This window comes from Hevea brasiliensis, chromosome 10 (genome assembly GCF_030052815.1).
Source record: "Hevea brasiliensis isolate MT/VB/25A 57/8 chromosome 10, ASM3005281v1, whole genome shotgun sequence".
NCBI classification, from domain to species: domain Eukaryota; kingdom Viridiplantae; phylum Streptophyta; class Magnoliopsida; order Malpighiales; family Euphorbiaceae; genus Hevea; species Hevea brasiliensis.
The window spans coordinates 84,980,374-85,052,462 of NC_079502.1; the positions used below are offsets into that span (position 1 = coordinate 84,980,374).

Consider the following 72,089-nt stretch of genomic DNA (forward strand, 5'->3'; position numbering starts at 1 on the left):
GGCACCAGCTATCCCCGTCACCATTTCCTCGTCTTTTGCCTTAAGCTCCTCGATAAGTTGGGCGACCTGAGAAGCTTCGTTGGCCCTGAGCGCCTCGACTTCCCTGAGAGCCCGATCCCTTTCAGCCAGAACATGATTCTGTTCGGCCACTCTGTCTTCATAGAACTTCGCCCGCCCCTCAACTTGAGATATGTAATCCTGAGCAGATGCAAGTTGGGATCGGAGGGAAGCCATTTCCTGATTCTTCTTCTCAACCTCCTTGCCTAGGCGATAAGCCTTTTCTCGAACTATGGTTTGGCTCACCAGGCACTCCACGTTCAGGCTCATGGCGCGAGTCAAGATATCGTCAAGGCTGTCCGGGGATAGCCTATCCTGATCCTCCTGAAGGCAGATGGAAGATCCCAAGACCTTGGCAAAACCAGGGTTCTCCCGAACAGTCCGGTTATTCTTCAGAGACTCGATCAATGTTTGAGCGCCACGAGAGGAGGATCTCACAGAAGGTTGAGAAGGGCCCCTTTCTGTGCTTGGAGCAACTGGGGGGGGTGGAGCCGGCTCTTCTTGTTGAGGAGGAGATCGGATAGCCTCAGTGATCAGCGGCCCCGAAGGTCGGGACGGGCCTCCTTGCGTCTCCCTTGGTTCATGGCCGGGAGTTCGAGGCATCTCCGAACGCTTCATCTCCTTTACTTTCCGGGAGATCTCTCTTTCCTTCTTCCGCTTCCTAGAACCCTCATCACCAGCCATACCTGCACAAAGGAAAGGTCAGTGAGATTGTTAAGGTCCTGAGATCTGAGATTTAGAAAATACCAGTGCCGAGGTCAGAGAGCGAAAGTTCGCGATCTTGGCCGATGAGCAGCTGTAGGGTCCAATGGTGCAGCTCGGCGGTCACTGCGTCTAAACAGGAATACTTTTGAGTGGCAGCCTGACTTTTCAGATCCATCACTATTAAGCTTTCTTCCTGGTTTAGGTTAACGTGCTTCGGAAGCAAAGGCCCCTGGTGCCACCAGCTACGAGGGAAGTCCTCAAAGCAGGACGGATCTTTGCTCCTCAGAATGAAGAAGCGGTTCTTCCAATTTTTAAGGGAGGAGGCGGTCGGTGAAGAGCCCGCAATGAGGCTTCGCCTGAAAGAACCAGTGATCATCGTCCTTTCGGCGAGTTAGCCTGTGCAGTTCGGCGAACACCTTAGCCGTAGGTCTGATTCCCTTAGATCGGCATAGACCTCGAAAAGCTACTAAGATCCGCCACGAGTTGGGGTGAATCTGAGCAATGCATATCCGGTGAAGTTTTAGGACCTCCTTGAAGAAATCATCCAGAGGGAACCGAAGACTGGCCTTTAACTGTTCCTCGTATACCATAACCAGGTCATTCTCTTCAAAGAAGTGATCGGCTCGATGATCGCCGTGGCACCGGATAAGTTCGTACGAATCAGGGCGAATATTGTACTCTTGGCTAAACGATTGTAGATCGGACTCTTGTAAGATCGATGGCAACTCGTCCATAAGGAGATTCTCCCTCCCTGAAGAAGGTACGTGCCTTGATGGTATGACCCGCCCCGGACCTGGAACGGAGACCCTAGGAGGCTCCGTTTGCGCGCTTGGCCCGACCACTTCTTCTTCGTCAGACGACCATGAGAACTGAATCGAGGGAGGACTCGCCGCTCTTTGACCTTCGACACCGCTCATTTTCAAAAGAAATAAAGAACTTAAACTAAAAAAAGAAGATCAAAGCCCTTACCGGAGTCTGATCGGCGTCGGAAGAACTTGAGAAAACGAGAGAACTTCGAAGTTGTGAGCAGGGGATTGAAAATGGAATGAGAGAACAACTGGCTAACCCCCCCACCCCTATTTATACTAGTCCGAGCATTTAATGCTCGCGAGGTTCTAGGCAACGCATCGATTGGTGGGACTCGACAGCTGTTCTGACACTTCTCTCAAATATTCGAATGTTCCGAGATCGGTTAATTGGAGATCGGCATAATAAGTTGAATATTTTGAATAAAGGATCAGTTAAGTGTCATTCAGGTAAAGAACCAGATCGGATAATCACATTAGAGATCATAAAATAATCAATGCAAAAATAATAAGATGATAATCGACAAAATAAAGTCTTTATTTTCAAAAGATCGGATTACATCATTTGGGCGATCTCTAGGGATCGGATTACACTAAAATTGGATTACATCATTTCTGTGATCTCTAGAGATCGGATTACATTGAAAACAAAATACATTATTTGGGCGATCTCTAGGGACCGGAATGTCACATTGTGACTGATCCAAAGGGGTGTCACCGACCAGAACCGAGGCGCTGTCGGAACACCCAATGTGGAGGAAAGCCGCTGTCGGAACACCCAATGTGGTGAGAAGCCGAATAAACTTGGGAGAGCAACCGTCAAGGGCCGGCGGAACATCAGCAATTTGCTCGGCCAAAATCGGTTCGCCGATTATGCCAGTTGAACGACTCGAGATCGGCACGATCGAGGTCATAATCGGTCGGTTAATTGATTCAGTTCTCTCACCATCATCAGATAAGGTTATCGCTATTATCCGATCACCGGGATCGTAAATTTTCAGTCGAGGAATAAGGAAGTCCATCGGAGAGGGATCAAAAACCACCATCATGGCCGGAACGACCGCCGGAGCAGCTAGAACAGGAAAAGTAAGAAGGAAGAGAGGAAAATCAGATGAAGGAAATGTCTCTGTCGACAGGGGTATATATAGGGGAAAATGAGCATTTATTGTCGAGCGAGAAACGGCTTAACGCCTCGAGAATCAAGGGGAAATTAATGCTTTGACCAGACCGGACCAGAGAAAGGGAGAGATCAGAATAATAGATCGGAAGACGGGAGATTAACATGAGAGATCGGAATAGGAGCGTGTCAAGAAGAGGGATCGGAAGACAAAAGGAATAAGACAAATCCCAAATAACCGTCGTCAGAATCAGAGCCGAGGTAGTTAAAGCGTTGCAGGCGAGATCTCCACCGCACGCCTAAGAATCGCCCGCAATGCTGAAAGGTGCCAGGGTATGTCATGACAGTCCTGTACATCCCAATCCCCACCGTTGATCTCACTTGTAAGGACAAATCCGGAACCCTTGGATCAAGAGAGAAGACGACAATACCAGCGTCTTTCGCTCTTAGCCCTCAGATCGTTCCGGACGAGAAGATTTGGGACCATCAGATTGAAAGAAGAGAAGGACAAAAATTCTGAAGGGTGATCTCAACCATTCGTTTTGATTCTCTTTAGTTCCTGAACATCCGATCATGTCCTTCGAAATCTTGACCCTCCATCTCCCTCAAAATAAATCCTGACCCTTCATGGGGAGCACCCGATTCCTATGAATACCTGCATGAAAAACTGTTCAAAGGACGGAAAATATAGGCAAGAGGCAGTGACTATAGTGGAATAACTCTGAAACTTAATTCAGTTTGTTACTCTGCTATTTTGAGTTTTCATAGAAAAAACTTTTGAAACTAGTTTTCTGAAGTGTTTTCTTGCAAAAGGGATTCTGGAATACTGAAACTTTTCATTTTCAGTTCGTTCATTATCCTGTGACACTCCCACTTTCTGTCTATGTTATCCTCTATTTCCATTCATATTATCTAAGCTCAACTCCACTCAAGCTTGGTCATTTTGACCTGTTTACATTTTAACAAAGAATACTTCATTTCGAGGCAAACCACAGTCCTCCGGCTGCCAACCTGTAATCTTGCTACTTTTTACGATTCTGTAGTTAGATCAATAGACTCGACTCCTACAGTCGGTGTTAATATCGCCATTTTATTAAGTCTAGCTCTCGTTTCACGTATTTCCTTTGTTCTCTTTCTTATGCCTGTTGTTTTCTTTAAGTTTGTGTCACGCTAAATAAAAAACAAAGCAAAAATATGTTCTAGTTTATTCCCGTGCTGGTTAACCCACACTTCCGTTAATCTTTATTATTTCTGAACGTAAGTCATCTAGTCCCGAGTTACGTAGAAACAGCTAGACAAAATGTAGGTAACTGTGTTTGAATCACTAGGCTGACGTAGAAGGCGATCCGGCAAAATGCCATAAGGCGGAATAAAAATCAAAACTCAGGTGAGTAAAAGGGTACAGATAGGATACTGATAAAGTGACCTTAGGGGAGATCAGCAAAATCCCGCATGACGCCCCTTATTTAGTCACAAAATGCCAACGAGTTAAAAGAAGTCTTATTTCGACCTTTGGCGCCTTTAAGTACCAGAACTCTTAAACTTAGGCTTTTAAGATATATAGCTGTGATCAAACATTAAAAAGAGATCGGAGGAGAGTTCTTATCCGGTCTCAACTCAAAATTTTAATAAACGTCTAAAGGAGATCGGAGGAGAGTTCTTAGCCGGTCTCAACTCAAAAATTTTAATAAACATTAAAAGGAGATCGGAGGAGGGTTCTTATCCGATCTTCCCCCAAAATTTTAATAAATAACTTAAAAGAGATCGGAGGAGAGTTCTTATCCGATTCTCACACCAAATCTTAACACAGACGTAAAATAATCCCAAAACCAAGATGATTCGCGACACCAACTCACTAAGGCTGTCTCATTTACTTATGTATCTGGGTAATCCGAATTTAGTGAAAGATCCAATATTCCTTTTACTAAAAGGACTAACATTCCCATTCAAGCCCTCCTAACCAATTTATAAAGAACGCCAAAATTAAATCTACTTACCCTTATTAAGGGACGAGGTGGGGTGCCTAACACCTTCCCCACCCGTTTACGGACCCCGAACCTAGAATCTCTGTCTTGAAGTGGTTTCATTTTTCCTCCAAATGGTTTTCTTTAGTTTCCCTCAAAACTAAGGTGGCGACTCCTCACTCCTTCCCACTTCGGTGAGTGATCATCTAGGCGACCGCAAAACCCCTTGCGACACTATGTTTATGACATAAATGCATTTTAAATACCATGTCGCACTGAATTTTCAGAATAAGGTTGCATCAAGTTTGACTTATCTCACAAGTATTATCTCGAGCTTTTTATCATGATGTTCATGAGTTTCATTTTTATTGTTATTCTCTTTTACTTTATTTTGTATGAGGAGGAAAGTTCGAGTCATTGACATTCTATAAATACCGTAAAAGGTACAAATAGAAGTGATGATGTGGAGATCCCCAATCCAAATAAAAGAAAATCAATCAGAAAAGGGTTCGGATGAGTTGTGAGGTCGGAAACCTAGACTAGATAGGATAAGTAAAGTATTAGGTTGGAAATCGGGATTAGCCTGGAAAAGTAAATTATGAGATCAAGAGTCAAGGCAAGTTTAGACGATAAGCTATAAGATTGAAAATCAAGGCAAACTCAGATCATTAGACGCGAAATCAGGGGGCAAAGAGTTTGGATGATATATTATGAGATCGAAAATAAAGAGAGTTCGGATAACAAAGAGATCGAGAGATTGTGTGCGTAACACTACACTATCCCGGTCTATCAAAAGGGAATTAGGAAAGAGTTTGGCTCAAAATTGGCAATATTTAAAATTCACTTTTTCAAAGTAGGGGGATCGGGAGAGCGTCCTTTCCTAAAATTCCCGTAGTCTTAAAAATTTCTTCGGTGTTAAATTAGGGGGAGGTAGGGAGAGAATTCATTCTCGGATTCCCATAGTTTCATATTACATAAAGTTGCTTGGTATTTAAGGAGATCAGGAGACAGTCCTTTCCTGGAACCCCCCCCCCCACCATTTTACGTCTTTTTATGAAAATCATTCATTACAAATACGAGAGATTGAGAAAGAGTCCTTTCCTTGAAATCCCTGATGTTAATTTATTTTTAAGGAAATCCTATGAACTCTTATTTTTTAATAAAATTTATCAAACACATTTCAATGTTCGATTCGCAGAAGAGTCCTTCCAAGAACCCCAAATTTTATATTGAGACCCGATGGAGAGTCCTTCTTGAGGTCCCCATATTACTAAGGGAGAATTCCTCCCCCAGATTAGCTTAGTTAAATAAAATACTATTATTGTAAAACATTAAATAATTTTGCATGAAACGATATGGGTAAAGATTTCATAGATAATTATGCCAATGATGAGAATTTCCTTTGTTAACTAAGGGTCCTCATTAATAAAGGAAACTCTCTAGGTTTCAATTAACATGTTCCTTTTGAATTAGAGTCCTAATTAAAAAGAACAAAAATCTATACTCATATCGGTTCCTGTATATCTATTGCACGCACATTGCACCCTCAATTATTCGAATGCCAATGATGAGGCACATAATGAGTGAGCCGAGAGTCCTCCTCATTCATTATGAATTTTTAGGGTCCGAATAACACCTCTTTAGAATTAAAGTCCCAATTCGAGGAGGGAGGAACTTAACAAATACATAATAAATTAAACAAACGCAACACCTATTCACTGAAGGGTCATCTCATGTACTCGCATTCTTGAGTAGCCCGAAATGGTGAAATATTGAACTTTCTTTTTATCAATATAAAGGACCAAATCACAACTTTAACCCCAAAATTATCAATCTTAAATTATAAAGAGCTATCGTTAAACCTGTTTACCCTCATTAAGGGACGAGGTGTGGTGTCTAACACCTTCTCTACCCGTGCATGGACTCCGAACTTAGAATCTCTATTTTCGAAGTGGTTTTTACAAATTTTATCTTTGTAAATGGTTTCCTTTGATTTCCTTCAAAATTGAAGTGGTGACTTCTCACTTTTTCCACTTCGATGAGAATCGTCCTGTAACTGCAAAAACTCTTGCGACAGCTTGGCGACTCCATTGGGGACTTTCAAATTAACCTCGGTTTAGAGGTCTAAAAGAAGATTTAATCTTCCGCTCTTGTAAATTAAAATCGTTAATTATGGGGTTTAACTTACGAAGTCGAAGGCCTTAACATTTATATTATCACTATTTTTTTACTTTTGATTGTTTTAATTATTTGACTTTTTATTTATTGCAGCAAGCCTCATTTGAATTCCCTTGAATAAGGAAGAGCTAAAATATGTCCCTTCACACACTAAACACTTACACAATATCCTCACACACTTTAGCCCTATACCCGGGCTTTCTTACCCTTTAGGAAGTAGGAGAGAGTCGAGTAGCGGTACTCGTGGGTTCTACCCCGTTCATATCTGTGAAGGCTTCTATTCAGATTGAAACTTATTCCATTTATTGTGATACCAATGAAATTTTCCCGTTAGTATCATAGTGATGGGATAAGGCTCTACTGTGTACAATAGAGACAATTTGGGGACCTTTGAACTTTAGAAAGTTAGAACTCAAGCTAAATTATCACATTAATCGAAAACCATAGTAAGCCACCCTTTAGGGTAGAACCATCCCGTTAAATAGCACTCGCCCGGTGTTAAGGTTTCCCTCATTCTAGGGTAAAAGGTATAAGATTACTCTCACCTTACTCTTCTTTTTTTGTTTTCCTTACATAATACGAGGGTAATTTCAAATTATACTGTCGAGATAATCTAAACACCTCCCTACTTTAATAGGTGTATGGATATTATCATCCAAGCAGTATAATTCAAAATTACTTAAATCATACATCTATTTTTCTAATCTATTTTCTTATAGGTGTCGAGTGTCTACAAAGGGCAAGGAAAACTTTAAAATGGCATCTTCGAGTCAGTCAGCCGAAGAGGTTTCAAAATAGAAACATAATGCTCAATAATGGTCTAGATTAATTCATGACTCAAAATCTACACAGAGATATGAAGTAGAAACAGAGGTCTACCCATTGCCTCCATTTGACCCTAGCAAAATTGAAATCTGAACAGTCCGCTTTGACGATTTACTGAACAATTGGAGATTGTTGCCTAACCATGTTCAAATAAAGTTTGAGGAAAAGTATGGGAAAATCACCACCTTGATACGGTCAAAGTACAAATTCCTGCACTAAAAGCCTTATTATCTACTTGGAACCCCAGTTATAGAGTCTTCTCTTTTAACGACATTGACACGTCAACAACAGTTGAGGAATATCAGGCACTGCTCAAGATCCCTTATATGGCCCAAAATTGCATTTATCTTCATCTTAATCACAGGCAAACATGGAAATGATTCGCACACATAATAGGAGTCTCAGTAGAAGAAGCAAAAGCAAAAGAAACTATTAAGGGCAATTCACATGGGTGGCCTTGGACGTACGTTAATAAGCATCTGGACCAATATATTCCGGAGGAGAAATGGGAAAAGGCCTTGTCAACACTAGCTTCGGGTATTTATGGACTGATCTTATTCCCTGGACCCTTGGGAGTTGTAAGCCAAGGTGTGGTGGAGATGTTTTGGGCAATAGAAAAGCAAAATATCAATTCGATACCTGCTATTCTTGCTGAAACCTTCCTGACGCTGACATATTGCCAACAACAGGGTAAAGGGATCATTAAATGTTGGACCCTGAACCACATTTGCCCGCTAGAGACTAAAGGTTTAACTTGGTATTCAAATCAGCCAATTATTGAGAAGATGGCGAAGTTAGTAATAAGTGTGAAAAATGAGCAACAATGGCAAGAGCAGATTCTAAGCTTTAATAGCCATAACTATTGTTGGAGGAAATTGTGGACTACGGGCCAATCCATCTTATTCAGTACAGGGGATTATCATTTTGTACCTTTGATAGGGCTAACCGGATGCACAAGTTATCTCCCAGCTATGGTAATGAGATAATTTGGTTCGACTCAGTTTATTCCTAGTACCGAAGGGTTCCATCAAGCTCATTTTTATTATGAACCTAGTAAAGAGAGTGAACTAAAAGTCTTGCGCAAATCCTAGGAAAAGATAACCTTGATGGAACGGTCACCTAAAGGGTCAAGCATGATAGAGGAATATCCCATATGGAGAACTAGGAGGGATAAGGGGTATCAAGTCCCCAAATTAATAGATCCAGAGGACAATACGTCTCATAAAGAAGTCTGAATAGAAGAAGTTTGTGCCAGGCCAACTATTCCTCTCCAGGGTTCAGCCATCGAGAATCAACAACTGAAGGAACGTATAAAGCAGTTAGAAGGTTAGCAGTAAATCCTGAAAAAAAAAGGTAAAAAGGCTCACAGAGGGAATGACGGCAGTGGAGGCAGAGTAAGAGGGACAGAAAGCCCAATGTGAAAGAGAGAAAACTTTACTCTAAAGCACAACAAAAGAGGTAGGGATACAAGGCAATAAGCTACGAGAAGAGCTAGAATATCATGAGATATTAGTGGCAGAATATAAACAAGAAAACCAAAGGAAGAAGTTTGAACTGAAGGAGTAGGCACAACTAATCAATGACATTTTGAAGGAATGTGCTAAAGAAAGAAAAGAAAAGGAGAGAAAAGCCATCCTTTATCAAGAGCTGTGAGAAAATGTTGACCGACTAGAAAGGATGATAGCACAAGGAAAACAAGAGTTGTTTCCAAAATCTAAATACGCTTTGAAGACATTTAATCCTACAAAACAAGAGGAAAGACTCTATGAATATCTCAACAGATGTCATCATATTTTAAAGAGCCTCCCTGAGCCTAGGCAATAGCAAAATTCTATGTATACTTCAAAAGCAAATGATTAATGGATTAGTTGAATCATGCTTCGTGAAAGTTATGAATGAATAGTGTAACTCCCATAGAATTTGTCCTCGTTACAGATATACGAAAAGACGAATGTGCCATAGGAACAAGTATCATAGACACACACATGTTCCCATCATTCGCGGTTAGACTATCGAATGATGCCATGATAAAGTTGACGCGATTCACCCTTAACAGACACCATGTTGGCAATTGTTCACCATCATATCCTTTAATCAGTCAAAACATTAGTTATGATGAAAATATTTTAGGAAACTGATAATACATTTTCTCCATAGGAAGCCAATATTTCTTGCAACAAGGCAAATCCGACAGCGCAAACAGTTATACCAAGAAGAGTTTACTTAATAAGATCTCGAATAAAGAAGATAATGGAAGAGCAGGAACAAGTACAGAACTTTCAAGGACAAGTCTCAGAAATAAAGGAACAAGTCTCAGAGCTAATGAAAATGATGAGAGAAATGTTCCAAAATAAGGAAACAACCAGACCTTCACAAGAACCAAGTCTACCAGTTATCACCTCACCTACAACAATAACTGATCCTCATGCCCAAAGACTTCATGAACAAGCCTCAACTTCTTTTACCTTCCAACATCCTATCCCTGACCCAGCAATTACCTTCAATCCAATTTTCCCTGTCAGTGAATTGTCTGTCTCTTACCATCAGAATATCTCGAGTACAGAGTTTCATCACTCAGTGCCAATTCCTTCAGTTTACCCTATGGCTAATCTTCTAACCAGAGGAATAGTACATCCAGCATGGGGGCAAAATAGAGAGAAAGAGAATGAGAAATTGTCTGCTCTGGAGGAACGACTAAGAGCCATCGAGGGCCTAAATATGTATGGCTTAGTTGATGTGTCTTCACTGAGACTAGTGCCTGATGTGGTGATACTGCCAAAGTTTAAGGTTCCAGAATTCAATAAGTATAGGTGCAATTCAGATCCTCGCATTCACTTGGCTACCTACATAGCCAAGATGTCCACTCTCACGAAAGACGATAGACTCTTGGTGCATTTCTTCCATGAAAGCCTCTCTAAAGCAGCATTACGTTGGTGCATACAATTGACAGGAGTAAATTACACTCCTGAAAGGATTTGGTGGATGCTTTCCTCAAGCAATATAAATTCAACTGTGATGTTGCCCCTACACAGAGAGATCTCCAAAATTTGGTGCAAAAAGAAGGGAGAGCTTCTCCAGTGACAGATGGTGAACTATGCTCCTTGTTCATTGAGACATTAAAAGCCCCGTATTTCAACTTGATGATCGAGAACACATCCAATAGCTTTTCTGACATCATCCAGATAGGGGAAAGGATTGAAGCAAATCTCAGGTTGGGGAGGTTGCAGGAAGTGGCAGAGGAAGGTTCTTTGAAGAAAATCGCTAATTTTGGGGAAAGGAAAGAAGGGGATCTACACTCCATTTCCAAACAAACTCACTCATCACGCCCTCCCTAAAACAATTTTTGCTCATACCCTTCAGCCTAAAGCCCAATGGTGGCAAACGTTCCTCCCTCATTCCCAAATTATCCTCACCCTCGCCCATAATATTCACCCCAAACTGCTTATCATCTTAGACCACCTACTCCACCTACTCCATTCAGATCGCCTGCCCCTCAACTCGGCCCAAGATCATTAAGGAATCCTGACATGCCACTCCCTCTCCCACTCAGTGAAATCTATCATTACTTGTTGGGCATTACTCAGATAGTGCCCATTCCACTAGACCCCGTCCAGCCACCATATCCAAGGTGGTATGATGCCAACACTAAATGCAAATATCATGGCGAGGCCGTGGGATATTTAATAGATAACTGTGGAGTACTTCGAGGAAGGGTACAGTCCCTGATTAGGAATGGATGATTGAAGATTGAAGGGAATGGTTTTGCTCCTAATGTGACTTCAAACCCGTTACCCAATCATGATGCCAGAAAAGGAAATGGTGTAAATATTGCAGAATCCTAAAACGAGAATTCGATTATGAAAGTGAATCAGTTGATCCCATACTTTGATGAAATTTTCATGATGGCAGTACAGGAAGTGAACACCCTCACTGTATCCATTCTATACATTCTACTATTCCGGTGACCAATGTCGGTCCGGACAATTAGAATGTATGAAAAAATATTTAAACTAGAGTGAGGAGTCATAAATAATTCAAATATTGATAAGAAAAATTTAGGAAAAATTTTAGAAATAAAATACAATTAAGTTAAATGAGCCGGTGCCCTAGCGATGGGTAACCCAGTGGGAAGTTGTGGTCCTCACAGCTAGAAGCCCTAAACCCAGGGAAAAATTCATGAAATATTTTTTGAGACTCCAGAGAAGAGTCATTGAGGTTTCGATGGCATTAGAATGCCAAGAAAATGCTTAGAAAAATTTTTTGATCAGTACAGACGATTTTAGCTCAATAAGCCAAACGGAGGGCATTTTGGTCATTTCGTCTTCAGAGATTATTTTTGGCCAATTTGTCCAGTTAAATAAATAATTATTATGATCTAAAATATAAATAAATATTACTACAAATTAAATTGAAATTGAGTAGAAAAGAAAAGAAAAGAAAATGAAATTTAATTAGGATTATGACATCATGCACATGTAACCATGATGTAATAAAAATTTGTTAGCCAATCACTATTCAACAAGCATTCATAAAAAGGCTAAAATGAGATAAAAAAAAAAAACCCAAAATTCACTCATCTTCTTCCATTTTCTAGAGTTGGCCGAACCACTCTTCATCCTTTTCCTTCATTTTTTTTTCCTTCTCAAACTTTAAATCCTTGCAAAATCACCATAAATTAGTTAGTTCCCAAAACAAAAACTTCATATTTGCTTATGGTAAGAAGATTAAAAGTGAAAGATTGAAGAAAACTTGAAGTTTGCAAGAAGAAGAAAGAGCAAAGTCAAGTAAGTGACCAGACTTTTGCTATTTTTAGTTTAATTCATGTTTAATGGCATGATATGTGTAGGAAATGTAAGAAAATGAAACAAACAAGTGTGTGTGTGCACCCTACAACTTTAGGCAACTATGGTTAGTTAGGGTTAGTGATTTTGCTTGAAAGCAAAGTGTTGATGAGCAGCCCTTGGTGCTAAATGAATGATTGAACTTAGTTGTGTAGGTGAAATGCAAAGATTTGGCATGTATGAATATGGACACTTAACAACATTAGGGTTTGCTCATGTGATGGTTCATTAACCTTGTAATGGTCAATTAGTGACCATTTGAATGTGTATGATGAGGAAATGAAGTGAGTTGAGGCTTGGCATTTGAGTGTGGGTGAGCTGTCTTGGCTGACCTACAGGTCTGAGCATGAGTCCAGTAGGTTTGGGCAGTTATAAATGGAGTTGTAGAGGTTCAATTGGTGCAAGGCCAATTGGACATGAAACTAAACACATAATGGCACAACTTTGGTATAGAAACCCTGCCCAGAAAACCAAACCAAGTTGACCTAAAAATTGCCCTAATCCAGGTGACTTGCATTCTGCCTGGGCAAAATGACCAAATAAATAGTGTCTATTCATTTGGTCATAACTCAGTGTATAAAGGTCCAATTGACTTGAAATTTTACCAACAGTAAGCTGAGATATAGACCTACAACTTTCATGAAAAAACCTAACCCAAATTTTGACCATAACATATTCAAAAAGTGACATGCAGTCACTACACAAAACACTGTAGATTTGGTCGGTCCAGAAAATCTGGAAAGTTTGCAATCTGGCCAGTTATGGTGTTTAGGCCATAACTTGAGTTACAAAACTTCAAATGGAGTGATTCAAAAATAGAAATGTAACTAGACACAATAAGGAACAACTTTCATGAAGACAACTTTGCCAAAATCCTACTGTACAAATGACCAATGGAACAGTAAACATAATGCTTGAAATCTGAAAATTGTGAATAACTAACACTAAGCTTTGAAATTGTATTGGCAACCAATACCAACAACTTTAGAATGCAAAATGTGGTATGTTGGGGATATTAGAACCAATATACCTATTGTCTATGAAAAAGTCGACATTTTAGTTGACTAATGAAATGAATAGTAACCTTATATGTAAAGTACAAATATTCAAGAAATGACTTTATAATATGCCCTAGTAGGCCTAATGTGATTGGTTTGGATAGGTTGGCATGCCAATAGGGTTCTTGTGACACCCCTTACCCGTCTACAGTATATTCGAGTAAGATATGTCACACGGTGTACCGGAACACTCTATTTCATCTCAATCATTTTTATTCTTCCTTAATTTATTTTTATTATACTTTTGAATATAACTTGTGAAATATAACTCATTTAAGTCATTTATTGAAATTATAATTTATTTGAGGTTCCGAAAATTTTACAGAAAATCCGGCAGAGTGCCGGCTAAAAATGGAGAAAACAGTTCTTCGGAACCTGTGAAAAACACTTCCAATAATCATTTCCAAACAATCCCAACTCCATTTCATCAACAAAATCTCAATATGTTTTTCAACAACATTTCCATTTCTCAATCCTTCATCTCATATGATAATCATGTAAAAGTCATAAATAAATATTCACTTTTTCATTCACAAACACAATATCTACTATTTACATTAATACCAAAATACATTACATAAGTTTCAATTACATATGAGAAAATAAAAGTTAATTACAAAATATCAAAATAAAACCTAGTGTCCTACCAATGCACTGATGACGGTGAGGTGACACGGACACTATGCAGAGCTGCAGGAGGTCTCACCCAGTCTATGGTCTACTGGGCTCTCGGTCAGTATCTCCAGAACCTACGCGTGGCAAAAGCAACGCGCTAAGCAATAATGCTTAGTGGTGCTAATAATAAAATAAAAAGAAATAACAGAAAATAAATATGCAGTAAATGTATCGATGTCTTATTGCAAATAAATTTTCAATGAGTATTTGCAGTCTTACTTATTTTGTACTTGTTATATTCATTATTTCGTTAAATTTATCCACTTTCATTTTTGGTTGCCCAAGTAACCTATACTGGACGACTGGACTGGATAAACGGGTAAACTAGCACTGGGTATCAAGTACCTCGGGCCATCACACCATCGGTCACATATGTATCTCGGCAGCAATGTAACAGCTAATAAGCTGTAATAACATCAGGCACAAGGCCAAATGTCAACACAAGGTCAGAATGGCTAAAAGCCATGAAATCACAGAATGGCATAATGCCATGTGCAGTACTGCTAACTGAACCCTATTGGCATGCCAAAATATCCAAACCAATCTTGTTAGGTATACTAGGGCATTTGACACTTTTGAATTTTTCAATTTTTGAATTTCAAGTTTTGGTGTTACTATTCCCTTCATTAGTCAACAAAAATATTGACTTTTATATAAAAAATAGGCACATTGGTTTTAACACACCCAACATACCACATTTTGCACTCAAAATTTGTTGGTATTGATTACCAATACCATTTCTAAGCTTAAAATTAATGGAGCAGAATTTTCAGTTTTCATACCCTATATTTACTGTTCCATTAGTTACTGTTGCAGTGGGAATTTGAGAAAATGATAAACATGAAAGTTGTTCCTTATTTTGTCTAGTTGAATTTCTTTTTTTCAATCACTCCATTTGGAGTTTTGTAGCTCAAGTTATGGTCCAAAAACCACAACTGGCCAGATTGAAAATTTTCAGGGCTAACCATATCTACAATGCAGTGAACAGTGACTGCAACTCCCTTGTTGGATAGGTTTTGGTCATAATTTGGGGTAGGTTTCTTCATGAAAGTTTTTGGTCTATATCTAAGGTTGTTGCTGGTAAAATTTCAGGTCAATTGGACCATTCTACACTGAGTTATGGCCAAATGAATAATCACTGTTCATTTGGTCATTCTGCAGAAACTGGTTGCAGGACACCCGGATTGGGGCAAGTTTTTGGTCCACTTGGTTTGGTCTTATGGGCATGGTTTCTTCACCAAAGTTGTGCCATTATGTGTCTAGTTTCATGTCCAATTGGCCAAATACCAATTGAACCTACACAGCCCAAGTTATAGCTGTCCAAACAGGCTGGACTCACATCCAAACCTGCTGGTTTCACTAGGCAGCATACCAAATCAGTTTTCTAATGCTACAATTCACTCCAAGTTGTGGTCAATTTACCTCAAATGGTCACTAATTGACCATTAGAATGTTCATATACCATTTCATGAGAAAACCCTAATTTTGTTCAAGTCTCCAAGTTCTCAAAGTTCAATTTATACATTAAACTTACAATTTCAACTTAAATCATGTCCTTAAACATGAATTGAGTGAGAGAGAGAATAAATTGGGCACTAACCTTATTGTGTGCCAATCCAAGCTTGAAAAACTCCTTTATTTTCACTTCTTTTTGCTGCCCAAGTATTGCACAAATTGTGATGACCAATTTTTGTGAAGGGAAGATGGGGTTTTATGGTGGGATGAAGGGAGAAATCAAGCTTACAAGGAAGCTTTCATGGAGGTTGAGAGAGGTGAGGGAAAGGGCTGCCGAAATTTGGAAAAGAAGAGCAGAAAGTATGTTAAATTTTTAACTCATTTCTTTCCTTTTTAATTGGTTTAAGAGTGCTTGTTAAAATGTGATTGGTGGAGGCCTTTTTGATGACATAATTATGATGTCATAATTCAAGTTTTCATTCAATTTCTTTTCTTTTCTCTCCTATCCATTTTTAATTCAATTTTTAACAATATTTATTTATATTTTAGATCATAATAATTATTTACTTAACTGGACAAGTCGGCCAAAAATCGCCTCTGAAGGCGAAATGACCAAATTGCCCTCCGTTTGGCTTGACGGGTCAAAATTGTCTGTACCGATTGAAAAATTTTTCTAAATATTTTCTTGGCATTTTAATGCCATAGGAACCTCAATGACCCTTCTCTGGAGTCTCAAAAATTATTTTATGAATTTTTCGCCGGGTCTAGGGCTCCTAGTTGCGAGAACCGCAACTTCTCACTAGGTTACCCATTTCTAGGGCACCGGCTCATTTAACTTGGTTGTATTTTATTTCTAAAATTTTTCCTAAATTTTTCTTATTAATATTTGAGTTAATTATGGTTCCTCACTTTAGTTTAAATATTTTTCCGGACGTTCTAGCTTTCCGGACCGACACTGGTCACCGGAACAGTAGAATGTACGGAGTTGCTACCGGGAGGGTGTTACAGTTCTGATAACAGTACTGCGTATGATGTATGGCTTCATTGCCATTCTGTGTTGATAGCCTATGGCTATACTGAATATGATGTTATACTTGGCTTTATGCCTTATTGTTTTTATGGCTTATTAGCCATTCTGTTTGCACACCGAGAGACACATTGTGACCGATGGTGTGACGGCCTGAGGTACCTGGTACCCAGTACTAGTTTACCCGTTTATCTAGTCCGGTCAATTTGTATAGGTTACTTAGGCATGGAAAAGTATAATTGTAATTGAATTGATTATTAAAGAAAATAAGGAAATGAAATATCAAGATAAAGATAAAAAATGATTACAATAAAATAAAGAAGCTCAAAATCATCAAGAAAACAATTAACAAAATGCATGAAGAAGTTAACATCATAAAATGCAGTTAGCCTTCGACTAAACAATAAGTTAGTAATTATTCATTTCTTATGAACACAATAACTAGGAAATTATTATGTTTATTTGCATATTATATTTTCTTGTATTATTGACACCACTAAGCTTTATGCTTAGCGCATCGCTTTTGCAACGCATAGGTACTGAAGATTTGGATAGAGAGCCCAGTAGATCACAGACTGGGTAAGGCCGTTCACAGTTCTGCATAGTATCTGTGTCACCTCACAGACTACAGTGCATTGGTAGGACACTAGGTCCCATTTTGTATTTTGTGTTTTTTTGTAAGTTTTGTAATTAAAATCTTATTTTATCATGTATATTTGAAACTTATGTAATATAATTTTGTATTAATGTAAGTATTTGTAACTTTGTGATTATAAATACCATGTGAGAATTTATTTATGATTTGAGCATGATGTTGATGTGAAATGAATGAATGACAAATGGAGGAATTGTTAAGAAATTGTTGTAAATTGATGTGATACAAATGGAGTTTGAGAATGATTGGAAATTATTGGAAGTGTTTTCCACAGGTTCCGAAGAACTGTTTTATCCATTTTTAGCCAGTGCTTCGCCGGATTTTCTATAAAATCTTCGGAACCCCAAATGAATTTATAATTTCAATAAATGAATTAAATGAGTTAAATTTCACAAATTGCACTTTATATCCATGAAGAAATAAATTAAGGAAGAATAAAAATGATTGAAATAAAATATGGTGTTCCAGTACACTATGTGGCATATCTTGCTCGGCTACACTGTAGACGGGCAAGGGGTGTCACAGGAAGGGTACATAAGCCCGCAGGGATCCAACTCTGAAAATGGTCAACCCGGGTTAGGATGTCCATTTCATGAAGGAGAAACCAATCATGAGCTACAAAACTGTGATGAATTTAAGGAAGAAGTTCTGAAAATGTTATCACTCAGAATCTTGAGGTGTCAACTGAAGTAAAAAAAAAAAGAGAAGGAAGTAAACATCGCCAAATATGGTAAAGACATCTCAAGTTTTGCTCTAAAAATGGTTTTCTCTACGCCTGCTGCACCAACACCATCAGTACAGCCAAGGACAGTCATACGAACTCCACCACAGCTCCCGGTCACTAATATTCATGCCATCCCTTGGAGTTACAACTTCCAAGTTTTTACACAAAGTGCATCCAGTAGTACTTCTGCTTCTACTCTCAATCATACCTACACATAACCCATCATGACCCCTAAACCATGTTTCACTCCCCACGCTCACTTTAAAATGACCTATATGGGACCTTCTAATGCCTCTAATGATATTGCTCCCCAATTAACACCAAAACCAGTGCCAACCAATAACCCACCCATGCCTGATCAAGAGATAAAATTTATCACTAGAAGTGGGAGGTGTTATGGCAATGATGAAATGGAAAAGAAAAATAAATGGAAAGTAAAGGTGGGAGAGTTACCAACGAATGTAGAAGGAGGGGCCACAGAGGTTGAGAGAGGGAAATCCAGTGAGAAGAAAAAAGAAGATGAATTGTTGTTACAAATAATGAAGCAGAGTGAATACGATGTAATTGAACAATTAAGAAAAACACTTGTTAGAATCTTCTTGCTGTCACTAATATTGAGCTTAGAGGTGCATCGCCATGCCTTACAGAGGGTATTGGATCAGGCCTTTATAACCCCCGACATCACACTGGAGCAATTTGAGAAGATAGTTAGACAAATTCAAGCATCCAATTTTGTCACTTTCTTAGAGGATGAAATAGACCTGGCTGGCTTGAAGCACACCAAAGCTCTTCATGTGACAGTCAAGTGTAAGGGATGTATGGTCGCTAAGGTTTTAATTGACAATGGTTCAGCACTCAACGCTTGCCTAATGCGACCTTGGAAAGACTCCCAACTGACTCATCTGGTGTACGCCAAAGTACCATAGTTGTGAGGGCATTTGACGGTATAAAGAGAAATGTACTGGGAGACATTAATTTGCCACTTCAGATTAGGGCATGTTCTTTTAATGTTATGTTCTAGGTGATGGATATTGAGCCAGCATATACCATGCTATTAGGAAGACCCTAGATCCATTCGACAGATGCAGTGCTCTCAATTCTACACCAGAGGATCAAGTACGTCATGGGTGGCAAAATTATCACGGTGAGAGGGGAGGAAGTTATGCTAGTTACCAAGCCCCAGTCAATTCCTTACGTGGAAACAACTGAACGATCCTTGGAGAGTTCATTCCAAGCACTAGAATTGGAAGGAACCACCCTGAGTGATGGGGAAGCTGCAGTCATAGTCGCAAAGGTGATACTAAGAAATGGCTATAAAGAAGGCAAGGCATTGGGCATCACATTGCAGGGAATTGTCGAACCTGTATCGACTACTCAGAGAAATGGTCACTCCGAGTTAGGATATGAGCAGGATGCTCTGACCGATGGGAGGTTCCGGATGAGAAATATGCTCAAGGATCAAAGATTTGATAGATCGTTTGAGATGATGAAGAGCATCCCAAAAATTGCAGATGTTTTTACCAGGCCAATCATTTAAAACATAGAAGAAGATAGAGAATCTCCCTCAGAGCTATCCATCAATGTTCTACAACCCAACCCCATATCTGAGATGCTGATTTCACCAATCGCCGAAGAGTAAGAACTTAATAATTGGGAAGCCGAGGATTTCCCCATGCTTTATTTCGAGTAAAGTATATTTTGTTACCAATACTTAATTACTCCGTCCATGGTAACAAGTGTGATTCTGTAAATGGATCTTTTCTTATAATGAAACATTAATAAATTAATAGCGCATTTTCTCAAATTCTATATCTAATATTTTCTTTTAAAAGTTCATTGTTAAAATCCATTCTTTAATGTACTCCATTTTCATTTCTTCAGGACTATTGATCAATCCAGATATGATAATTCAATTGACTCTGATATTCCCTATGTTAACTTTGAAAGTTCCATAATCACCATTGACACAAGTGATTCCGAAGAAGAGTGTGTGAAAGAACAAATGAAAGTGAATGAGCCCACTCTAGTGCCCTATGGAGATGAGATGAACACCTGAAATTTAGGGACTGAAGAAAATAAAAAGGAGCTCAAGATTGTGAATAATGAAGAGTTAGAAGACATGGTCCAATTACTAAGGGAGTTCATTGATGTATTCTCATGGGGTTATGATTACATGCCAGGATTGGATTCCCAAATAGTTACACATAAAATTCCCCTAATTCCTGGGATAGTCCCAGTGAAATAGAAACTCAGGAGAATGAACCCCAGCACGCTGCTCAAGGTTAGGGATAAAGTCAAAAAGCAGTATGATGCTGGATTCCTGAAAGTGGTTAAATACCCTGAGTGGGTAGCTAATGTCATCCCTGTAATGAAAAAGAATGGAAGAGTGAGAGTATGTGTTAACTATAGGGACCTTAATAAGGCAAGTTTAAAAAATGATTTTCCTCTACCACATATAGATGTGCTAGTGGATAATACAATAGGATTAGGGAGATGTTCGTGTATTGACGGAGCCTCAAGGTATAATCAGATTTTGATGGACAAAGATGACAAAGAAAAGACTACCTTTATCACCTAGTGGGAAGTATTTTACTACCGAGTGATGCCCTTCGGATTAAAAAATGTGGGAGCTACCTACCAATGTACCATGGTCACATTATTCCATGACATAATGCACAAAGAAGTGAAAGTCTATGTGGATGACATGATCATTAAATCCAGAGGGATTGAAAGCCATGTTAATGCATTAAAAAAGGTATTTGAAAGGCTCAAAGTATCAACTGAAACAAAACTAGGCAAAATATGTGTTTGGGGCCAGATCAAGAAAGCTGTTGGGGTTTATAGTTAGTGAGAAAGGAATAAAAATAGATCAAGACAAGATTCGAGCCATTCAAGAAATGTCGTCCCCAAAGACAGAAAGGAATGTGCATAGTTTCCTTGGAAAATTGAACTACATTTCAGGATTCATCTCAAACCTCACCACCAAGGCTGAACTCCTTTTCAAATTGCTTAAGAAGAACAATACCGTGAAATGGGATGAAGCTTGTCAAGAAGCTTTCGAAAAGATTAAGCAGTACTTGTTAAATCCACCTATATTTTTTCCCCCAGTAACGGGCAAGCCGTTAATTTTGTACATGGTAGTTCAGCAAAACTCAATAGGTTGTGTTTTGGGGCAGCACGATGACACTGGGAGAAAAGAAAGAGCCATTTACTATTTAAGCAAGAAATTCAACGAATGCGAGTCGAGGTACTCGTTCTTGGAAAAGACCTATTGTGCATTGGCATGGACAACGAATCGACTCAAACACTATATGTTGAATCATAAAATGTGGCTCATCTCCAGAATGGATCCAATCAAGTATGTATTTGAAAGCCTGCTCATACCCGGAAGAATAGCAAAGTGGCAGGTCATACTTTTTCAATATGACATTGTCTACATGACAAGAAAGGCAGTAAAAAGAAGCATGATAGCTGATCTCCTGGCAGAAAATCCAATCAACGATTATGAGGCTCTGGACTTCGAATTCCCAAATGAGCATATTAATGCAGTGGGCAGTAATGCTGATGCACCAAATGACGTGTGGGAAATGTACTTGGACAGAGTAGTCAATTTATCCAGTAATGGGATTGGGGCAGTGCTGGTATCCCCAGATGGGAAACATTTCACAATAGCTGTCAAGCTAAGATTTGACTGCACTAATAACATAGTGGGGTATGAAGCCTATGTGAGTGGCTTACAAGCTGCCATTGAAATGAAGGTGAGAAAATTAGAGGTGTACGGGGATTTAGCCCTGATCATTTATCAAGTCAAAGGAGAATGGCAGAGTAAAGATCCAAAATTGATCCTATACCAGAAATATCTCCTCGATCTAATCAAGGAGTTTGAAGAAATTTCCTTCACTCACCTGAACCGTGACAAGAACCAATTCCCTGATGCCTTAGCTACTCTAGCTATGATGACTCAAATGGAGGAGAGACAGATAACACAGTTATTTCGAATCAAAGCAAGGAGTGAGTCAGCATACTGCTTTATGATTGAAGAAGAGACAACCAACAAACCTTGGTATCATGACATCTAGACGTACATCAAAACTAGGGAATACCCTCCTAGGGTAAGTAAAAATGAAAGAAGAATGATCAGGAGGTTAGTGCTGGGATACTTCCCCAGTGGCAAAATCCTATACAAGAGGAGCTCCAATGGTGAATTATTGAGGTGCGTGGATGCAAAAAAAATAAAGAGAATTCTTTTTGAAACCCATGAAGGGAATTGTGCTACTCATAACAATGGGTACATGATGGCCAAACAAATCTTAAGACAGGGTTATTTTTGGACTACTTTGAAAAAGGACTGCATTGAGTATTTCCAGAAATGTTATAAGTGCCAAATCTACACTGATCGAATGAACATTCCACCTCATCAACTCTGTAACCTTGTCACTCCTTGGCCATTTGCAATATGGGGCATTGATGTTATTGGTCCAATTAATCCGAAGGCATCCAATGGTCACAGGTTCATTTTGGTGGCCATTGATTACTTTACTAAATGGGTTGAAGCTACCTCATATGCTCATATCACTCAAAATACATTTCTGAAGTTTCTCAGAAATAACATCATCTGCAGATACGGCCTTCCCCATGAGATTATCACCGATAATGCTAAGAATCTGAATGGTCCGAATGTTCGGAAGCTCTGCAATCAGTACAAGATACATTATCTCAACTCATCATCGTATCGACCCCAGATGAATGGGGCTGTCGAAGCTGCCAATAAGAATCTCAAATGAATAATAAAAAAGATGACCATCACTTACAAAGATTGGCATGATATGCTCCCATTTTCCCTTCATGCCTATTGAACCATTGTGAGGACATCAACTGGGGCAACCCCTTACTCGCTAGTCTATGGAATGGAAGTTGTCTTACCCATAAAGGTTGAGATTCCCTCTTTGAGAGTTCTAAAGGAGGCTGGGTTAGATGAGGAAGAATGGATTCAATCAAGGATAGATCAGTTGAATTTGATCGATGAGAAAAGATTAACAACAGTATGTCATGGGTAGTTATACCAAAGAAGGATAGCCAGGGCATTTGACAAAAATGTACACCCTCACGAATTCCAACTAGGGGACTTAGTCTTGAAGAAGTGCTTCTAAATCAAAGTGATTCCCGGGGTAAATGGTCACCAATTTACAAAGGACCTTACGTGGTTAAGAAGGTATTTTCCAGCGGTGCACTGATCTTAACTCACATGGATGGGGAAGAGCTACCTAGGCCAATAAATGCAAATACTGTGAAAAGATATTGCACATAAAAAAAAAGTAGGAGTGAAAACCTAAAATGGCGCTCCTAGCAAAACGTGAGAAAAAAGGCAAAAACCTACAAGGGTGCTTTCTGCAAAATGAGTGAAGGGTGAAAACCCAGAAGGGCGCCCTGAAAAAAAAAAAAGGAGGGGGGGGGGGGGGGCTAGGGGCGCAAACCCGAAAGGGCATTCCTAGTTAAAGAGGGCGGAGAAATAAGGGGGCTTAAGATCAAGGGGCAATAAGTTACCATTGCACAAACGCTCTTCAGAAGGTCGCTTGAAACGCTCATGTTCAAGATTTTGTATTTTGTTTTTCGATCTCCTCATGTTCAAGATTCCAAATTCTGGGACATCTTGTGATCAGTTACCTCGCTCGAATTGTTTAAGTTTTTAACCAAGTTGATGTTTTAATCGATCTTTAATAAGCGGTCTTGAACTTAGCAAATTCAGGCTAGGACCAAATCTCAAATCACTTTTATATGTCTCCAAGTTTTGATGGATTTTCATTCATAAGGCTTTTCGATCTTGCATTCGTGATTTCTTTAAGCAGTCATGTTTCACGATTAATAATCGACCTTAAGTTACGTGTCTGAGCTTATCCGATCAAGTGGGAGTTAATTCGATACTCATCCATACTTAATTTAATATTTTTCGATCTCACCAAGATTTGATCACAAAAAAAAAGAACTTCAAAATTCATTCCAAGAAATAAAATACACAAGTCATTCAGCACGAGGATCTTCCCTAGCTTGCTCTTTAGTTACATCTTTAACACTTACTCCCTCTTCTCTCTCTTGTTTGCCCTCACTCTCGGCTTCAGCACCCAAAGCAAGTTCCTCAAGCCAGGCAAAGTCCTCATTGGGATAACGTTTGATGAGCTCGACAAGGAGATCACTATGAGCCTTCACAAAAGCCCCAGCTTCTTTCATCAAAGCCTCCTCATCCTTCGCTTGAATCTCTTCAGAGAACTTAACCTGAACAACATCAAGCTCCTTTTCCAGCTGAGCTGCCTTCTCTTCGTAAGACTTCATTTGTTCTTCTAGCTCGATGATCTAGGCATTCGCGATAGAAAGTTGGTTCTGCATTGACACCACGTCTTGAGACATCCTTGACATCTCCCTCTTCATAAGATAAACCTTCTCTCTGACTGCATGCTGGGTTGCCATTGCTTCCGAGCTCAAGCTAATTGAAAGGCTGAGAAGGTCATCAATATTTTCAGAACCCATTCTGGTCCGATCCTCAGGGAAACAGATCGTGGTGCTCTCTATTTTTGCCAAATCAAGTTTGCCCCGCACCGATTTGTTCTTCTCCAATGATTGGAGTAGTATTCTAGCAGCTTGTGAAAGAGGTCATCCAGACGAAGATCCCTACCCCGAGGATCCGCCCTCTGAAGCTGAAGTGATCGGAGGTTGGGGAGGAATTTCAAATTGGGCAAGAGGCTCCACGATAAGGATTTGCACCTCTGGGATAGGTTGATCTTGGATTAGAACTTCCGAGCTCGTCTTTTCAGTTTGGGCTCTCTTCTAAGCTTCAGATCTCTTTATTTCTAATACCTTCGTGCTGAGCTCTTTATTCCACTTGCGACTCTCTTTTGCAGATTCACCTCCAGCCATACCTGCACATAAAAGTTAGTGAGCTCACTAAGGATATAAGACTTAAAGTTCGAGTTTTACCGGGCCCAGGGCCGAGATTAGAGAGTTATAGCTCGTAGTCCTCGTGGGCGATCAATCGCATCATCCACCATTTCAGCTCGGCCATAACTACTTTTGAACATGAGCATTTATGAACAGTCGCTTGATTCTTCAATTCCTCCACCATGGCATCCTCATCTTTGTTTAAATTGAGCTTCTTTGGCACTTTAGGGACCAGATAATTCCAGCTACATGCAACACCCTCAAAACCATTCAGATCCTTATTCCTAAGTATGAAGAACCGATCTTTCTAGTTCTTCAGCAAGGAAAGGAGATCGGTGAAGAGCCCGCATTCTATTTGGCTTGGAAAAATCAGTATTCGTCGTCCTTTTGCTGAGTAAGCCTATAAAATTCAGCAAAAACCTTCGCCATAGGATCAAGTCCCTTAGCTTGGCAAAGACCTCTGAAGGCCACCATAGTTCGCCAAGAGTTCAGATGCACGTGGGTTATGCAGACATGGTGAAACTTTAGAATAGCTTTGTAAAATTTATGCAAGGGAAACCGGAGCCTGGCTTTTAATTGTTCTTCATACACCATGATCCGATCAGTCTCATCAAAAAAGTGATCTGCATGGCATTTTATCAGCTCGTAAGATTCGATCCGAAGGTTATATTCTTGGCCAATCAATTGGAGATTAGCTTCCATTAAAACCGATGGTAGTTCGTCCACAAGTTAATTTTCTTTTCTTGGGGCCGAAGTTCTAGCCTGTTTTGATTCATCCGGTTGACCAAAAACTGGAATAATGGCTGTGGTGAGTTCAGGTCACCCACTTGGCCCAACCGCATCGCCTTCGTCTGATGTCTATGAAATGTGGATGGAAGGAGGGCTTGCAACTCTTTGACCTTTGGCGCTGCTCATTTTCAAACAATAAAGATAAATCTGATCAGAAAAAGATCAAAACCCTTACCAAAGTATAAGTCGTCGCCAAAAAATACAAGAAATGAGAGAGAGCATTAATGTTGTTCAAAGAATCAGAAAACAGCATAAGTATGTAAATGGCTAACCAAACCCCCCCCCCCCCCCCCGCCCCCTCCTATTTATACTCATCCAAGCATTAAATGCTCACGAGGCCCTAGGTGACGCATCGATTAGCAGGATCTGATCATTTCAATGACGCAACAAAGCAAAATTCCAGAAGCATGGCAAGGAGATCAGACAAGTAAGATCGGCTAACAGGGATCGACCATAGATCAGATAGAACAAGGTTTTGAACCAAATGAATTGGTAGAATGGGGATTCGATGAGGGATCAGATCGGATACAGTTATTAGAGATCGAGAAAAATAATCAATGCAATAATAAAAAAATAGAATAAATTGAATCAATTTTGAATAAATAAGACTTCATTTCATTTTCAAAGGATCAGATTACATTATTTGGGTAATCTCTCAAGATCAGCAATTACAAATGTCCCTACACTCCATTCTACCTATTTTGCTCTCATAGTTCGGATCACTACCGATCTCAAGAAGCCGTTTAAGAGATATGTGGAGATCGAGAGGGTAGCTCTCATCAACTATGGTAATGACTACAGGAAGCTCGGTGTCATCGTCAATGTCATCGACTAGAACTGAGCCACAATCGGGACCCCTGACATGGTTAGGAGCCAAATGAACTTCAAGAGGCGGTCACTGACATCAAGATTGAAATTAGCAGTTTCCTTGTCCGAGATTGATCCGCAGATCATACTAGTAAACTGGCTGGAGATCTGCATTGTAGTCATTTTGGACCTTGATCGGTAAATTAGTCTGGTTCCCCTATCATCATCAGATGATGCTCTCATAATTCTCCACTTGCCAGAATCATCCATATTCAGGCAATGAGTAAGAAGACGATTGAAAAAAGATCAAGGCGGTTGTCATGATGAAAATTCTCACCACAAAAGTAAGGATTAAAAAGGGAGAACATTAGAAATCCACCGGAGGAAGAGTGTTGAGTGTGAGAATGACAGAATTCTCTCCCGCATATATATAGGGTCTTGGCATTTAATGCACACAGAACTTAAAGTAGCTCATCGGTAATCGAAGAATTTGTTGCTTTGACCGATACAGGTTGGATACAAAAGAAATTAGCAAATAGGACGGGATCGGAAAGCAAGAAAAGATCGGACGAGGAAAAGTGGAAAGGAATCGGAATAACCAGCCTCAGATCGGTCAATCATAAAAAGAGATCAGGTAGACCGAGGAATGATCAGAGAGCTTAGGGAATCAAATCACTTCTAATCATGACCCTTAATTCATAAGACTAATTCCCCTACCGTCGGATCCGAGTTAGTTAAAGCTTTTGGGGTACGATGTAATCCTCACCACTCATATCATTTGTAAGGATGCACTCCTCACCGTTGGATTTCAAACAGTGACAGCAGCCCAGTACATCTCAATTTATACCATTGATCATAATTGTAAGGATGGATTTAAGGTCCTTGGATCAAAAGTAAATAAATGATTTAGCACCTTTTATTTCCAGCCCTTGGATCTATTTTTGTAAGGCAAGATCTCTGATGGTCAGATAAAAGAATGAAAGGACACAAATTCTGAACCAAATCCCAACCTTCAATCCTGATTCTCTTTAATTCTAAGACGTCGGATCATGTCCTTTTAAATCCAAACCCTCCATCTCTTCTTGCTAGAATCCTGACCCTCTATTTTGAGTACCCATTCTCTATAAATACCTAATGCAATACTGTAAAAAGGATGGTTATTATCGTCAGAAACATTTGAATTTCGATATAGCTTTATTGCCTTTCATTCTGAAGCTCTTAAAATTTCTAGAGACTTTGGAAATAAGTTTTCTAAAGGATCTTATTACTAGAGCTACGGGTTTTGTAATCCATACTCTTGACAATTGTGCACCGTCTTGACAATTTGATCACAGTTCATCATTAAGTCCTCACTTTCATCACCTTCAGTAGTTCAAAGTCACTTTGTTGTCTCAGCTTTTGTAGCTCTAGATTCGCAGGGCATCGATATTGGCTCATCCATTATTTCAGCTCTCTACAGGTAAGTGTTTAACTTATCACTAAGTATCACTAGCCTATGTTTATGACATAAATGAATTTAAAATACCATGTCGCACCGAATTTTCAGAATAAGGTTGCATCAAGTTTGACTTATCTCACAAGTATTATCTCTGTCTTTTCATCATGATGTTCGCGAGTTTCATTTTTATTGTTATTCTCTTTTACTTTATTTCATATGAGGAGGAAAGTTCAGGTCACTAACATTCTGTAAATACTGTAAGAGGTACAAATAGAAGTGATGATATGGAGATCCCCGATCTGAATAAAAGAAAAATAATCAAAAAAGGTTCGGATGAGTTGTGAGGTCAGAAACCTAGACTAGATCGGATAAGTAAGGTATGAGGTCAGAAACTGGGATTAGCCCAAGCAAGTAAATTATGAGATCAAGAGTCGACGCAAGTTTAGACGATAGGTTATAAGATCGAAAATCAAGGCAAATTCAAATCATTAGACGCGAAATCCAGGGGCGAAGAGTTTGGACGATATATTATGAGATCGGAAATAAAGAAAGTTTGGATAACAAAGAGATCGAGAGATTGTGTGCATAACACTACACTATCCCAGTCTATCAAAAGGGAATTAGGAAAGAGTTCATCTCAAAACCTGCAATATTTCAAATTCACTTTTTCAAAGTAGGAGGATCAGGAGAGATGATACACTTGTATTATATAGATAATTTTAAGTACATTTGTATAATATTTCATAGCATTTAGAATAGTAATCTCATGCATAACCATTAATCTCATTAACTTCTATAGATTCCATTGCCAGGCTCTAAATTCCATGTTTTCTGCATCATTTTCAGGTGTTTGGGTGAAGTCCCAGGGCATAGGAGTACAGAAGGAAACTTAGAAAGGCCAAAGGATTGAGAAATGCTGCTGATACACATTACACGGGTCATGTAAGCAAAGCCACAGACCTGTGTAACCTACTGCCAAAAGAAAGCTAGAGAGCCAAGGAAGAAACAAAAGTACACGGGCCATGTACCACGACCCGTGTAAGCTATGGAGACTCATGTAAGTCTCTGCTAGGTCAGGCTTAAAGAATTTTCTAAGAACAGAAGAACAAGGGTCGTGTAACCAAACTGGTGTAACTAGAGCGGACCCGTGTAAACTCTTGTGCCAATGCAAAACACAATCATTCAGCTCTAGTGAGTTACACAGCCCTGGCCCATGTAGTGACACACGGGCCGTGTATCATGCGGCAGTCAGTTTCCTGATCTGAATTATAGCTCTTGTTTACATACTTCAAATGGACTCCTAATGCTTTTGGGATTTTAAAAACCTAACCCTACAATAGCTATTATAAATAGAAGTAGAAAATGACAACATAAAGAGTTTTTTTAGTTTAAACTTTTTGCAGAGCTTTTTGGAGAGTTTCAGAAGGGTTTTCACTTTTTCATACTTGCATTCTCTGCAGCCATCTTGAAGAGTAGAACATCAGTACATAAGGGAAATCCTCAGCCGAAGTTCCACAAAGATCAAGACTGAAGTCATTCCTCTTCAGTTGTTTTGTTCCATTTCTCTAAGCAGACTCTTTATGTTCTTTTATTTTATTTTCTCTATGTTTGTTAAACTCACCTTGAGTGAGTAATTCCTTTATTCTGGAGTTAGGAGAGTAGCACTTCCACTTGTTATTATGGATAAATATTGAGTTTTATTTATTGGATTTGAGTTTTGTTCTTTGATTCAATTTCTTATTATCTTAATGCATGCTATGTGTTGGTACCCACTTAATATTGATTGTAGATATTAATTGAAAGACTGAAAGGTGAAGATTAATATTAGAAAATTAAGATCTTGAACCTAGGAAATCTGACCTAGAGATAGGCTGATAATTTTTGTGGAGTTTCAAAATTAATCATAGATCTTAAAGGGTTTTAATTAATTTAATCACCACGAAAGTAGGGTTTAAGTTAATTAAAATACACCTTGAGTACCTTAAGAGAGGACTCAGGATATCATAGGATTAATTTCCATCAAAGCAACTATTCTCAATCCGATGAATAGACAAGATTCAAATTCATAGTAAGGTGGCAATGTGAAAATTTAAGTTTGCAATTGCTTTTATAAATAGTTTAATCTAAAATTTACTTTCAACGTCCAAATTAGGTTTAACTCATTCTCCATCTGTATTCGGTAGCCTAAATAATCAAAATTTCTGTGTAGCCTAGTACTTGATAACTAAATTCCTCGTGGGAATGATACTTCACTCACTACTTTATTACTTGTTAGCGATCCGTGCACTTGCGGGGTTGTAAAACTAGCAAACAAGTTTTTGGCACCATTGCCGAGGATTTTTAATTTTAGTAATATTTGGTGATAAGTAATTTAGCTGATTTAGGCATTTTCATTTATTGTTTAATTTTGTTTAAATTGTTTTATTCTCTTATTCTTTCTCAGGTTATTGGTTTGGTACATGACCAGAATAAGACCAGAGGAAGAAGTCTTTGATTTGGATCCAAAGATAGATAGAACCCTAAGAACTACCAAGAGGGAGAGGAAACATGAAAGACAAGATCAAAGAAATCCAGAAATTCCAAATATGGCCAATGATGGGTGTCGAATCCACCAGAAATTAAATTAACTGAAATCACCAAGTATGAAATATTTTCTGCAGTAAGTGGTAAATCCAGGTCGAACCCTAAAGACTGAATTATTAAATTTCGTGCGCTTGTGTAATGGAAAAGAAACAAAGGTTGGGGGGGGGGGGGGGGTTAATTCACAATCCAAAGAAGAAATAAAAAATCAGAAATTAAGAACTAAAATTAAATATGAAACTCTCCAATTAAACAAACTTCAGTCCAAGGTAATTCTCATTCCAATGCATTGATTTGATCATGGACAAAAATACAATTATATCTTATTGAATATTTAACGTAAATTTACCAAATAGCGAGGTAAACCCCTGACTTCCCTATACTCATCAATTCAAGCCCAGCACTCTTATTGACTCTAATTAGTAATTGAGTTGGTATTAAGCAATCCTCATCAAATTAATAACTGATTTAAGGAAAAGAAGTAGTTAAGCTGAACAATAATTTATGAAGCATAAATCATTTAATCCACCATATTGTTTCCTTAGGTCATTATTAAAAACTTAGATCATAATCAATAAAACCTAATTGCTACTCATGTTCAATCTTACACAACAATTACGGATTATAAAGATGAACTAGCAATTGATCAAATCAAACAATTAACTAATAGGCCTTTTTAGCAAATCATTCAACAGATCAAAAACAATTAGATCAGAAAATAATAGATATTCAAAAAGACATAAATTAAATTAAGAACCTGGTCTCACAAATCATACATAAGAACTTGAATCCCTTGAACTGAATTAAAAACTTAGCCACTCATATTTATGGCTTACAGAAAAATAAAGAAGAAATCTAAAAAGATAATGGAGAATGAAAGCCTTCAAATGGAGAACAAAGGTCTGAATTGAGATGCCCTTTGCTACTGCCCAAAGACGTATTTATAGTAAAAAACCTAACCACAAAGATAGGAACCAAACCAAACTAGGAAAGGTTTTGAAATTCAAGATGCAGATTTTCAGCCTGCATTCACATTTCTGGAATTAAGGCAGATTTTCAGCAACTTTCTTTCTGAATCTACCTCTGCCCTCTTCAGGAAAGTTGTAACCCTATTTCTTATCTTTCCAACGGGCACTCATGGACCCAAATCCGAGGTCTACAGCCCAAGTTATGGTCCAAAAACAGGGACTGGTTCAGTCAGACGGTCCAGCCATTATGACGACTTCATTACCATTTTTGACAATTAAAATGGCCTTATCTCTCATCCAGCCCTTCATAGAAGTTGTAGAGGTGGCTCTTAAGGTTCAATTGGGCTTAGCCTTGCTTCATTTGGATGTCTGAAACTCTAGATACAAAATAAATACTGAAACTGATCGTGACCCATCGAGTCTGGACTTTTGCAATAGATCCATGGCTCATTTTGTCAACCTTGGAGACTGATTTGGGCTTTGGTCCCTCTTTATCCTTTGAAGTGCTCTATCTTAGCTTTTCAATGGATTAAACAGCACTCAATTTGGAGACCCACAATAATAGAAACACCAGAAAAATACAACAAAGGTCAAATGCTGAAAATTTCTCTATTTAACACAATTATTCCTCAACTATCTAAAAATATACCTAAATGATAAATATATTTTAACCAACTGAATTAAACATAAAAAAACACACTAAAAATACTAAATGTGATGGGAGTAAAATTAATAAATTATGCACTTATCAAATTCTCCCACACTTATTCTATGCTTGTCTTCAAGCATGACTTAAACTCTCAATCAACTCCACTTAGAAGTTCCTTAACTTCACCCTATCACAACATTCTCTAACAAAAGATTAAAAATTTGAAAGAAAAGGCAAGTAAGGTAATAACTATCATAACAAATTTCATCAACACCATACCAATATATCAAAAATTTTTCAACACAAAACAAAAGGCTTGAAATCAATTAAGCTCACACAATTAAAGTTCCATAAAATTTTAAGTCAATATATACTTAAACACAAGGCTAATTTATTAAGGCACAACAAGTATAGCTCTTTGCAAATCTTAGGGGAGATAGAAATGCCCTTATATATATATATATATATTTGAAATTGGTATTTCTCTCTTGTCACAGTTACTTCTTTTTTTTTTTCAACCATCACCTTCAGAAAAGTACCTTGCTCATATCCTAGCTAGCTTTTGGCCTGAGAATCAACATGGGGTTCATGAAAACCCCTGGTTAGTTTGCTTAACTAAAATAGCGGAGCAATTTTCAAGTTTAACATTTTATTTCCCCCAATTTATGCATCTGTATATTATAAAGTGCCCTGATAGATTAAATAAAATTCTGAAATATGCATGACATTAGTTTAAAGCACACATAACTAATCATTTCACCATTAAATCAAGCCTAAAATGATTTATGTAGAAAAAAATTACTCTATGGTATGGAGAAGAGGGAAAATCTATCATTAAAGTTACTATTACCTTACCTAAAATCTCAAAAATTCAATCTAAAATAGAAAAGTCATTTCAAGGACAAAGCACTTCTCTCCGAGAGTTAATATAGAATCATGAATCAAGCTTATGAGAACAAATTTTATTTTATTTTATTTTATTTTTTTAATTAAAGCAACAAATTTCTCCTCCCCCACACTTAAAACTTACATTGTCCCCAATGTAAAGCCCAAATGCAAAAGAAAAGAAAGAAAAAAAATGCTAGAAAATAAAATAAAATAAGGAAAAGAAAATAAATCTGATTGTGGCTAACAAGCCACCCATGGGTTGCCTCCCAAGAAGCGCTTTTGTTTATCATCGTTAGCTCGACATGGCAAAGCACCTTAATCCACTGAATTCTCCTAAAACCCCTCATAAAATGGCTTGAGTTCATGACCGTTGACCTTGAACACTTTGTTAGTTCCTAAACTTTGAATTTCAACTGCACCATAAGGAAACACATTAGTGACAACAAAGGGTCCAATCTAATGAGAACACAACTTACCAATCATCAGCTTCAATATGAAATTATACAATAAAACTTTTTGCCCAATCACAAATTGCTTCCTTAGTTTATCGTGGAATTCCTTTGTCTTTTCTTTATAGATCCTAGAATTCTCATAAGCCGTAAGGAGAATTTCCTCTAATTCATGCAAATGTGATTTTCTTTCTAACTCATCCTCCATGCTTAACTCAAAAACATCCTGCACAAATGTATCAACAGCATCAATAGGAAAAACAGAATGATTATCAGCAGGATACTTTATGGCATAAAAGATATTAAATTTGACAGTCTCTTCATCAAACTCCATAGTTAAGGTACCCTCATCTACATCAATTTTTGTCTTCGCAGTTTTTAGGAAAGGTCTTCCAAACAAATCAAAGCTGAATTTGATGAGAGAGCACTATCATCCTCCATATTTAGAATGTAAAAATCTGCAGGAAAAATCAATCCTCCAACCTGCACCAACACATCCTCAACTACTCTCAATGGGTAAGCATTAGAACGATCAGCTAATTGAATAATGACACTGATTTCTTTCAAAGGACCCAAATTTAAAGTTTGAAAAGCTAAATTTGATATAACATTAATAGATGCTCATAAATCTGCCATTGCATGTTCAAATTTAGAATCACCTATTCTGCAAGGAATAGAAAACGAACCTAAATCCTTACACTTAGGGGGTAATTTTCGCTGAATTAATGTCGACACATTTTCCCCCACACTGATCTTCTCATTATTCCTCAACTTGCGCTTTGTAGTGCATAATTCCTTAAGAAATTTAGCATACTTGGGAACTTGTTTGATCGCATCAAGTAAAGGTATATTCACCTCCACCTTCCTAAAAGTCTCCAAAATTTCTTTCTCTTGTTTTTTTTTTCTTCATTTTGGCCAACCTGCAGGGGAATGGAGGAAGAATAGAATTATTAACCTTATTCAAGTTAGGTTCAGTATTTACCTTAACTTTATAAACTTTAGACTCTTTTGCTCCTTGCTTTTTCTTTTTCATTGGCTCATGTGGAGTCTGATTATCAACTTCTTTCCCACTTCGCAACAGTATCGCACTCGTATTTTCTCTGGGGTTCATAACTGTTTGTGATGGAAGCTTTCCAGAACCTTGAGCTTCAAGCTTGCTCACAGATGAGGCTAACTGACCAATCTGCCTCTCTATATTTTGAATGCTATTTCTGGTCTCCTGTTGAAACTGTTGGGTATTGTTAGCCAAAGCCTTAATAATTTCATCAAGTGACATACCTTGATTTGAGGGAGGTGGAGGTGGTTGATTCACTTGTGGTCTCTACTGATGGTATCGGTTTTGCATCGGTTCATTCCCATAACTCATATTGGGATGATCTCGCTATCCTGAATTATAAGTATTAGAAAAGGGATCATACCTGTGTTGTGGCTGTCCATAATTTCCTACTGCATTAACATGTTACATTGATTCATCCTCTTGTAACGCAGGACACATGTCAGTGGCATGACCCGAACCTGAACAAATTCCACATAGCTTAACAGTTTGCATTTTTCCTACAACCAATTGCCTCACCAAAGAAGTTAAATCAGAAATCTGTTTCTCAAGGTTAGATGTACTTACCTCATTAACCTTCATTAGTGAGTGATCCATTCTCATTCCCAACTGCTGAGAATTTGCTGCCATGTTAGTAATTAGCCTCCTTGCCTCTTCTGGTGTCTTGTCAACCAAAGCTCCTCCACTAACAGCATCTATCATACTACGTTTCAATGGTAGAAGTCCCTCATAGAAATATTGAATCAAAAGATGTTCACTTATTTGATGATGGGGACAGCTTGCACACAGCTTCTTAAATCGTTCCCAATATTCATACAAGCTCTCTCCATTATACTGTCGGATGCCACAAATTTCTTTTCTTATGTTGGCAGCACGGGAAGCAGGAAAATACTTCTCCAAAAATATCTGCTTCATCCCATTCCATGAGTTGACAGATCCAGAAGGAAGGTAATACAACCAATCCTTAGCTGTGCCCTTTAGTGAGACAGGGAAAGCCCGAAGCTTGATTTGATCCTCTGAAACTCCTTGAGGTTTCATGCTGGAACACACAATATGAAATTCCTTTAGATGCTTATGTGGATCCTCACCTGCAAGACCATGAAATTTAGGTAACAAATGGATTAGTCCAGATTTTAACTCAAAAGCAACATTTAAAGCAAGGTATTGAATACACAAAGGTTATTGGTTTAGATCAGGAGCAGCCAACTCTTTCAAGGTTCTAGCAGCCATGGTTTCGTTTTCGGAATTTGACTCTGACTCCGAATTCAAACTTAGCTCCTTTGGAGATTGGACTTCTTCAGATGTACTCGGAATCTGCCTAGCTTGCTTAGCTAATTTTCTCAAATGTTTAGCTATTTTTTCTATTTCTAGATCAAAGATCAACTCACCAGATTAAGAAATTCTTGTCATAAACAAAAAAAAAATCAAAGTAAAAACAAAAAAATGCCTTAAAACACTAGAAAACAATCAAATTTGGCCTCAAGAGGGTGAGGCCAAAGGATCCTATGGATGGATTGGTCTTGATCAGAGCGTCGTTTACTTCAAAATAGGTATGGGCCGCCCTCCAAATTCAACCAAAATCCTTAATGAACAGTAACACCGTAATTATTATATATTTTTTTTTCTTTTCCAAAAACCTGAAAATAGCAACAACTCAAACAAAATTAATAACAAAATATCTAACACCAAAAACATGAAATCAAATAAACTTCAGTCCCTGGCAACGGCGCTAAAATTCTTGATGCGTGTTGAATCCACCAGAAATTAAATTAACTGAAATCACCAAGTATGAAATATTTTCTGTAGTAAGTGGTGAATCCAGGTCGAATCCTAGAGACTGAATTATTAAACTTCGTGCACTTGTGTAATGGAAAAGAAACAAAGGTTAGAGGGGTTAATTCACAATCCAAAGAAGAAATAAAAAATCAGAAATTAAGAACTAAAATTAAATATGAAACTCTCAAATTAAATAAACTTCAGTCCAAGGTAATTCTCATTCCAATGCATTGATTTGATCATGGACAAAAGAAATACAATTATATCTTATTGAATACTTAATGTAGATTTACCAAATAGCGAGGTAAACCCCTGACTTCCCTATACTCATTAATTCGAGCCCAGCACTCTTATTGACTCTAATTATTAACTGAGTTGGTATTAAGCAATCCTCATCAAATTAATAACTACTTTAAGAAAAAGTAATTAAACTGAACAACAATTTATGAAGCATAAATCATTTAATCCACCCTATTGTTTCCTTAGGTTATTATCGAAAACTTTTTAGGTTATTATCGAAAACTTGGATCATAATCAATAAAACCTAATTGCTACTCATGTCCAATCTTACACAACAATTACAGATTATGAAGATGAACTAGCAATTGATCAAATCAAACAATTAACTAATAGGCCTTTTTAGCAAATCATTCAACAGATCAAAAACAATTGGATCAGAAAATAATACATATTCAAAAACACATAAATTAAATTAAGAACCTGGTCTCACAAATCATACATAAGAACTTGAATCCCTTGAACTGAATTAAAAACTTAGCCACTCATGTTCATGGCTTACAGAAAAATAAAGAAGAAATATAAAAAGAGAATGGAGAATGAAAGCCTTCAAATGAAGAACGAAGGTCTGAATTGGGATGCCCTTTGCTGCTACCCAAAGACGTATTTATAGTCAAAAACCTAAACCACACTAGGAAAGGTTTTGAAATTCAAAATGTAGATTTTTAGCCTGCATTCACGTTTCTGGAATCAAGGCAGATTTTCAGCAACTTTCTTTCCTAATCTGCCTCTGCTCTCTTCAGGAAAGTTGTAGCCCTATTTCTTATCTTTTCAACGGGTACTCATGGACCCAAATCTAAGGTCTACAGCCCATGTTATGGCCCAAAAACTGGGACTGGTTCAGTTAGACAATCCAGCCCATTGTGACGACTTCATTGCCATTTTTGATAATTAAAATGGCCTCATCTCTCGTCCATCCCTTCATAGAAGTTGTAGAGGTGGCTCTTAAGGTTCAATTGGGCTTAGCCTTGCTTCATTTAGACGCCTGAAACTCCAGATACGAAATAAATACTGAAACTGGTCGTGACCCATCGAGTCTGGGCTTTTACAATAGAGCCATAGCTCATTTTGTCATCCTTAGAGACTGATTTGTGCTTTGGTCCCTCTTTATCATTTGAAGTGCTCTATCTTAGCTTTTCAATGGATCAAACAGCACTTAATTTGGAGACCCACAATAATAGAAACACCTGAAAAATATAGCAAAGGTCAAATGCTGAAAATTTCTCCATTTAACACAATTATTCCACAACTATCTAAAAATATGCCTAAATGACAAATATATTTTAACCAACTGAATTAAACATAAAAACACACTAAAAACACAAAATGTGATAGGAGTAAAATTAATAAATTATGCACTTATCAGCCAACAATAACAATAACAGGCCGAGACTCTTGAAGGACTACGGAGCTTCCTCTATACAAGGATTCTAAACTAGTATTACAAGACCCACAGTAGATGCCAACAATTTTGAATTAAAACCAGCATGGCTCCAGATGATCCAACAGACCCAGTTTGGGGGTTCACCAACAGAAGATCCGCACTACCACCTCCAGTACTTTCTTGCCCTTTGTGACACATTCAAGATGAATAGGGTCTCTGATCAAGCCATAAGACTCAGAGCATTTCCATTTTCCCTTCGAGATAGAGTAAGGAAGTGGTTACTTTCTCAGCCAGCTGGAACATTCACTACTTGAGAGGACCTCTCACAAGCTTTTCTAGCAAGATACTTCCCACCTATAAAGACTGCAAAGTTGAGAGTTGAACTCAACACCTTTAGGCAAAGGGAAGGTGAATCACTCTATGATGCATGAGAGAGATATAAGGACCTACAGAGAGAATGCTCACATCATGGCATAGAAGATTGGCTCCTGGTTCAGAACTTCTATAATGGGCTACTGCCCTCTACAAGGAGCACAGTAGATTCAACAGCAGAAGGTAACCTAATGGAGAAAATAGTAGATCAAGCACTTGAACTTCTAGAGAGGGTCGCATATCACAATTACGAGTGGTCAAATGAAAGGGGAAATACAAGGAGAACAGCAGGGATCCTAGAAGTGGATGCCCTAAGCATGATAAATGCTCAATTTGACCAGCTTACAAAGAGGCTTGATAAAATGCAAGCCAATGCTAATGGGATGAACAATCAATATGATGAGAGCTATGGAGGAGGATACATGGGTTCAGAGTATAATAGCTTCAATGAACTCCTCACAGAACAGATAAACTATGTGAATAATGGAGGGAACTTTAACCAGAGATAGCCCCACAATCCATATTCAAACACATACAACCTTGGATAAAGGAACCACCCAAATTTCCCGTGGTCAAATTCACAGAATTAGCCAATGAACAAATAGCAAGGGTACAGACCACCAGCACCCTCTGGATTTCAGAATAGGGGATAAAACCCTACATAACCACTGCCACCCCCTCAGAGCCAACAGCCTGAATCAAGGTCAACAATGGAATCCATGATGGAAAGCTTCCTAGCAGCCTAGCAACAGCAAAATGAAATGATCAAATAGCTAGCTTCCAGAATGGACCAACTTGCCAACCACAACAAGATGTTTGAAAATCAAATTGCTCAGCAAGCAACCTTTTCAAGCAAAACTGCTGATAAGCTGCCTAGTCAACTGGAGATGAACACAAGAGAGCACTGTAAGGTAGTTACATTGAGGAGTGGAAGGATTTTAGAACAGTCAGAGGAAGAACCAACTGAGAGACCTCTGATAAATCTAAAAATCAAACAGAGGAGAAAAAGGAAGAAGCCAAAGAGAAGCAAGAAGAGAAAGCAAGGAAGGGAAAGAAGCTACCAGAACCATATCAGCCTCTTCTGCCCTTTCCTCAGAGATTCCAGAAAGCCAAATTGGATAAGTAGTTTGGAAAGTTCCTAGAAGTTTTGTAGAAACTTTATATAAACATTCCTTTTATAGAAGCACTCTCTCAAATGCCATCTTATGCCAAGTTCCTCAAAGACATTTTATCAAAGAAGAGAAGGCTGGAGGACTATGAGACTGCTACTCTTATAGAGGAATGCAGTGCCATTTTACAGAATAAGCTACCACTAAAACTCAAAGATCCAGGAAGCTTCTCCATACCTTATCTTATCGGTAACATGAATATAGACAAAGCCCTCTGTGATCTAGGTGCAAGTGTGAGTCTGATGCCTTTGTTAATATGTAAGAAGCTTGATGTGGGGGAACTTAAGCCTACAACAATTTCATTATAATTGGCTGATCAATCTGTGAAATACCCTTTGGGCATTCTAGAAAACATCCCTATCAAGGTGGAAAAATTCTTTATCCTAGTTGATTTTGTTGTATTGGAAATGGAGTAGGACATCCAAATCCCTATAATCTTAGGAAGACCTTTTCTAGCAACTGCTGGAGCTATTATAGATGTTAAGAACGGACTGCTAACTCTCAAGGTAGGAGATGAAGAAGTGGAGTTTAACCTTTTCAACGCAATGAAATACAAACTTGAACTTGATGAATGCTTCAAGGTTGATATAATTGATAAGTAAGTTGAAAAAGAATTCATTAAAGCACACCCTGAAGATCCTCTGGAAGCATCCATTGTGCACAGCCTCACGACAGAGAAGGAGAACATAGAGATTGCAGCTTGTGCGCAATCCTTGACAACTACTCCATCCCCACTATTGGCTCAAGTTTTCGCTATAGAAGAGTTAAAGGAGGAACAACCCAAAGGCAAGCTTCAGGAAAACACTAAATAGGTAGAATTGAAACCTCTTCCCTCTACGCTAAAGTACACATTCCTGGACTCAAATTCTGAATATCCTATTATTATCAATGCCAGTCTATCTGAAATAGAAGAGGAAAAATTGCTAAGGGTGCTTAGGACCCATAGCAAGAGCATAGGGTAAAAAATAGAAGACTTGAAAGGGATCATCCTTCCATTTGCATGCATAGGATACCTATGAAAGAAAATAATAAACCCACTATTAAACATCAAAGAAGACTTAACCTAAACATGAAAGAGTATTAAGAAAGGAAATTATGAAACTATTAGATACAAGTATTATATACCCGATCTCTGATAGCAAATGGGTTAGTCCAGTGCATGTAGTGCCTAAGAAAGGTGGGAAAACTGTCATTCAAAATGCGAATGATGAACTAATCCCTACTAGGGTAGTTACTGGTTAGCGCATGTGCATAGATTATAGGAAATTGAATAGTGCCACCGGAAAGGACCATTTTCCTCTTCCTTTCATAGACCAAATGTTGAAAAGATTAGTAAAACATTCCTACTTCTGCTATCTAGATGGGTATTCGGGATTTTTCCAAATTTCTATTCACCCAGAAGACCAAGAAAAAACCACCTTCACATGCCCTTACGGAACATTTGCATATAGAAGAATGCCCTTTGGTCTTTGTAATGCCCCTGCTACTTTCTAAAGATGCATGATGGCTATTTTTTCTGATTATATTGAAAATATTATAGAAGTTTTTGTGGATGATTTTTCTATCTATGGAACTACTTTTGATGATTGCTTAACTAACTTATCTAAAGTATTGCAAATATGTGAAGAATCAAACCTGGTCCTAAATTGGAAAAAATGCCACTTCATGGTGAGGGAAGGTATAGTTCTGGGACATTTGATATCAGAAAGAGGAATTGAAGTTGATAAGGCAAAAATTAAAATCATTGAAAAGATGCCACCACCAATATCAATCAAAGGAGTACGAAGCTTTTTGGGACATGCAGGCTTCTACAGAAGATTCATTATTGATTTTTCCAAAATAGCTAAGCCACTTACCAACTTGTTAAGTCAAGATGTTCCCTTTGATTTTGATGAAAATTGCCTTGTCTCCTTCAACAGGATCAAAGAAGCCCTGATTTCAGCACCAATAATGCAACCACCAGATTGGGAGCTACCGTTCGAGGTGATGTGCGATGCAAGTGACTATACAGTTGGAGCAGTGCTCAGGCAAAGAAAAGATAAAAAGCTCCATGCCATTTATTACGCTAACAAGACACTCGACGATGCACAAATCAATTATGCTACCACAAAAAAGCAATTCCCAGCAATAGTATTTGTAATTGACAAATTCATATCCTACTTAATTGGGTCAAAAGTCATTGTATTCACAGATCATACTGCCATCCGGTACCTTTTGAACAAGAAGGAGGCGAAACCAAGGCTGATTCGATGGATTTTACTCCTGCAAGAATTTAACCTTGAAATCAAGGACAAAAAGGGATCCAAAAATGTAGTGGCTAACCATCTTTTCAGGCTAAAACTAGAATACACAGAGGACATCAAGGATTTACCAATTGATGATTCATTTCCTGATGAGTAATTACTAGCATTCTCCCAAGCTCCATGGTATGCTGACTTTGTTAATTTTCTTGTATGTAGGGTATTGCCTCCAAACATGACTTATCAGAAAAAGAAGAAATTTCTACATGATGTGCGATTCTACACATGGGAGGAGCCTCTGCTGTATAAGAGATGCAATGATGGGCTAATAAGACGATGCATACCGAAAGAGGATACAGAGAGTATTCTCCAGCATTGGCATTCATCACTGTCGCAAGGGGTTTTGCAGTCGCCCGGACGAACACTCACCGAAGTGGGAAAGAGTGAGGAGTCGCCACTTTAATTTTAAGGGAAATTAAAGAAAACCATTTGTGAAAATAAATTGAAATGAAACCACTTCAAAAACAGAGATTCTAGGTTCGGGGTCCGTAAACGGGTGGGGAAGGTGTTAGGCACCTCACCTCGTCCCTCAATGAGGGTAAGCAGATTTAACTTCACGTTCTTTATAAATTAGGATTGATAGTTATGAGGGTTTGAATGGAAATGTTAATCCTTTTGACAAAAAGGAATATTTGATTTTTCACTAATTCGGATTACCCAGATACATAAGTAAATGAGACAACCTTAGTGAGTTACTGTTGCGTATTGGTTTTATTTTAGGGGAGATCATCTTACGTATTTGTTAAAATTTGATTTGAAAATCAGATAAGAACTCTCCTCCGATCTCCTTTTAGGTGAAAATTTAGATTGGAGATCGGATAAGAACTCTCCTCCGATCTCTTTTAGATATTTATTAAAATTTTGGGTGAGAATCGGATAAGAACTCTCCTCCGATCTCTTTTAAATATTTATTGAAATTTCCGGTGAGAATCGGATAAGAACTCTCCTCCGATCTCTTTCAAATATTCGTTAAAATTTTGGATTGAGAATCAGATAAGAACTCTCATCCGATCTCCTTTAAATATTTATTAAGATTTTAGATTGAGAATCGGATAAGAACTCTCCTCCGATCTTCTTTAAATATTTATTAAAATTTTAGATTGAGAATCGAATAAGAACTCTCCTCCGATCTCTTTTGAATATTTGTTAAAATTTTAGATTGAGAATCGGATAAGAACTCTCCTCCGATCTCTTTTGAATATTTGTTAAAATTTTGGTCGAGAATCGAATAAGAACTCTCTTCCGATCTCTTTTACTTAAATTGGAGTCGGATAAGGACTTTTCCGACCTCTTGAAATCTTACATATTAAGAGAGCCTAAGGCTAAGGGTTCTGGCATTCAAAGATGTCGAGGGCCTGAATAAGACTTCTTTTAACTCATTGGTACCTTGTGACTAGACAGGGGATACCAAACTGAATTCTCCGACCTTCCTATGTGGTCGCCTTACCAGTACCTTTTGATACCCGATCTATTCCATTTATTTATCTAAGGTTCGATTTTATTCTGCCTTGTGACGTCTTACCTAATTGTCTTTTGTGTCATTCTAGTGATTCGGCGTTACTATTTTCCTGACTTATTATTCGGACCTTTCATTATTTTAAAGAGACCCTTAAGATACAGTTACCTACATTTTATCCAACCACTTATACGCTACTCGGGACTAGAAGACTTGCATTCAGAAATAACAAAGATTAACAAAAGAATGTACCGATCAACAAGGAAGTAAACCCGAGAATAACCTTCTTCGTGTTCTTTAGCGCAATATAAACTTGGAGAAAATTACATACATCAAAAGAAAAAAGGAAATACATAAAATAAGAATGAGCACTTAATAAAACGGCAATATGAGCACTCACCTGTAGGGAGTCGAATCTATTGAACTAACTACAGAATCACAAAACGTAATAGGACTGCGGGCTAATAGCCTAAGGGCTAAGGTTCGCCTTGAAATGAAGGATGCTTCACTAAAATGCAAAATAATAACCGAGTTTAAATGAAGTTGAGCTTGGACAATGGGAGTGGAAATAAAGATAATAAAGAACTGAAAGTGAGAGCGTCACAGGATAATGAACGAACTGAAAATAGAGAGTTTCAGTATTCAAAAATCCCTTTGCAAGAAAACACTTCAGAAAACTGGTTTCAAAAGTTTTTCTTATGAAAGCTTCAAAAATAGCAGAGTAACGAACTGAATTAAGTTTCAGAGTTCTTCTGCTATAGTCACCACCCTTTTCTTTTTTTTCTGAACAGTTTTCATGCAGGTATTTATAGGAACCGGGTGCTCCCCATGAAGGGTCAGGATTTGTTTTGAGGGAGATGGAGGGTTAAGATTTTAAAGGACATGATCTGAGGCTCGGGAATTAAAGAGAATCAGAACGGACGGCTGAGATCCCTTCCGAAATATTTATCCTTTCTCTCTTCTAATCTGACGGCCCAAAATTTTTCTTGTCAAGAGCGATCCGAGGGCAAGGAGTGAAAGGCGTTGATCTTGTCGTCTTCTTCTTTGATCCAAGGGCTCCGAGCTCGTCCTTACAAGTAAGATCAACGGTGGAGATTAGGATGTACAACGCTGTCATGACATACTCTGGCGCATGTCAGTAATGCGGACGATTCTGAGGCGTGCGGTTGAGATTTCGTCTGCGATGCTTTAACTACCTAGGCCCTGATTATGACGATAGTCAGCAGAAGTTGTCTTATTCTCTTTGTCTTCTGACCTCCCCTCCCTTCCGATCTTTTCAACATGATCCTTTTTCGATCTCTCATACCGGGCTCCTCTCTTCCGATCTCTCCTATTCCGGTCTTTTCCTCTTTCTGGTTCGGTTCAGTCAAAGCATTTATTCCTTCAATTCTCGAGGCATCCGCTTCATTTTCTGCTTGCAATAAATGGTCAAATTTTCCCTATATATACCTTCAACCGGGAAGCCCTTCCTCATTTGACTTTCTCCTCCTTCCTTCTCACTTTTCTTGTTCTAGCTGCCCTGGCAACAATCCCAGCCATGGTGGCCACTTTAGATCTTTTCTCGATGGTCCTTTTTGTCCCTCGTCTGAAAGTTTACGATCCCTGTGATCAAAGAATCATGATGACCCAATCTGATGACAGTGAGAGAACCGGACTAATTAACCAATCTGGATCGAGGACCTCGATCGTGTCGATCTCGAGTCGTTCGACCGATATAATCGACGAACCAATTTCGGGCGAGAAGACTGCTAATATTCCCCTTAACATCGGTGGCTGCCCCTTGAAGTTCATTTGGTTCCTCACCACATTGGGCATCCTGACTACAGCTCGGTTATGGTCGATGACAGCGGGGATGACTCTCCATCCTCATGAGAGTCATAATCACTCCATCTAAGCTGTACATCTATCCGATGTCAATGGCCGGTCTCCCGATCAAACACATCTTTTGATTCAGCCACGAGACAAGGCTTTGACATAGGCCTTTATTAGAGATCCCCCCCTACGATGTAATCAGATCTTCAATGTAATTTGATCTCTAAAGATCGCCCAAAAGATGTAATTCAACTTTTATGTAATCCGATCTCTAGAGATCGCCCAAATGATGTAATCCGACCTTTTCGAAAATAAAATTTTATTTTGACAACTATCATTTTTATTATTATCGCATTGATTATTTTTCAATCTCTGATGTGTTTATCCGATCTGGTTCCTAACTGAACAACCCTTAACTGATCCACACTTCCAAACATTCACCTTAATTCACCGATCTCTAACTAGCCGATCTCTCCTTATGGAATTTCTGGAATATTCGTGAGACGTGTCAGAAAAGCTGACAAGTCCCACTAACAGATGCACTGCCTGGAACACTGTGAGCATTAAATGCTCAGACGGGTATAAATAGGGGATGGGTCAGCCAGTTGCTCTCTTATGTCATTTTCAGCATCCCGCGAGCAATTCCAAAATTCTCTCGATTTCGCAAGTTCTTCCGACACCGATCAAGCTCCGGTAAGGGTTTTGATCCTTCTTTTAGTTTAAATTCTTTGTTTCCTTTGAAAATGAGCGGCGCCGAGGGTCAGAGAGTGGCAAGCCCCCCTTCCGTTCAGATCTCGTGGTCGTCTGATGAAGTGGAGGTGGTCGGACCAAGCGTGCGACCTGAACCTCCTAGGGTCTCCGTTCCAGCACGAGGGCAAGCAGCACCATCAAGGCATGTACCTTCTTCAGGGAGAGAAAATCTTCCCATGGACGAGCTGCCATCAATCCTGCAAGAAACCGACCTGCAGTCGTTCAGCCAGGAGTACAACATCCGGCCTGATTCATACGAGCTGATTAAGTGTCACGGCGATCTTCGTGCCAATCATTTCTTCGAGGAGAACAATATGATCATGATATACGAAGAACAATTAAAGGCCGGGCTGCGGTTCCCCCTTGATGACTTTTTCAAGGAAGTTTTAAAATTTCATAAAGTGTGCATTGCCCAAGTTCACACGAACTCGTGGCGGATTCTAGTAGCCTTCAGAGGCCTCTGCCAAGCTAAGGGACTCCGTCCTACAGCTAAGGTATTCGCTGAACTACATAGATTAACCCGTGGAAAGGACGACGAGTATTGGTTCTTCCAGGCGAAACCACATTGCGGACTTTTTACCGATCTGCCTTCCTTCCTGAAGAATTGGAAGAACCGCTTCTTTATCCTTAGGAGCAAAATTCTGAACGGCTTTGAAGGTTTCCCTCGCAGCTGGCTGCACCAGGGCCCCGTACTTCCGAAGCGCCTCACCCTAAATAGGGAAGAAGGCCTGATGGTGATGGAGCTGAAAGATTAGGCGGCCAAAGAGAAGTTCTCTTGTTTGGATGCGGTGACTGTCGAACTGCATCACTGGACAATGGAGTTGATCACTGGCGAAGATCGCGGGCTTCAGCTCTCTGACCTCGGCATCGGTAATTTTCTATATCTCAGATCTTTGGACCTTAGCAATCTCACTGACCTCTTCTTTGTGCAGGTATGGCAAGCGGCGAAGCCTCCAAGGAGAGCCGGAAACGAAAAAGAGAGGTCTCCCAGAAAGTGCGGGAGATGAAGCGATCCGAGCTGCTCCAGACACCCAGGCATGAAGTTGAGGAAATGCAAGGGGGCTCCTCTCAACCTTCAGGGCAGCCGATCCCCGACGTAGAAGTGATCCGATCTCCTCCTCGCCAAGAAGAGCCACCTCCACCTCCTCCGGTCGCTTCGAGTGCGGAAGGTGGTCCTTCCCAACCTACCTCAAGGACCCTCTCCCGCGATGCTCAAGTGCTGATCCATTCCCTGGAGAAGAACCGAACTGTTCGGGAGAATCCGAGTTTGGCTAAAGTTCTGGGGGCTTCTATCTGCCTTCGGGAGGATCGGGACAGGCTGTCTCCAGACAATCTTGATGACATCCTGACCCGATCTATGAGCCTGAACATGGAGTGCTTGGTGAACCAGCACATCGTCCGGGAGAAGGCTCACCGCCTGGGTAAGGAGGTCGAGAAGATGGGTCATAAAGTGGCTTCCCTCCGATCCCAACTCTCATCCGCTCAGAACTACATATCTGAAATTGAAGGGCGGATGAAGTTCTACGAGGATAAACTGGCCGAGCAAGTTCATGTTCTGGCCGAGCGCGATCATGTTCTTGAGGAAGTTCAGGCACTCCGGGCCAGTGAAGTTGCTCACCTCACTGAGGAGCTCAAAGCGAAAGAGGAAGAGGCGGTGACAAGGGAGGCCGGCGCTTATGTAAATGCTCACAGAGATCTCTTGGCCGAGCTCAAGCAGCGTTATCCCTAGGAGGACTTCTCATGGATGGTCGACCTGGCTCCCCAAGACGAAGAGGAAAGCGAGGAGGAGGCTGAGGGTGAGAGAGGAAACGAGCAAAATGCATATCAGACTGGGGGTGATCCTCCAGCCGAATGACTTGTACAAATTTTAAATGAAATGAAAGTTCCCCTTTTATTTAATGAATGGATGTGATCGGAAAATCTCTAAATTGCCTAAGTACTTGGTTGTCTGAGCATATTAAAACAACAATTAAAAGTGATTATTATTCTAAGTGTAAGAGGTCGGAAAACACAATAAGCATGAGATCGACAAGGAACCAACGCTAAACGGGACTTGATTAAAAATTGGAAATTTGACTTGAACACTTAAGGTCGGGATCATTATTAAACTGGATTGGAACCTTAACTTTATTATTCCCAAATTTTGAAAAAGGAGATCGGCAATAAGACTGGTGACATAAAGGTCTAGTGTTGGTTCAATTTCGTTTAACAAGAGAGATCGGAAATGTGATTGACTGATCAGGGGACTTGACAATTAGCTTGAGAGATCGGTGAGGCTTTAAATGATACGGGGACTTAGTATTAATTAGATTCCTTTTGAGGAGAGATCGGAAATGTGGTTAGTTGGTAAAGGGAGACTGTGTTGGGGATCGGCTTCAAAGTTTATTGATTTCAGGGATCGACCAAAATATGGTGTCGACAATCACCATATGGGGGACACTTTGGCACCTCAAAAATAGCAGCCAAGGTTTTGCAAGTAGGGTTTTATTGGCCTAATCTGTTTAAGGATGTGAGATCCTTCGTGCTAGCTTATGATCAATGCCAAAGAACGGGAAACATTTCAAGAAGGAATGAGATGCCCCTGCATAGCATACTTGAGGTCGAACTATTTGATGTGAGGGGAATAGACTTCATGGGCCCATTCCCAACTTCCTTTGGAAATAAGTATATCATAGTTGGCGTCGACTATGTGTCAAAATGGGTAGAAGTAGCAGCCACACTAACCAACGATGCCAGAGTGGTCACAAAGTTCCTTAAGAAGAATATCTTCACAAGATTTGGTACACCACGAGCGATAATCAGTGATGGAGGAAGTCACTTCTGCAACCAATAATTTGAAATACTATTGAAAAAGTATGGAGTGACTTACAAGGTGGCCACACCTTATCATTCACAAACTAGTGGTTAAGTAGAAATTTCAAAGAGGGAGCTGAAACGAATCCCAGAGAAAATAGTAAACCGCTCAAGGAAGGATTAGTCTATGAAGTTAGATGATGCATTGTGGGCATACCGCACTCCATATAAAACTCCAATTGGAACAACACCTTTTCTACTAATTCATGGGAAATCATGCTACCCTATCGAACTTGAACACAAAGCCTACTAGGTGATTCAGACCCTTAATTTTGACCTGAAGGCTGCTGGTGAAAAAAGACTGCTACAGCTCAATGAGTTGAAAGAATTCTGACAGGATGCGTATGAGAATGCCAAAATCTTCAAATACAATACCAAAAGATGGCATGACAGATGCATAGCAAGAAAAGAAATAAGAGAAGGAAACCTTGTCCTACCCTTTAATTCTAGACTAAAACTTTTTCTAGGGAAGCTGAGATCAAGATGGTCAGGTCCATTTAAGGTTATGCAAATCTTCCCGCATGGAGCTGTGGAAATCTGGAGTGAAACCTTAGGAGCATTCAAAGTGAATGGGCAAAGGCTGAAACCATATTTTCAGGGAGAACCCATAGAGGAGGGAACCAACTGTACTTTCAATAACCCTCCAAACAGACCGTGATAGAACGAAGGCAGAGTCGAGCTAATAACTATAAACAAGTGCTCTTTGGGAGGCAACCCAAAATTTCTAATTTTATTTCTATTTTTACTTTATTTTAAATAATTTCCTTTATTTTAACTCTTATTTTTGTTTTATGTTTGTTCATGCTTTATTCCGTAGGCACCCCAAGTCTCAATTCTGTAAAAAGTAGGAACTGAGGGCAATAAAGGAGAGGAGATGTCAAGTCTAAACCACACAAAAGGAGACCATACAAAACTGGGGAAATAGCTCTGTTGCTAACTTTTACATTCATTTCATGCATAGTGGTAAGCATAAATTTTTCATACGAGGAGAATTGGAGAGTCAGAAAATTACATGGGTCGTGTATTGATTTTACACGGGTTGACCCTGTGTAATATTACACAGTGCGTGCTTTGATAATGGAGAGAGAAACTTTAAATTTAAAGGAGACAGAGGGTTACACGGGTCCCAAATCAAATTTACACAGGCCGTGTAATTCATCTAGCGTTGCTGTTATCGGACAGGAAGTTACATGAGTCCTCGAATAAATTTACACGGACCGTGTAACTTGACAGAAAAGGGAAAATCCCAGAAAAAATATTACATGGGTCTCCAGGTTGGGACCCGTGTAGTGATACATGCCCCGTGTATCATGTTGCAGACGTGACTCCTAGGGCACGAAATGTGCGAAATGAAGGGTCACAATGACCCTTTAAATTCACCCCACTCCCTTAAACTCCCTTCTACTCAAAAACTCTTCCTCTCTAAGCCTCCTTCCCTTTAAAAACCCCTCAAATCTCCTTTTTCTCTCACAAACCCTAGCCTCTCCTTCTTCAAAACCACTAATGGCACTTGCAAAGAGACCAGCCCAATGAATGGGCTCCTCCTTAAGGCAAGGAGGCAACTCCACACCCTCTCATCCTCAGCCATTGCCCCAGCGCCCAAGAACCAGGCAAACCCAGCCACCACCCCAACCATAACAACCACAACCCCAACCTTAGCCACAAGCTAGACCACAACCAGCACAACCAGAGTTTTCCATCGCCTGGCCATTCCAAGACAATGCCCATCGAGACTTGTGTGCCCGGCTAAACAACAGGAGGATTATCTCCACCAAGTACCTAGACTTCGGGCTGTTGGAGCAAATCGGCCTATGAGAGGAGATTAATGGGATGTTAGATAGCATTGGGTGGACTAGATTCGCCCAATTACAATTCTCAACCTACCACGACACCACCCTGGAGTTCCTAGAGAGTTTTAAGGCCACCCTATGGCCCACAAATTGGGAAGACAGGGGAAGGATCAAATTCAAGCTTCTTGGCATTGATTACATTATGAACATGGACGAGTTTAATGCGGTGTTTGGCTTTGACAGCGCCGGATTCCAAGACATTTCGCAAAACTGAATGATCTATAATAGTGTGGACTTCTGGCACTCCATCGCACCAAACACTGACGTTTACAACTCTAGCAAATCTAAATCCTCCAGCATCACTAGTCCCGCCTTGAGGTACATGCACCGACTCTCTGCACACACTATAATGGGCCATGGGGATAGCCTGGGTGTAGTGCTAATGAACTCTTTTTCCTGTGGTGTATGGTCACAGTGCTTCTTCTTCTACAACCACCTTCACGGCCTATGTCACTAGCCTACAAGGCAAATCATGCTTGGTGGCCTCATCACAGCCCTCGCACTTCACTTCGGCTTCATCTCGGGGCATCACAGGCTACGCTCCATTGCTGGTATAACTAGAATCGACCAAACCATCTGCATATCCATAGGGATATGCAAGAAGGTTGGGAACACCTGCTTCCTGATTGATGCCGAAGGAAATGTCATTCCTAGAAGAGACGAAGCACAACTAGAGCCTGATAAACCATCAGAGCCACAGGAGGAAGCCCAAGAGCCACTCCACCATGAGTCCCCAGCCCGAGTGCCTCCCTACACTCCACCACTGACAGACCCCATCTTTGCATACCTTCAGTGAATGGAGACCACCATAAACAATAGGATGCAAGCGCTTGAGGATAGTCTCTAGAAGGCCCACAACAAGCTCGACATGATAATGGAAAGACTCGATGGAGAGAGACCATCGTCCCCATCAGAGACTTTTTAGAGCTACGACTTTAGGATAAAATTTTTCATGTAAAAATTTATATGCCCTAATCCTACTCAGTGCTTATAGGTCTCTATTGCCTGCTATTTGTCCAAACTTTAAATTTCTTACTACATAATATGCTTTTTGATAATTCCGTGTGCTATGCTTTAATTTTGCATATTGTGTTGACATTGAGGACAATGTCATATTTGGGTTTGGGGGTGCAGATGCATTTTATGCATTGCATCTCATTGCTTAATTATATCCATACCATACTTGTGTATCAAAAATCCAAAAAATTTTGCAAATTTCGAATTTTTGAATTGGTTTTTTAACTTAGAACTATAACCTCAAAAATTAATGAGCTAATAATTGGACTCCACGGGATGAGGAATGAATGTATCTGGATAGGCATAAAGCTTTAATTTGTTGTCTGTAAAACAACTTAATTACCTTAGTGGAGCTAGACTAGTTAAACTCCTTTATAGCTATTAATTTGTCACATTGAACTTGCAAAGTTAGGAGAAAATTTTTGAAATACAAGCAAACCTAAAAATGCCTTACCAGCTCTAGAACATGTCTCTTGGACCTATCGAGGTGAAATCTTAGCATATGCTTGATGAAGAGATAATTAAGGCATTCTTTGATATAACCTCACTAAGCCTTAGCCACCCTTAATTAAAATATATATCCCTTGTAGCCAATTTGAAACATATATCTATCCCTTAGAATTTATTGCTTACCCATATTATTTACCTAGCCCCTAGCCTAAATACCTATCCTACCCTTTTGAGGAGGCTAAATACATAAGTAAAAAGTATATTAAGTGTAAAAAAAAAAATGGAGAGAGGATATAAAACTCAAGAAAGAGTGCAAGTGTACAATGGAAATCAAAGAAAAATTTTCCTTTCCAACCCAGCAAAAGCAATGAGTTTGGGGGAGAGGACAAAAAGGGACATAAATAAAAAAAAAAGAGAGAGAGAGAGAGAAGAAGTCCCAAGATAAGTATTATGGAAGCATGCTTGGCACTATAAAAACCCAAAAGCCCCTCCTCTCTATACAAAATCAGTGAACAAACTTAGTATACTTGATATTTTATGCATATTTGCTATCCTCATATCTGCATTCCCTAAAAACCTTTCATTGGCAACCAAGTCATTATCCTCTAGCCCCATTACAACCTTTTTAAAGACCTTTTTTCTTTTGAAAAGTGTATGCTACATTAGTGAAGATAGAAAATTGAGATATGCCTATGGAGTTGGAATTGAGTCACTCCATCACAATTATCCATAATAGAGGCAAATATGGGGGAGTAAGTGTTTCTCAAGTCGATCCTGACAAAACAGGTTATTTGTGACTCATTAATAACCTTGCATAGAGGAATAACTAGTTGAAACTCCATGAAAGGTGTGAAGGTTTAAGCAGGTAGCCATTGAAGCCCTTATGCCTTGAAGGAAGGGAATTGGTATGAAGGTTGAAGGAGTTCAATTACGTGCATATTGAGTCTATGGTTATATTTCTAAGTTTTCCCCTAAAAAGTGTTCTAAAAAGAGTTTTGATTTACTTGAGGACAAACAAAAATTTGAGTTTGGGGGTATTTGATACACTTGTATTATATAGATGTTAAGTACATTTGTATAATATTTCATAGCATTTAGAATAGTAATCTCATGCATAACCATTAATCTCATTAACTTCTATAAATTTCATTGCCAGGCTCTAAATTTCATATTTTCTGCATCATTTCAGGTGTTTGGGTGAAGTCCCAAGGCATAAGAGTACGGAAGGAAACTTGGAAAGGCTAAAGGATTGAGAAACGCTGCTGATACACATTACACGGGTCATGTAAGCAAAGCCACAGACCCGTGTAACCTACTACTACAAGAAAGCCAGAGAGCCAAGGAAGAAACAAAAGTACACGGGTCATGGTACTCGTGTAAGTTTCTGCCCAGTTCTAAGAACAGAAGAACACGAGTCGTGTAACCAGACCCGTGTAACTAGCGCGGACCCGTGTAAACTCCTGTGCCAATGTAAGACGCAACCATTCAGCTCCAGTAAGTTACACGACCCTGGTCCGTGTAGTGACACACGGGCCGTGTATCATGTGGTAGCCAGTTTCCTTATCTGAATTCTAGCTCTTGTTTACACACTCCAAACAGACTCCTAATGCTTTTGGGATTCTAAAGACCTAACCCTAGACTAGCTATTATAAATAGAAGCAGAAAATGACAACAGAGAGAGTTTTTTTAGTTCAACCATTTTGCAGAGCTTTTTGGAGAGTTTTAGAAAGGTTTTCACTTTTTCATACTTACATTCTCTGCGCCGTCTTGAAGAGTAGAACATTAGCACAGAAGGGAAATTCTCAGCTGAAGTTCCACAAAGATCAAGACTGTAGTCATTCCTCTTCGATTCTTTTGTTCTATTTCTCTAAGTGGACTCTTTATGTTCTTTTATTTTATTTTCTCTATGTTTGTTAAACTCACCATGAGTGAGTAATTCCTTTATTTTGGAGTTAGGAGAGTAGCACTTGCAATTATTATTATGGATAAATATTGAGTTTTATTTATTGGATTTGAGTTTTGTTCTTTGATTCAATTTCTTGTGATCTTAATGCATGCTATGTGTTGGTACTCACTTAGTATTGATTGTAGATATTAATTAAAGGACTGAAAGGTGAAGATTAATATTAGAAAATCGAGATTTTGAACCTAAAAAATCTGACCTAGAGATAGGTTGATGACCTTTATGGAGTTCCAAAATTAATCATAGATCTTAAAGGTTTTTAATTAATTTAATCATCACGAAAGTAGGGTTTAAATTAATTAAAATACACTTTGAGTGCCTTGAGAGAGGACTCAGGATATCTTAGAATTAATGTCCATCAAAGCAACTATTCTCAATCCGGTGAATAGACAAGATTAAAATCCATAGTAAGGTTACAGTGTGAAATCTTAATTCTGGAATTGCTTTTATAGTTTAATTCAAAATTTACTTTCAACGTCTAAACTAGGTTTAACTCATTCTCCATCTATATTCGATAGCCTAAACAGTCAAAATTGTTGTGTAGCCTGGTACTTGCTAACTAAATTCCTCGTGAGAACGATACTTCACTCGCTACTTTATTACTTGTTAGCGATCTCTGCACTTGTGGTGTTGTAAAACTAGCAAAAAAGAGAGTCCTTTCCCGAAATTCTCGTAGTCTTAAAAATTTCTTCGGTGTTAAATTAGGGGGAGGTCAGGAGAGAGTTCTTTCTCGGATTCCCATAGTTTCATATTACATAAAGTTGCTTGGTATTTAAGGAGATCGAGAGAGAGTCCTTTCGTGGAAACCCCCCCACCATTTTACGTCTTTTTATGAAACTCATTCATTACAAATACGGGAGATCGGGAGAGAGTCATTTCCTTGAAATCCCTTATGTTAATTTATTTTCTCAGAAATACTACGAACTCTTATTTTTTAACAAAATTTATCAAACACATTTCAATGTTCTGTTCGCAAGAGAGTCCTTCCAAGAACCCCGAATTTTATATTGGGACCCGATAGAGAGTCCTTCTCGAGGTCCCCATATTACTAGGGGAGAATTCCTCCCCTAGATTAGCTTAGTTAAATAAAATACTATTATTATAAAACATCAAATATTTTGCATGAAACGATATGGGTCAAGATTTTATAAATAATTATGCCAATGATGAGACATTCCTTTGTTAACTGAAAGTCCTCATTAATGAATGAAACTCTCTAGGTTTCAATTAATACGTTCCTTTTGAATTAGAGTCCTAATTAAAAAGAACGAAAATCTATACTCATATTGATTCCTATATATCCATTACACGCACACTACACCCTCAGTTATTCGAATGCTAATGATGAGGCACAAAATGAGTGAGCCGAGAGTCCTCCTCATTCGTTATGGATCTCTAGGGTCCAAATAACACCTCTTCAGAATTAGAGTCCTAATTTGAGGAGGGATGAACTTAACAAATACATAATAAATTAAACAAATGCAACACTTATTCACTGAAGGGTCATCTCATGTACTCGCATTTTTTAGCAGCCCGAAATGGTAAAATATTGAATGTTCCTTTTATCAATATAAAGGACCAAATCACAACTTTAACCCCAAAATTATCAATCTTAAATTATGAAGAGCATATCGTTAAACCTGTTTACCCTTATTGAGAGACGAGGTGGGGTGCCTAACACTTTCCTCACCTGTGCATGGACCCCGAACCTAGAATCTCTGTTTTCGAAGTGGTTTTTTCAAATTTTATCTTTGCAAATGGTTTCCTTTGATTTCCCTTAAAATTGAAGTGGCGACTCCTTGCTTTTTCTACTTCGGTGAGAAACGTCCAGCGACTGCAAAAACCCTTGCGACAATATATATTGTAACCTTTATAATCAATTAATAAAACAAAGTAATTATTTTTGTCATAATATTGATTATCATTCAATTATCATAATTGTTGCTATCATTTAAAATAAAAGTAATTTAGCTTAATACTATAACTATAGCTAAAATTTACAAAATATATAGCTATATTTATTCAATTAAATTTGAATATTTTCATGATTATTTATTTACTAATTATCATAATGAAACTTTTGTATTTTTTAAACTTTTTCATTTATTTATTTTTATGAATGATGATATATTTAAATTATATATATTAACTAATTTTGTTGAAAATCTAAATTGAATATATAAATATTAAAAATAAAGTAATAAAGTGAGAGTATTACAGTTACATTCTATAAATATTAATAATCAAATAATAAAAAAATATTAAATAATTTTAATAAAGAGAAAAATAATGAAATTTAAATTAGATATATAAAAGTTAATTTTTATTGAATTTATGCATAGTATAAGTATTTGGTTAGATATGTTGCAAAGATTCAAATATATCATTATTATTAACATTACCATCTTAATTTTTATTATTTAAATGATCATTTTTAATTTTTACTTTTTTATAAATTTATTTATATAAAAATATTATGTGTTAATTTTTACTTCACTATTTTATTTTATTTCACTACAAAAAAATGGATTAGCAATCGATCAAATCTGTTGCTAATTCATTAAAATCAATTGCTAATCAATTTATCAACCAATTCAATCAATTGCAATAAAGTTGGTTGCTAATTGATTAGTAACTGACTAATAAAACGGTTGCTAGTAGCAATTGATTTAGTAATCGAAAACTGAATCGATTGCTAAAATAATTAAATTTACAAAAACTAAAATTTTTTATTAAAAATTATTAGTTGCTACTAGTAATTAATTTAGGAACTGAAATTGGTTGCTAATCATAATTGGTACGTAATCAGTTGCAAAAAAAAAAAAAAAAGGTATCTTAAGTTTAACAAATTTGTAACCGCTTTATAAGTCAATTGCTATTTGCAACTGATTTATCAATCGATTGTCGGTTTCTAATTAAAAATAAATAAATTTCTATATAACAAATAAAAATTCTCATAAATAAATTATTTTAAAAATTACAAAAATGATAATTTATTAATGAAAAATTATTCTAAAATTTACTAAAATAATAATTTGTTATTGCAAAATTACTACTAAATTAATTTAAAAATATTTTCAGAAACAAATTACTAATAATAAGTACTGATCAAAATAGTAACAAAAAATAAATATAAAACTATGTTTATAAGAAAAATTAGTAAAAAATTGACATATATATATTATAACAAAAAATTAAGAAAAATTAATTAGTACTAAAATTAGTACTATAAATAATTTACTAATAAAAATATATGAACAAAAAATAAGTTATAGTAAAAAACATTAAATAAAAAAGAAAAGAAAGAAAAATAAGACGAAGAAGAAATTAAAAATTATTAGTTGCTACTAGCAATTAATTTAGCAACTGAAATTGGTTGCTAATCGCAATCGGTACGTATTCAATTGCAAAAAAAAAAAATATCTTTAGTTTAACAAATTTGCAATCGCTTTGTAAGTCAATTGCTATTTGCAGCTGATTTATTAATCGATTGTCGGTTTCTAATTAAAAAAAAAATTAAATTTCTAAACAACAAATAAAATCTTTCATAAATAAATTATTTTAAAAATTACAAAAATGATAATTTATTAATGAAAAATTATTCTAAAAATTACTAAAATAATAATTTATTAATGAAAAATTACTACTAAATTAATTTAAAAATATTTTCAGAAACAAATTACTAATAATAAGTACTGATCAAAATAGTAACAAAAAATAAATATAAAAATATGTTTATAAGAAAAATTAGTAAAAAATTGACATATATATATATATTAGAACAAAAAATTAAGAAAAATCAATTAGTATTAAAATTAGTTTATTAATGAAAAATTACTACTAAATTAATTTAAAAATATTTTCAGAAACAAATTACTAATAATAAGTACTGATCAAAATAGTAACAAAAAATAAATATAAAAATATGTTTATAAGAAAAATTAGTAAAAAATTGACATATATATATATATATATATATATATATATATATATATATATATATATATATTAGAACAAAAAATAAAGAAAAATCAATTAGTATTAAAATTAGTACTACAAATAATTTACTAATAAAAATATATGAACAAAAAATAAATTATAATAAAAAACATTAAATAAAAAAGAAAATAAAGAAAAAGAAGATGAAGAAGAAATTAGATGGGAAAGAAAAAGAAATTTAATTGATTGCAAATAGCAACTGATTTAGAAATTGGTTGCAAATAAAAAAAAATTAGGTGGGAATTTTTGGATCAGCTGCAAAATCGATTACTATTAGCAACCGATTCATTAAATTGTAAAAATCGATTACTGTTAGCAATTGATTTGCAAATCGTTTGCAAAGAAAGGAAAAATCATTTACAAAAAAAGGAAAAAATAAAAAATTGGGCAGAAAATTTTGGCTGAAAAAATCGATAATCGATTGCTATTAATAACTGATTTAAGTCAGTTGTAAAAATCAGTTACTATTAACAACTAACAAGGAATTAGTTAAAATTTTAAAGCCTTTTTAAAAAATGTCCTAAATTTAGTAGTTGATTTATAAATCGGTTGCTATTAGCAATAAATTTTTACAACCAAATTAAATCGGTTACTAAATTTTGGAGCCAATTAAAATAATTCTTTAATTTTAGAAACAAATTCCCTAACAGGTTGTTGTTTGCAACATATTTTAATAACTGATTTCTTAATCAGTTGCTAATCGTACATTGAAGTTTTTTTAATATTGATTAGCAACTGATTTAGCAATCGATTATAAAACCAATTCTTGAATCGATTGCTAAATTTTTAAAAATTAACTATTTTACTAAAAAAAAAAAAGAAACCATAAATCTGTTGTAAAATCGATTGCTAATAGCAATCAATTTTAGTCAGTTGCAAAATTTAGTTGCAAATCTGATTGTTTTTTATAGTGTTTTTAATCAACGAATTATCTTTCATTTTTATAAAAATAATAAAATGTTGTAATTTATTTCATATTAATTAGATAATAAATAAGAACTTTATATTATTTTGTTATTTCAAACCTACCTTCACTTTTGAAGAGAATTTTGCATCATTATTATAATATTATTTATTTAAACAGCTAATACATTAAACCTATTAAATGCCTATTTAGTTTAACTGTTGGATATAGCTGATGACTGTTAGCTGATAGCTGTTACTGTTAGCTGTGTTAGTTGATAACTGGTAGCTGATGATAATTAATTTATGTTAAGTATTTGGTAAAATTTTATTTAACTGTTGCTGTTAATATATAAAATGACTAATAAGGATATATATTATATAATTTATTTTATTATTGAAATAAATATAATATTATAAATTTATTATATTATATTATTTATTTTATTATTAAATTAAATATTTAATTATTAATTTAATATATTATATCATTTATTATGTTATTAAAATAAATATATAATTAGTGATTTATTATATTATATCATTTATTTTATTATTGAAATAAAAAAATAATTAAATTATTTAAAAAATAATTAAATAACTTTAAAAATATAGTTATAAAATAACAAAATAATAATTATTATTATTATTGGTAAAGTAAAAACTTATGATTAATTTTAAGTTCTTATATATAAAAACGTATTTTTTTATAATAAATAAATATTTTATATTTTATGTTATTAATAAAAAATATTTTAATAAAATTATAACGTGCTAATTAAGATATTAAAATTATAAATAAAAAATATAAAAGTATTAATGATATTAATTTTTGAATTAAATAAAAAAGGATAATATAGTCTAAATAAAAAATAAAATCAAATCAGTTATCAACTGATGAGAAACATCTCTAAAAATAAAACTGATACAAACTGCAGCTAATAGATATTATATCAATTACCAATCAGCTATCGGTTTAACTTTTTTAAGTTTACGAAATACTCTAATTTACCTGTTTGAATATCTATCAGCTATCAACTGTACCCAACAGGTAAACGCCTTCTAAATATGATTAACGTACCGGCTAAAAAATCTCAAAATATCATAATCAATAATATTATCATCAATTTTTTTATTAAATTGCTCCTCTCCTCCTGTCTCCTCTCTCTTTCTTTTTTTTTTTTATTTTTTTCTTTTAGATCTTTTTTTTTTTGCCATTGGTGAGTTTCTCACCTTGGCTACCCTAGATCATTTTTCCTTTTCCTTTTATTATTTTTTATTAGTTTTTTTTTCTTATAAACTTTCATATTTGTGTTTATTTGAAACAATTTTGAGTTTCTTTCCTCATATTTGTGTCCTTTAAGAATAGATATGAGATTCTCTCTCCAATATTACGTCTTATTTCTCTCCATTATTGGAGTTTTGTTTTTCTCCCTTTAGCGGAATTTTGTTTATTTTATTTTTTTTCCAATATTTGAATAAGTTATTTGACAATTCAAAATACAACATGGATCATTAATTTCTTTTAATTGGAGATTCAAGTATGGGTAATGATCTTTTATCAATGGAGCCTGGTAGTGTAGCCTGTTCCTCCATTGACATTTCATAGTTTAATATCTTCTGTGGGTCACAGAGGTAATAAAATCTGGAAAGGGTAGACAATTTATAACTCAAAAGATTATTCTACTTTATTTAGATCATCTCTAAACAGAATATTTTAATTATTTATATTTGTATATTTTTCTTTTATGAGAATATTATGCTGCACTCATTTTATTATTATTATTTTTAATAAACTATCAAATTTTATCTCAAAAAAAATATATATATATATATATATATATATATATATATATATATATATATATATATATATATATATATATATATATATATAAACTAAAATTTTCAAAAAACTTGTCATGTGGCATTTTAAAAGGAGAGCTTGCCATTTAAGATTACAAGTGGTAATTTATAAGATATAATTAATTTAATTTCATTAAATTTTTTCTATTTTTTATTATAATTATTCAATTGCTTTCAATTATGATAAAATTATTAATTCTCTAATTAAAAAAAATTTTCTTCTCATATTTTGTTCTTAAATTCTTTCTCTAACTTTCTTTATTTTTATTGTTTTTATTCAAAATTTATTGATCTCAATTGTAAAAAAAATATTTATATTTCTATCAATTCCCGATTCATTATAACATTAGAAAAAGTCCATTGAATCCTAAAAGATAGTCACTTTTACTATAATTATTTTAAGTACAATGTAATTATATCTCAAACTAATATTTTAATTATCTATCATTTTATTATTTTTTACAACAAAATTATTTTTTTATTTTAGTTAATAATTATATTTTTATGCAGAAATTATTTTTCAATTATATTTTTATATAGCCATAAAATTTCAAAGATAAATGATAAATATGATTATAACTACAAGTAAAGTTTATTAGAAAAAAATTATAGTATCAAAATTATGAGTATGTCTTTGTAAAATTTATTAGATTAATAGAAATGATTATATATGTGTATTGTAAATTTATTTAAAAATGTCACGACCCAACCTATGGGCCGGACCGGCACTAGGACCTGGGCCAGCCTAAAGCCCCCGAGACCTGTAGTAAGCCTAACTGTTCATTAACCCAACTCTAAGGCCCATTTGGACCCAAATTCAAGAAAACAAACGGACAGAGTCCGGCCATAAAATGGACTTCCCAACGGGGAGTTTTCGACTCACCCGACCTGTAAACATAATAATACTCAATTGGGGAGCTCAGCTCACCCTCCACATACTCATAGCATCATAAAAGAAATGGGAGCTCAGCTCCCTCATCCAATCCATCAAACAGGCATAGAATATTAGGTTTACAGGTCCAACATGATAATAATATTACAGACCAAATTCAAATAATTACTGCTAACACATGCGAAAATTCTAGGAGTAAATAAAATTACACAAATATTGATAAACAACCTGCGAAGTAGAAAAGCAGGTTAACCCAGAATAAAATATCCTCCTGTGGCCTGTAAAAATTTTTGAACAGGAGTGAGCGTTCGACTCAGAGTAAAATATAAATTTAAACAATAATCTCTATAACTATCTAAAACTAATGCAACTTTGTGGAATGAAATGCAACATCGAATAAATTCACATCATAGCATCAAAAGGTAATTTGGAGCACTCACGCACCTGTAGCATCAATCATAATATATGGAAGCCGATCCCTATCTGACTCTCTTAAATCCAACTCGGTGCGTGAAGAACTCGGCTCGGACTTCCACTTAATAACCAAATCGAGGTCCCTGAAGAACTCAAGCCGTGACTACCCCTCAAAGGATCGGGTCCCAGCGAAGAACTCAAGCCGTGACTACCCGTCCTATCCATAGTCCACACCACATCACACGCACGCCAATGCACGCACACTGCTCCAAATTACCGCAACAACATTCATGGCACTTTAACAGTTATCAATGCAACATAAATCGTGCCTAAAGTTTATCTACATAATTATATGCATATAAGTGATGCATGGGCATGCTGAACATATAATAATATCGAAATTACAATTAAAATTAATATTTTACTCACAGACTTGACGACAATCACTGTGGCGGCTGGGCGGAGGAAGAAGGCTGTCCCGGCTCACCTGACAATTTTATTACAATCATTTAATAAATTTGACTCAATACAAATAAAGAAAAAGACCAATACGTCCTAAGTCGTGCGGAAAATCCGGTAGAGTCTCCCCTATACCTAGGACCTACCCAACCTGCAAAAACTGCCCAAATAAGCTCTAAAAATTCTAAAACTTTGCCCCGCGGTCCTTAGCAATATTATTAAGCTATTGCAAAAAGAATCATAATTTTCTAAGCTACCACGAATATTTTATGGATTTTTAATCCTATTTAAGCACTAGAAAATTGCGAAAAAGCAAGGTTCGGGTTTACCTTTGCCAATTCCGACTTCGGGAACGCGCTCGGGACGTCTGACAATGGGGGGCTAGCCAAAACCTCGGTCCAATTTGGAGACTTTTCGATGTAGTGCATGCATTTGGAATTTCGAGACGATCATTGTCGAATTTCATGAATCGAGGATACCTATACGAAGCCCATAACACGGGGGTTAGTACATAAATTTTTCAGAATTTTCTAAGCTCATTAAATACTCGGAAAAACACTGCGAAGTTCCGTGGGACCCACCGAAAAATGGTGTCGGAAAAATTTGAAATTTATGTCCCCGCGAAGCTCTCGACAAGTGGAGCGTGCTGGTACCCTCGGTTTTCTCGTGAGATTCACGGTTTTCGAGAAATCTAGCCCAAAAGTCAAAATGGGCTAAAATCTTCCCGAGCAAAAATCGGACAAACCGCTCGATGGATTTCGGCGTTCTTGGTGTCTATGGAAAGCTCTCGCCGAGTAGATGATTTTAGACACAAGACCCGGTCCAATTGGTGGCCGGATCGGCCGGATTTTGGCCGGAGAAGCTAAACGCCACATGAGGAGGATTCGCGCGGTTTCGGCGGCCGGCTGGCGGAGGTGGCAGGGTGGCGGCGCCGTCGGTGGGAGGTGGCGAGGGTGGCGGGGAGGAGAGAGAAAAGAGAGAGAGAGAGAAGGAAGAGGGAATGTCGCGCGCGGGAGGAAGAAAAAGAGAAGAAGACCGGTCCGATTCGATCGGTCCGGTTCGATTCGGCAGGTTCGATTCACAATACAAAATTTTGAATTTTTACTCTGCCTCGGGACCTAAAACGAGGTCCAAAAATTTCAAAAAAATTTCAGAAAACTCAGAAAAATACGTAGACTCTAAATATATTTTTAGTTTTGCCACGTGGTCTTTAAATTAATTTTTAAAATTCATCAAAATTTATATTTTCGGAAAATCGAACCCAATTTTTAAAATCCGAAAAATCTCAAAAAAATTCCTAAAATTTAAATAAAATTAAAATACCAAAAATGCTCATAAAATTTAAAATTTTGGGGTGTTACATTCTTCCCCCCTTACAGAAAATTCGTCCTCAAATTTTACACAAGGCAGAATAAAGCACATGATTATACATTGAACAGATAAGGGTACTTGCTACGCATGTCCCATTCTGACTCCCAGGTGCACTCTTCCACTGACTGACTCCTCCACAAAACCTTAACCATAGGGATCTGTTTGGATCTCAGCTGTCTCACTTGGTAGTCCACTATGGCTACAGGCTGCTCCTCAAATGTCAAGTTCTCTTTTAGCTCTATCACATCCGGCTGTAGTACATGAGAAGGATCTGGAATGTATTTCCTAAGCATGGAGATATGAAACACGGGATGAACGTGAGAAAGGTTGGGTGGTAGCTCCAACCGGTAGGCAACTGCTCCAACTCTATCAGTAACCTCAAAAGGTCCAATATACCGAGGTGCCAACTTGCCCTTCTTTCCAAATCTCATGACTCCCTTCATTGGAGAAACCTTCAGGAATACATAGTCACCCACTGCAAACTCCACATCCCTCATGCAGGGTCTACATAACTCTTACCTTGCCCGAAAAGTTTTGATCGTTCACTGATTAAAGGAACTACCTCTGAAGTGGACTGCACTAGGTCTACATCATGCACCTTCGCTTCCCCCATTTCTGTCCAACACAGAGGAGACCTATATTTTCTTCCATATAATGCCTCATAGGGTGCCATCCCTATGCTGGAGTGATAACTGTTGTTGTAGGCAAACTCCACCAAAGCTAGCTGCTCATCCCATTGACCTCCAAAATCCAAGACACTCATGCGAAGCATGTCTTCCAGTGTTTGGATTGTCCTTTCGAACTGTCCGTCTGTCTGAGGGTGGAAAGCCGTACTGAAGTTCAACTGTGTGCCAAGTACCTCCTGCAACTTTCTCTAAAACCGAGAAGTGAACTGGGCCCCTCTGTCAGATATTATGGAAGCTGGAACTCCATGCAATCTGACGATTTCTCGAATGTAGAGTCGGGCGTACTGTGCCACAGAATATGTAGTCTTCACAGGCAAGAAGTGAGCTGATTTGGTTAGACGGTCTACAATTACCCATATCGAATCATATCCTCGCGTGGTACGAGGCAATCCAGTCACAAAATCCATAGTAATCATTTCCCACTTCCATTCTGGGATAGGGAGCCCTTGCAGCTTCCCTGACGGTCTCTGGTGTTCAAACTTCACCTTCTAACAAGTCAAGCACTTGGACACAAAGTCTGCTATGTCTCTCTTCATACCATTCCACCAGTAGCTATCTTTCACATCATGGTACATCTTGGTGGAACCTAGGTGGACACTGTACAGTGTGTAGTGTGCCTCTCGCATGATTTCATTCCTGAGGTTGTCCACATCGGGCACACATATCCTAGAACCTTGCACTAGGGCGCCATCATTGGCAAATCCAAACTCACCACCTTCACCTTGCTGTACTCTTTCTATAATCTTCATCAGTTGTTGGTCTCTGTGCTGGGAAACTCTAACTCTGTCCCTCAAGTCTGGCCTCACTGAAAAGTGAGCCAACAATACCCCCTCATCTGAAGGATCTAGGATTAAACCTTGATCCATCAACTCATGTACCTCCTGAATCAATGGTCTCTTCTCTCGAAATGTGCCTAAAGCGCGGAAGATTTTCTGCTCAAGGCATCTGCCACAACATTGGCCTTTCCAGGGTGGTACTGGATGGTGCAATCATAGTCTTTCAGAAGCTCCATCCATCTCCTCTGTCTCAAGTTTAAATCCCTCTGTTGGAAGATGTACTTCAAGCTCTTGTGGTCGGTGTATATCTCGCACACTTCACCATACAGATAGTGTCTCCAGATCTTTAGTGCAAAGATTACAGCCGCCATTTCCAAATCATGGGTGGGGTAGTTCTGCTCATGCCTCTTCAGCTGCCTTGAAGCATAAGCCACTACCTTTCCATTCTGCATCAAAACACACCCTAGGCCAACTCTGGAGGCGTCACAATACACGGTGTATCCTTCACCACTCACAGGTAGTGTCAACACAGGGGCAGTGGTTAGACACTCCTTAAGCTTCTGGAAACTCACCTCACAGTCATCTGTCCAAATGAATGGAACATTCTTCCTGGTCAACTTAGTTAGGGGAGCCACTATCCTGGAGAAATCTTGTACAAAATGCCTATAGTAGCCAGCTAAACCCAGAAAACTTCGCACCTCAGTGACTGTTGTAGGCCTAAGCCAATCAGTTACAGCTTCAATTTTCTTGGGATCCACTTGAATGCCGTCACTAGAAACCACGTGTCCCAAGAATGAGATGCTTTCTAGCCAAAATTCACATTTTGAAAATTTGGCATATAGCTGGTGCTCCCTCAACGTCTACAACACCATCCTCAAGTGCCACACGTGTTCTTCCTCGGTCCGAGAGTATACCAGAATGTCATCTATGAATACGATGACAAACCGGTCCAAAAATGGCTTGAACACCCTGTTCATCAAGTCCATGAAGGCTGCTGGTGCATTAGTGAGTCCAAAAGACATCACCAAGAACTCATAATGACCATATCTTGTCCTGAAAGCCGTTTTGGACACTTCCTCATTCCTGATTCTCAACTGATGGTAGCTTTGATCGCAGTCTATCTTGGAAAAGAATCTAGCTCCTTGAGTGATCAAACAAATCATCGATCCGAGGAAGTGGATACTTGTTCTTCACGATCACCTTGTTCGGTATGCGTAGTCAATACACAACCTCAATGACCCATCTTTCTTTCTTACAAATAGCACAGGAGCGCCCCAGGGTGAAGTGCTCGGGCGTATGAAACCCTTGTCCAAAAGCTCCTGTAGTTACTCCTTCAGCTCTTTCAATTGTCTTTGGTGCCATCCTCGTAAGGTGGCATTGATATGGGGTTTGTACCGGCACAACATCAATGCAAAACTCTATTTCCCTTCTGGTGGCAACCACGAAGCTCCTGCAGGAAGACATCCATAAATTCTCGACAACAGAACATTTTCCATGCCGACACCTTCTGAGATGTATCTCTCACCAATGCCAAATACCCTTGGCATCCACGCCTCAACATTTTTACGGCACTAATTGCGACACCAAATTATATGGAGCCACGCTCTGTCACCATCAAAGCTAAACTCTTCCACACCGGTATGTGGAAATACACCTTTTGTTCTGCGGTCTAAAGTGGCATAGTGAGTTGACAACCAATCCATCCCGTGATTACATCAAAATCCATTCTTGGTAGAGGAACTAAGTCTGTGGGAGGATTTTCCATCCACTACCACCTGGGCTACCGGAAAAACCATATCTACATCTATGTTGTCACTAAGTGGGGTAGCTCTTGACAAAGGGCACTCTAAAGTTGTAAGGTTTCTACCCAACCTCATGGCAAACACGGGGAGACAAATGAGTGCGTAGCACCGGATCTATCAAAACACGAGCCTCATAAGAATGGACGGAAGAATACCGCCACAAGCGCATTGGAAGCTCGAGCATCTGGTGGGTCGGGGTGAAAACCGAGCTTGACCCCTACCCCGAGTAGCGAGAACCTTGATCTCGACTTCTACCTCTGACCGCCTCCAAATCCACGTCCCCCTTGTCCTCGGCCTGTTGTAGGCCATCACTGCCATGTTGGAAGTACCCGGATACAACTGGCGAGGAACATTTGCAACAGAACCCTGTGACCCCATCTGTGGCTCGCTGAACATGGGGCATTCCCTAGCAAAGTGACCTGGTTGGCCACACACAAGCATACTCGACCCCATCAAACAAGGTCCTGAATGTCCTCTTCCACACTGTGCACACGGTGCCAAAGAGGATCCTGAACCAGACCCAGAACTGCTGTACCCCGAACTGTGACCACTGCTGGATCCGTACCCTGGTCTGAATCCTCGTGGTTTGTGTCTAAAACCACTTCTCTTGTTCCTACTCTTTCCTCTGTAATTACTCTGGCCACCACTATCCGGAGTACCCATTTGGGGAACACCGGTAGAACCCTCTGCTCTGTTTTTCTTTGCTCTTCCGCTGTCATCCACAGCATAGCTAATCTCTATCTGTCTGGCTCGATCAACTACCACGTCAAAAGACTGATCAGACATCATGGCCAGGTTTGCATACCTCCTGTCAAGCCCCTTTAGGAATCTTTTCACCTTCATAGTCTCTGTAGATACTGCTGTAGGGGCATATCTGCTCAATTCCAGAAATTCTGTAGCATATTCATCTACAGACCTGCCATTCTGTCTTAAGGCCTCAAAGGCCCACTGCTTCTGATCTCTGAAGCTTTCTGGCACAAACCGATTGATAAAAAGTTCCACAAACTGAGCCCATGTCAAGCCCTCCATCCGGGGTAACACGTAGTCATTCATCCATTGTCTAGGCATAGGCCCCATGACATGCTGCATACACTCTATCAGTCTTCTATCAGTCAACTGTAATTCTGTTCCTGCCTGTCTGCAGGAATCCAAAAACCGATATGCATCGTCTGACACATCATAAGTACCAGGCACCAACTTCTTGAAATTTATGATCTGTTTGTAAGGTTCCCCTCTTGGTGCGGTGGACTGCTGCTGCTGTGGAGGGTGGACCATATACTGCGCCATCATGTCGATGGTTCTCTGCAGACCAGCTAGAGTAGCTGCCATGGGGTCCATGGGACCCTGTGCCATAAAGGCTTGATCCTGTACTGGGGGTGGCTGCTCCTCTACTTGAGCAGCTCTAGGCCTCCTACCCCGCCTCCTCGGGGCAGGCGCCTCATCCTGTGCCGACACCTCGTCAGGCACATCTGGTTCTGGTGCAGTGGCAGCTCTCCTGCTTCTACGCATTTTCCTGAAATTCAGCAGCATTAGCCCACAAAATTCAAAACTGCACATTATACAGTTCTATATACTCATATTTACACATAATTATTTGAAGCAGAAACTAGAAGCAAAGATGACAATGCAAGACGAATATGGACCCTATTTTTCCGCATGTGACTCCTAGTAGACTCTTCCCAACACTTTAGACAACATTCCCTAAGAATCTGGAGCCTAAGCTCTGATACCACATTTGTCACGACCCAACCTATGGGCCGGACCGGCACTAGGACCTGGGCCAGCCTAAAGCCCCCGAGGCCCGTAGTAAGCCTAACTGTTCATTAACCCAACTCTAAGGCCCATTTGGACCCAAATTCAAGAAAACAAACGGACAGAGTCCAGCCATAAAATGGACTTCCCAACGGGGAGTTTTCGACTCACCCGACCTGTAAACATAATAATACTCAATTGGGGAGCTCAGCTCACCCTCCACATACTCATAGCATCATAAAAGAAATGGGAGCTCAGCTCCCTCATCTAATCCATCAAACAGACATAGAATATTAAGTTTACAGGTCCAACATGATAATAATATTACAGACCAAATTCAAATAATTACTGCTAACCCATGCGAATATTATAGGAGTAAATAAAATTACACAAATATTGATAAACAACCTGCGAAGTAGAAAAGCAGGTTAACCCAGAATAAAATATCCTCCTGTGGCCTGTAAAAATTTTTGAACAGGAGTGAGCGTTCGACTCAGAGAGTAAAATATCAATTTTAACCATAATCTCTATAACTATCTAAAACTAATGCAACCTGTGGAATGAAATGCAACATCAGCAATAATTTCACATCATAGCATCAAAAAGGTAATTTGGAGCACTCACGCACCCTGTAGCATCAATCATAATATATGGGAGTGATCCCTATCTGACTCTCTTAAATCCAACTTTGGTGTCGACCAAAGAACTCGGCTCGGACTTCCACTTAATAACCAAATCGAGGTCGGTGAAGAACTCAAGCCGTGACTACCCCTCGAAGGATCGGGTCCCGTGAAGAACTCAAGCGTGACTACGTCCTATCCATAGTCCACACCACATCACACGCACGCCAACGCACGCGCTGCTGCTCCAAATTACCGCAACAACATTCATGGCACTTTATGATTATCAATGCAACATTAATCGTTCCTTGAGTTTATCTACATAATTATATGCATATAAGTGATGCATGGGCATCTGAACATATAATAATATCGAAATTACAATTAAAATTAATATTTTACTCACAGGACTTGTGACAATCACTTTGGCGGTGGGCGGAGGAAGAAAGGCATCCGGCTCACCTAACAATTTTATTACAATCATTTAATAAATTTGACTCAATACAAACAAAGAAAAAGACCAATACGTCCTAAGTCGTGCCGAAAATCCGGCAGAGTCTCTCCTATACCTAGGACCTACCCAACCTGCAAAAACTGCCCAAATAAGCTCTAAAAATTCTAAAACTTTGCCCCGCGGTCCTTAGCAATATTATTAAGCTATTGCAAAAAGAATCATAATTTTCTAAGCTACCACGAATATTTTATGGATTTTTAATCCTATTTAAGCACTAGAAAATTGCGAAAAAGCAAGGTTCGGGTTTACCTTTGCCAATTCCGACTTCGGGAACGCGCTCGGGACGTCTGACAATGGGGGGCTAGCCAAAACCTCGGTCCAATTCGGAGACTTTTCCGGTAATGGGTGCATGCAGTAGGAATTTATGAACCGGTCGACTGTCGAATTTTCGCGAATCGAGGATACCTACACGAAGCCCATAACACGGGGGTTAGTACATAAATTTTTCAGAATTTTCTAAGCTCATTAAATGCTTGGAAAAATACTACGAAGTTTCGTGGGACCCACCGAAAAACGGTGTCGGAAAAATTTGAAATTTATGTCGCCACGAAGCTCTCGACGAGTGGAGCGTGCTGGTACCCTCGGTTTTCTCGTGGGATTTACGGTTTTCGAGAAATCTAGCCCAAAAGTCGAAATGGGCTAAAATCTTCCCGAGCAAAAATCGGACAAACCGCTCGATGGATTTCGGCGTTCTTGGTGTCTATGGAAAGCTCTCGCCGAGTAGATGATTTTAGACATAAGACCCGGTCCAATTGGTGGCCGGATCGGCCGGATTTTGGCCGGAGAAGACGAAACGCCGCGCGCGCGAGGGAGGGGATTCCCGGGCGGTTCCATTGCTCGGGCAATGCACATTGGCGGTGGTGGCGCCTGGTACTGGGGTTGGTGTGGCCAGGGGAGGGAGGAGAGAGAAAAGAGAGAGAGAAGGAAGAGGGAATGTCGCGCGCGGGAGGAAGAAAAAGAGAAGAAGACCGGTCCGATCCGGTCCGGTTCGATTCGGCCGGTTCGATTCACAATACAAAATTTTGAATTTTTACTTTGCCTCGGGATCGAAAACGAGGTCCAAAAATTCCGAAAAAATTTCAGAAAACTCAGAAAAATACGTAGACTCCAAATATATTTTTAGTTTTACCACGTGGTCTTTAAATTAATTTTTAAAATTCATCAAAGTTTATATTTTCGAAAAATCGAACCCGATTTTTAAAATCCGAAAAATCTCAAAAAAATTCCTAAAATTTAAATAAAATTAAAATACCAAAAATGCTCATAAAATTTAAAATTTTGGGGTGTTACAAAAAATTTAATTTTTATAAAATTTTTACATTTTATACCATAAATTTATATAAAGCAATTACAAAAAATTATCATACTAATAGAAAAATAATTTTAACATTTTGCAAAAATACAAAGATATAATATTTTTAAAAATAATATAATAAAATATTATTTATAATTAATAATAATTTTATATGTTTTTATTATTATTAAATTAAAATAATTCAATTCATTATTGTTAATTTAAAATAATTTTTATTATATTAATTATAAAAAATATTCTATTTATATATTATTGAAAATAATATTATTTTCATTAATTTAATATATTTTTATAAAGTATTAAAAAATAAATATCACTTTTCATAAATTTATAAAATAAAATATAAAAATTTTATAATGTTTAAATTATTTTTATAAATAAAATAATTATTATATTTTAAAAGTAATTATAGAAACTATAATTCATTTAATAAATTAATTAAAAAATATTTATTTGAATTACATATTAAACCATACACAGTATACATATATAACGAGTCCTCGTCAGGCATAGTTGAACTTGAGTTGAAGTGAGGAAAGGAGAAGGGATAAAACAGTAAATAAATAAAAAGACGTGGACATTATTCTACCACTGGCAAGGCAATTACTTAATTTTCTCTATTCTTCTTTTTT

The 72,089-nt window shown here is 37.9% G+C and overlaps 1 protein-coding gene, 1 long non-coding RNA gene and 2 other non-coding genes across 4 annotated transcripts in view; 2 read left to right on the forward strand and 2 right to left on the reverse strand.

Moving 5' to 3' along the window:
* The first annotated feature begins 35,399 nt into the window (after positions 1 to 35,399).
* Positions 35,400 to 35,506, forward strand: LOC131169898 (small nucleolar RNA R71). The gene has a single exon (XR_009140844.1). It is a non-coding gene; the product is annotated as a small nucleolar RNA R71 (small nucleolar RNA).
* A 2,958-nt stretch (positions 35,507 to 38,464) lies between these two features.
* LOC131170120 (small nucleolar RNA R71) lies at positions 38,465 to 38,571 on the reverse strand. Its single transcript, XR_009141062.1, has one exon. It is a non-coding gene; the product is annotated as a small nucleolar RNA R71 (small nucleolar RNA).
* A 23,142-nt stretch (positions 38,572 to 61,713) lies between these two features.
* On the reverse strand, positions 61,714 to 62,651 carry LOC131169526 (uncharacterized). Its single transcript, XR_009140464.1, has 2 exons — positions 62,592 to 62,651; positions 61,714 to 62,026 (listed from the first exon to the last, which is right to left on the reverse strand). It is a non-coding gene; the product is annotated as an uncharacterized LOC131169526 (long non-coding RNA).
* A 9,410-nt stretch (positions 62,652 to 72,061) lies between these two features.
* Positions 72,062 to 72,089, forward strand: part of LOC110640905 (uncharacterized) — a 9,625-nt gene continuing 9,597 nt past the window's right edge. The window contains exon 1 of the mRNA XM_021792448.2: positions 72,062 to 72,089. This exon is cut by the window's right edge and continues 313 nt beyond it. The gene's annotated coding sequence lies outside the window, so the exon portion shown is untranslated.